Source organism: Salvelinus alpinus, chromosome 19, assembly GCF_045679555.1.
Source record: "Salvelinus alpinus chromosome 19, SLU_Salpinus.1, whole genome shotgun sequence".
Taxonomy (NCBI): Eukaryota; Metazoa; Chordata; class Actinopteri; order Salmoniformes; family Salmonidae; genus Salvelinus; species Salvelinus alpinus.
The window spans coordinates 45,190,203-45,251,292 of NC_092104.1; the positions used below are offsets into that span (position 1 = coordinate 45,190,203).

At 42.5% G+C, this 61,090-nt stretch overlaps 2 protein-coding genes across 5 annotated transcripts; one reads left to right on the forward strand and one right to left on the reverse strand.

Moving 5' to 3' along the window:
- The first annotated feature begins 8,401 nt into the window (after positions 1 to 8,401).
- LOC139545706 (apoptosis-inducing factor 3) lies at positions 8,402 to 40,691 on the forward strand. Of its 4 annotated transcripts, none has more exons than XM_071353756.1 (21): positions 8,402 to 8,858; positions 25,620 to 25,840; positions 31,212 to 31,428; positions 31,571 to 31,680; positions 31,818 to 31,927; positions 32,037 to 32,081; positions 32,173 to 32,269; positions 33,833 to 33,945; positions 34,431 to 34,517; positions 34,723 to 34,814; positions 34,953 to 35,083; positions 35,266 to 35,381; positions 35,888 to 35,959; positions 36,441 to 36,504; positions 36,683 to 36,759; positions 37,013 to 37,130; positions 37,622 to 37,762; positions 38,233 to 38,308; positions 38,520 to 38,624; positions 38,841 to 38,861; positions 39,108 to 40,691. In XM_071353756.1, the coding sequence occupies exons 2-21, from the start codon at positions 25,810 to 25,812 to the stop codon at positions 39,148 to 39,150; spliced, it is 1,866 nt and encodes a 621-aa protein (XP_071209857.1). In that variant the 5' UTR covers positions 8,402 to 8,858; positions 25,620 to 25,809; the 3' UTR covers positions 39,151 to 40,691. The 4 variants fall into 4 exon arrangements, with proteins under 4 accessions (XP_071209857.1, XP_071209858.1, XP_071209860.1 ...); XM_071353759.1 differs by having other exon boundaries at positions 8,411 to 8,858; positions 37,622 to 37,720; XM_071353757.1 differs by lacking the exon at positions 38,841 to 38,861 and having other exon boundaries at positions 8,405 to 8,858.
- A 1,939-nt stretch (positions 40,692 to 42,630) lies between these two features.
- Positions 42,631 to 60,376, reverse strand: LOC139545707 (uncharacterized). The gene is made up of 12 exons (XM_071353761.1): positions 60,189 to 60,376; positions 58,762 to 58,873; positions 58,097 to 58,190; positions 55,546 to 55,600; positions 49,831 to 49,971; positions 49,204 to 49,364; positions 47,011 to 47,109; positions 45,884 to 46,029; positions 45,447 to 45,618; positions 45,103 to 45,215; positions 44,872 to 44,959; positions 42,631 to 44,723 (listed from the first exon to the last, which is right to left on the reverse strand). The coding sequence occupies exons 1-12, from the start codon at positions 60,328 to 60,330 to the stop codon at positions 44,670 to 44,672; spliced, it is 1,377 nt and encodes a 458-aa protein (XP_071209862.1). The 5' UTR covers positions 60,331 to 60,376; the 3' UTR covers positions 42,631 to 44,669.
- Positions 60,377 to 61,090: the final 714 nt, after the last annotated feature.

The following is a 61,090-nucleotide window of genomic DNA, read 5'->3' on the forward strand; positions in this document are numbered from 1 at the left end:
CAATTTCAAAGATTTTACTGAGTTACAGTTCATATAAGGAAATCAGTCAATTGAAATAAATAAAATGGGGCCCTAATCTATGGCTTTAACATGACTGGGAATACAGATATGCATCTGTTGGTCAAATCAAATCAAATCAAATCAAATCAAATCAAATCAAATTTTATTTGTCACATACACATGGTTAGCAGATGTTAATGCGAGTGTAGCGAAATGCTTGTGCTTCTAGTTCCGACAATGCAGTAATAACCAACAAGTAATCTAACCTAACAATTCCACAACTACTACCTTATACACACACACAAGTGTAAAGGGATGAAGAATATGTACATAAAGATATATGAATGAGTGGTGGTACAGAACGGCATGGCAAGATGCAGTAGATGGTATAGAGTACGGTATATACATATGAGATGAGTACTGTAGGGTATGTAAGCATAAAGTGGCATAGTTTAAAGTGGCTAGTGGTACATGTATTACATAAAGATGGCAAGATGCAGTAGATGATATAGAGTACAGTATATACATATGAGATGGGTAATGTAGGGTATGTAAACATTATATTAAGTGGCATTGTTTAAAGTGGCTAGTGGTACATTTTTACATAATTTCCATCAATTCCCATTTTTAAAGTGGCTGGAGTTGAGTCAGTATGTTGGCAGCGGCCGCTAAATGTTAGTGGTGGCTGTTTAACAGTCTGATGGCCTTGAGATAGAAGCTGTTTTTCAGTCTCTCGGTCCCTGCTTTGATGCACCTGTACTGACCTCGCCTTCTGGATGATAGCGGGGTGAACAGGCAGTGGCTTGGGTGGTTGTTGTCCTTGATGATCTTTATGGCCTTCCTGTGACATCGGGTGGTGTAGGTGTCCTGGAGGGCAGGTAGTTTGCCCCCGGTGATGCGTTCTGCAGACCTCACTACCCTCTGGAGAGCCTTACGGTTGTGGGCGGAGCAGTTGCCGTACCAGGCGGTGATACAGCCCGACAGGATGCTCTCGATTGTGCATCTGTAGAAGTTTGTGAGTGCTTTTGGTGACAAGCCGAATTTCTTCAGCCTCCTGAGGTTGAAGAGGCGCTGCTGCGCCTTCTTCACAACGCTGTCTGTGTGGGTGGACCAATTCAGTTTGTCCGTGATGTGTACACCGAGGAACTTAAAACTTTCCACCTTCTCCACTACTGACCCGTCGATGTGGATAGGGGGGTGCTCCCTCTGCTGTTTCCTGAAGTCCACAATCATCTCCTTTGTTTTGTTGACGTTGAGTGTGAGGTTATTTTCCTGACACCACACTCCGAGGGCCCTCACCTCCTCCCTGTAGGCCGTCTCGTTGTTGTTGGTAATCAAGCCTACCACTGTAGTGTCATCCGCAAACTTGATGATTGAGTTGGAGGCGTGCATGGCCACGCAGTCGTGGGTGAACAGGGAGTACAGGAGAGGGCTCAGAACGCACCCTTGTGGGGCCCCAGTGTTGAGGATCAGCGGGGTGGAGATGTTGTTACCTACCCTCACCACCTGGGGGCGGCCCGTCAGGAAGTCCAGGACCCAGTTGCACAGGGCGGGGTCGAGACCCAGGGTCTCGAGCTTGATGACGAGTTTGGAGGGTACTATGGTGTTAAATGCTGAGCTGTAATCGATGAACAGCATTCTCACATGGGTATTCCTCTTGTCCAGATGGGTTAGGGCAGTGTGCAGTGGTCACAGATACCTTAAAAAAAAGTAAGGGTGTGACCACCATTTCCCTCATACTGCGTGACACATCTCCTTCGCATAGAGTTGAGCAGGCTGTTGATTGTGTCCCACACCTCTTCAATGGCTGTGCGAAATTTCTGGATATTGGCAGGAACTGGAACATGCTATCGTACACATCGATCCAGAGCATCCCAAATATGCTCAATGGGTGACATGTCTGGTGAGTATGCAGGCCATGGAAGAAATGGTAAATTTTCAGCTTACAGGAATTGTGAACAGATCCTTGCGACATGGGGCCGTGCATAATCATGCGGAAACATGAGGTGATGGCGGCGGATGAATGGCACGACGATGGGGCTCAGGATCTCGTCACGGTATCTAATGTGCATTCAAATTTCCTTTGATAAAATGCAATTGGGTTCGTTGTCCGTAGCTTATCCCTGCCCATACATAACCCCACCGCCACCATGGGGCACTCTGTTCACAACGTTGACGTCAGTAAACCACTTGCTCATATTACGCCATACACGCTGCCTGCTATCTGCCCGGTACAGTTGAAACCGGGATTCATCCTTGAAGACCACACTTCTCCAGCATGCCAGTGTTCAGTGGGCAAATGCTCACCTTCGATGAAGTCGGTTACGACGCCGAACTGCAGTCAGGTCAAGACCCTGGTGAGCTTGATGAGCATGCAGATGAGCTTCCCTTAGACCGTTTCTGACAATTTGTGCAGAACTTCTTTGGTTGTGCAAACCCACAATTTCATCAACTGTCCAGGTGGCTCGTCTGAGAACATCCCACAGGTTAAGAAGCCGGATGTGGAGGTCCTGTGCTGGCGTGGTTACACATGGTCTGCGGTTGTGAGGCCGGTTGGACATATTGCCAAATCATCTAAAATGACATTGGAGGCGGCTTATGGTAGAGAAAGTAACATTTAAATGATCCGGCAACAGCTGTGGTGGACATTCCTGCAGTCAGCATGCAATTGCACTCTCCCTCAACTTGAGACATTAGTGGCATTGTGTTGTGTGAAAAACTGCACGTTTTATAGTGGCCTTTTATTGTCCCCAACACAAGGTGCACGTGTATAATGATGATCATGCTGTTTAATCAGCTTCTTGATATGCAACACCTGTCAGGTGGATGGATTATCATGGAAAAGTAGAAATGCTCACTAACAGGGACGTAAGCTAATTAGATGACATTTTTGAGAAATAAGCTTCTTGTGCGTATGAAACATTTCTGGGAAATTTTATTTCAGCTCCTGAAACATGGGACCAACACGTTACATGTTGCAGTCAGATAGGTATTTACAGTAGGCAGAACATTTCCACACAGACGGGCATGTGAAGTGGCAAGAAAAAGTATGTGAACCCTTTGGAATTACCTGGATTTCTGCATAAATTGGTCACAACAATAGGCAAACATAGTGTGCTTCAACTAATAACACACAAATTATTGTATTTTTCTTGTCTATATTGAATACATAATTTAAACATTCACAGTGTAGGTTGGAAAAAGTACAGTTGAAGTCGGAAGTTTACATACACCTTAGCCAAATACATTTAAACTCACTTTTTCACAATTCCTGACATTTAATCCAAGTTAACATTGCCTGTCTTAGGTCAATTAGGATCACCACTTTATTTTAAGAATGTAAAATATCCAAATAATAGTAGAGTGATTTATTTCAGCTTTTGTTTCATCACATTCCCAGTGGGTCAAACGTTTCGGGTAGCTTTCCACAAGCTTCCCACAATAAGTTGGGTGAATTTTGGCCCATTCCTCCTGACAGAGCTGGTGTCACTGAGTCAGGTTTGTAGGCCTCCTTGCTCTCACACACTTTTTCAGTTCTAGGATTGAGGTCAGGGCTTTGTGATGGCCACTCCAATACCTTGACTTTGTTGTCCTTAAGCCATTTTGCAACAATTTCTGAAGTATGCTTGGGATCATTGTCCATTTGGAAGACCCATTTGCGACCAAGCTTTAACTTCCTGACTGATGTCTTGAGATGTTGCTTCAATATATCCACATAATTGTCCTGCCTCATGATGCCATCTATTTTGTGAAGTGCGCCAGCCTCTCCTGCAGCAAAGCACCCCCACAACATGATGCTGCCACCCCCATACTTCGCGGTTGGGATGGTGTTCTTCGGCTTGCAAGCCTCCCCCTTTTTTCCTCCAAACATAACAATGGTCATTATGGCCAAACAGTTCTATTTTTGTTTCATCAGACCAGAGGACATTTCTCCAAAAAGTATGATCTTTGTCCCCATGTGCAGTTGCAAACCATAGTCTGGCTTTTTTATGGCGGTTTTGGAGCAGTGGCTTCTTCCTTGCTGAGCGGCCTTTCAGGTAAATGTCGATATAGGACTCGTTTTACTCTGGATATAGATACTTGTGTACCTGTTTCCTGCAGCATCTTCACAAGGTCCTTTGCTTTTGTTCTGGGATTGATTTGCAGTTTTAACACCAAAGTACGTTCATCTCTAGGAGACAGAACGCGTCTCCTTCCTGAGCGGTATGACGGCTGCGTGGTCCCATGGTGTTTATACTTGTGTACTATTGTTTGTACAGATGAAAGTGGTACCTTCAGGCGTTTGGAAATTGCTCCCAAGGATGAACCAGGCTTGTGGCGGTCCACATTTTATTCTGAGGTCTTGGCTGATTTCTTTTGATTTCCCCTTGATGTCAAGCAAAGAAGCACTGAGTTTGAAGGTAGGCCTTAATACATCCACAGGTACACCTCCAATTGACTCAAATTATGTCAATTAGCTTATCAGAAGCTTCTAAAGCTATGACATAATTTTCTGGAATTTTCTAAGCTGTTTAAAGGCACAGTCAACTTAGTGTATGTAAACTTCTGACCCACTGGAATTGTGATACAGTGAAATAATCTGTCTGTAATCAATTGTGGTAAAAATTACTTGTGTCATGCACAAAGTATATGTCCTAACCGACTTGCCAAAACTATAGTTTGTTAACTTCTCTAGGATAGGGGGCAGCATTTTCACTTTGGATGAATAGCGTGTCCAGAGTGAACTGCCTCCTACTCTGTCCCAGATGCTAATATATGCATATTATTATTACTATTGGATATAAAACACTCTGAAGTTTCTAAAACGGTTTGAATGATGTCTGTGAGTATAACAGAACTCATATGGCAGGCAAAAACCTGAGAAAAAATCCAAACAGGAAGTGAGAATTCTGAGGCTGGTCGATTTTCAACTCATCGCATATTGAAATCCCAGTGGGTTATGGATCTGTTTGCAATCCATACGCCTTCCACTTGATGTCAACAGTCTGTAGAACGTTGAATGAAGCTTCTACTGTGATGTGGGGCCGGATGGGAGCTCTTTGAATCAGTGGTCTGGCAGAGAGCCAGTTCCTGGTCATGCGCATTCCACATGATATCGACTTGCGTTCCATTACTTCTATAGACACAAAGGAATTCTCCGGTTGGAACGTTATTGAATATTTATGATAACAACATCCTAAAGATTGATTCTCTACTTAGTTTGACACGTTTATTCGATCTGTAATATAACTTTTTTAAGTTTTCGTCCGACGTTCGCCTGGATCTGCGCGAGCGTTTGGATATGTGTACTATACGCGCTACTTGGACATAAATAATGGACATTATCGAACAAAACAACAATTTATTGTGGAACTAGGATTCCTGGGAGTGCATTCTGATGAAGATCATCAAAGGTAACGGAATATTTATGATGTAATTTCGTATTTCTGTTGACTCCAACATGGCGGAGAAATGTTGTTTCTATCTGAGCGCCGTCTCAGATTATTGCATGGTTTGCTTTTTCCGTAAAGTTTAAAAAAAATCTGACACAGCGGTTGCATTAAGAACAAGTGTATCTTTAATTCTATGTAAAACATGTATCTTTCATCAAAGTTTATGATGAGTATTTCTGTTATTTGATGTGGCTCTCTGCAATTTCTCCGGATATTTTGGAGGCATTTCTGAACATGGCGCCAATGTAAACTGAGATTTTTGGATATAAATATAAACATTATCGAACAAAACATACATGTATTGTGTAACATGATGTCCTATGAGTGTCATCTGATGAAGATCATCAAAGGTTAGTGATTCATTTTATCTCTATTTCTGCTTTTTGTTACTCCTCTCTTTGGCTGGAAAAATGGTTGTGTTTTTCTGTGGCTATGTACTGACCTAACATAATCGTTTGGTGTGCTTTCGCCGTAAATCCTTTTTGAAATCAGACACGTTGGCTGGATTCACAACAAGTGTAGCTTTAATTTGGTGTCTTTCATGTGTGATTTCATGAAAGTTAGATTTTTATAGTAATTTATTTGAATTTGGCGCTCTGCATTTTTACTGGCTTTTGGCCAAGTGGGACGTTAGCATCCCAAATATCCCAGAGAAGTTAATAAGAAATGTGTGGAGTGGTTGAAAAACGAGTTTTAATGACTCCAACCTAAGTGTATGCAAATTCCGACTTCAACTGTATGTGAACCCCTAGGCTAATGACTTCTCCAAAAGCTAATTGGAGTCAGGAGTCAGCTAACCTGGAATCCAATCAACGAGATGAGATTGGATATGTTGGTTAGAGCTGCCATGCACTATAAAAACATTCACAAAATTTGATTTGCTATTCACACGAAGCATTGGCTGATGTGAACCATGCCTCGAACAAAAGAGATCTCAGAAGACCCAAGATTAAGAATTGTAGACTAGCATAAAGCTGGAAAGGGTTACAAAAGTATCTCTAAAAGCCTTGATGTTCATCAGTCCACGGTAAGACAAATTGTCTATAAATGGAGAAAGTTCAGCACTGTTGTTACGCTCCGTAGGAGTGGCCGTCCTGCAAAGATGACTGCAAGTGTACAGCGCAGAATGCTCAATGAGGTTAAGAAGAATCCTAGAGTGTCAGCTAAAGACTTACAGAAATCTCTGGAACATGCTAACATCTCTAAAGAGTCTACGATATGTAAAACACAAAATAATAATGGTGTTCATGGGAGTACATCACGGAAGAAGCCACTGCGGTCCAAAAAAAACATTGCTGCACTTCTGAAGTTTGCAAAAGTGCACCTGGATGTTCCACAGCGCTACTGGTAAGATAGTCTGTTGACAGAAGTAACTAAAGTTGAGTTGTTTGGAAGGAACACAACACTATGTGTGGAGAAAAAAAGGCATAGCACACCAACATTAAATCCTCCTCCCAACTGTAAAGTATGGTGGAGGCAGCATCATGGTTTGGGGCTGCCTCAAGGCCTGGACAGCTTGCTATCATCGACGGAAAAATGAATTTCCATGTTTATCAAGACATTTTGCAGGAAAATGTTAGGCGATCTGTCCACCAATTGAAGCTCAACAGTCGTTGGGTGATGCAACAGGACAATGACCCAAAACACAGAAGTAAATCAACAGCAGAATGGCTTCAACAGAAGAAAATACGCCTTCTGGAGTACCCCAGTCAGAGTCCTGACCTCAACCCGATTGAGATGCTGTTGCATGACCTCGAGAGAAGTTCACACCAGACATCCCAAGAATATTGCAGTTTAAACAGTTTTGAAAAGAGGAATGGTCCAAAATTCCTTCTGACCGTTGTGCAGGTCTGATCCGCAACAACAGAAAACATTTGGTTGAGGTCATTGCTGCCAAAGGAGGGTCAACCAGTTATTACATCCAAGTGTTCACATACTTTAACCACCCTGCGCTGTAAATGTTTATACGGTGTGTTCAACAAAGACATGAAGACGTATAATTGTTTGTGTCTTATTAGTTTAAGCAGACTGTGTTTGTCTATTGTTGTGTCCTAGATGAGGATCAGATCAAATTTGATGACCAATTTATGCAGAAATCCAGCTATTTCCAAAGGGTTCACATACTTTTTCTTGCCACTGTAGGTTAGGGTTACGGTTAGGGGAAGGGTTAGCTAACATGCTAAGTAGTTGCTAATTAGCTATAATGCTAAAGTTTTCCGTGATGAGATTCGAACATGCAACCAACATATCATGCTAGGGCCTCCCGAGTGGCGCAGCGGTTTATGAGGTGAGGTGTCACTACAGATCCGGGTTCGATCCTGGGGTGTGTTGCAGCCGGACGTGACCAGGAGGCGGCGCACAATTTGCCCAGCATCGTCTTGGTTAAGGTAGGGTTTGGCCGGTTGGGATGTCCTTGTCCGATCGTGCTCTAGCTACTCCTGTGGCGGGCCGGGTGCATGCACGCTGACAGGGTTGCTAGTTGACCTCCGACACATTGGTGCGACTGGCTTCCAGGTTAAGCGAGCAGTATGTCAAGAATCAGTCCGGCTTGGCACGGTCATGTTTCGGAGGACGCATGGCTCTCAACCTTTGCCTCTCCCGAGTCCGTATGGGAGTTGCAGCAATGGGACAAGACTATAATACCAATTTAGATATCACGAAAAAGGGATGAAAAGTTTTCAAAAAATTTAACATCATGCTCATTTCAATGTCCTGGATTTACATTTACTATGTTATGTCTAGTTTATGAGACCAGTCTGACCAAGCAGGCAGACAAGCAAAGCAAGCAGGCAGACCAGGCAGTGCAGGGGGGAGCCCAGGCAGACCAGGCAGTGCAGGGGGGAGCCCAGCCAGTCTTTAAACAGGCTTAACTGGCAGTCAGGCCTTTAGCATCTGAAGGCGATGCTGAAAGGATCTAAGCAGGAGGGGGAGTGTGTGTGTGTGTGTTTGTCTGCGTGTGTGGGAGAGAGTGAAAGAGTAAGGGGGGGGGAAGAGAGCCGAGCACTGAGAATTTGTGCCATGTTAGCATCCACCCAGCAACTCCGTCAATACTGCGTACAGCTTGGAAACTGGCAGAGGTCCCTGGTGCTGCATTCGCAGGCTCCGTCAGTGAGAGAGAGCAGCTTCCACGACCCCCCCCCCCCCCCCCGATCACTGTGCTGCTCGAGAGGTTTCTCTCAGTGATAGCACATCCACTAGAGCACCGGCCGTTACTGCTGCATAGGAGGAAGTGGGGACAGGAGGAGAGCTGAACGGGAGATACGGAGTGGGAATACTCTAGAAGAGCGAGCCAATCCCGGAGGAGGGACAGTATTCTCGGAGGACTGGTTTGATAGTATGCTACCGTGCTCCACAGGGAAGGCTGAACATTGGGACGTTTGACAGACAGGCACTCGACAGTGCACCTGCTCCACACTGGATTGTTGGGTAAAATTATTTTCCTCATTTACAGTCAGCAAGGGCTGATTTTATGATTGTGCTTGTTACTGCTGATATATCTTAGTGTGGTGCTTAGTATATCAAATGGACTATACTACATTCAGTGTTCTGCATGTGCTACAGCGCTATGTCCATTCAGCATTATAGAGCCAAGGAAGTACCTTGTTTCTGGGCCAGTTCCACATATTTCTGCAGTCCTGCTTAAAGAAGTGGAGAAATGTGGTGCAGTGATATATCAAATACTCTGACACACAGTACACCAATAAACACAAGGCACTTCACAAATATGTACACTTATACAGTGACAAGTGTGTGTTTATGTTAGGGAAATTACAGTAATATTGCCTCAATTAGGAAGTCTTTCATTGAGGGATATTCTGCCCTCAACACAATGAAAGGTCCACTGAGGGAGATAATAATTGTTTAGTTTCATTTTGATATAGTGTGTGTGTGTGTGTGTGTGAGTGTGTGCAATTCATGTGTACCTAGGTGCTGAACGTGTGAAATGCCTGAGAAATTGGTTATTTCAATCGTTGTTTCTGACCATGGAAACTGGTCCTCTGCAGGAATGGACACCCCTCTGTAAAATTCTATTCTGGTTTTCCATGACATCACAACTCCTTTGGCCTAATTTGGAGGCAAATGCTGAAAGTAGCACAAATGCCCTGACACTACATCTCTGTAGTGCCGCTGCCAGCTACTCAGCGTTACATATTTCTTTAATTCTTCATTATTTTTTGTTTATCTGTCAACTTCAAAATCAGACTCAATGTTTCTGTGCATGTTTTTCTCCAGATAGTGGTCTTTTTTAATTGAAGTAAATTCAGTTCAGTTTCAAGTTTGGTGTGAAGTTACATGGTTAAACACAACTAATTGTAAGTAGATAGAACTTCTCTGGTACCACGTGGTATTCCTGCCTTATCCCACCAAGTGTACCAATGGTTACCCTCTGATTTCCACAACAAGTTCAACAACCTGACCTCTGCAGCCTGATCATGGGAAAAAACACATTTCAGAGATCATATGTTACATTCTAGACTTAACAACTTTCAGCATCTATTGAATGGCAACTTAACTGTCTATTAGGCATAGTATCTACATGGAACCTTGTTCATCTTGGACATATGCATTATCACATGAATTAACTGTGATGGAGTAAACGTTACTGTACAATTATGAACCTTCTGTTTCCATGGAACTGCCATGACCGAAGACACATTTTACAGTGGTGAAACAACATAAAAAGCAGCGTTCGATTTTGACCTTAAATAACTATCGTTTTTGGACAACAAACTTAAACAAGCATGCCAGCATATGCAAGACAAAGGGTGAATGCACTTAGTCACAAATGTAGGATTGTTTCCCATGCTTCTAGGGCCTCTCATTGGGGAATCTGATTAGCTCCAATGCAATGTTTTATAATACATCCAGTGTAAAACTGGTAGCCTCTGGAAATAAACAAAGTCACTCAAGCTTCTTTCCATCCTTTAACCTAGAGTCAATGTCCACGCCCCCACGGAAATCTAATTGGCATAATACACAAATCCCCATTTTAAAAAACGGGTCAATTTAAACTAGAGATAGTCACACTAAGTGCAAACCACATGGGATGGCGTATCGCTGCAGAATGCTGTGGTAGCAATGCTGGTTAAGTGTGCCTTGAATTCTAAATGAATCAGTGTCACCAGCAAAGCACCATCACACCACCTCCTCCATGCTTCACGGTGGGAAGCACACATGCGGAGATCATCAGTTGACCTACTCTGCATCTCAAAGACACGGCTGTTGGAACCAAAAATCTAAAATTTGGACTCATCAGACCAAAGGACAGATTTCCACCGGTCTAACGTCCATTGCTTGTGTTTCTTGGCCCAAGCAAGTCTCTTCTTTTTGGTGTCCTTTAGGAGTGGTATCTTTGTAGCAATTCGACCATGAAAGCGTGATTCACGCAGTCTCCTCTGAACAGTTGATGTTGAGACGTGTCTGTTACTTGAACTCTGTGAAGCTTTTATTTGGGCTGCAATTTCTGAGGCTGGTAACTCTAATGAACTTATCCTCTGCAGCAGAGGTAACTCTGCAGGTTTTATAATATATCAAGACTGTTACAAATTAGAACTTCACAGGCTTGATTAGGCTCAGGACAAACAAGGTAAATAGCTGTTAAATGCCCTTATCAGCCATGGATGAAACCTAATCTTTAACCAAGGCCTGATTTACCTGTGGAACAGGTGTTAGATGAATGAAATATGAATATAATAACCAATTGATATGTTAAATAACCAGTCACCCGCGCTTGGGGGACAATTGATCCTGTTCGTTCATACAATTAGGAAACTTCTGAAGCTATTTTGAATAAATGTTCTTGGTCCTACCTAGAGTCAATATATCTTCAGAATAAATTAAGGGGAGTGACTGCATTCAATAAATGTAATAAAATGTATTTATTTTATTTTACAAGGTTAGACAGCGATGATACACTCTTGCATAGCATTACTGGTGAAGATCTGACCGCATTGAACTGAGGACTTTTAAAGGCCCAATGCAGCAGTTTTTTTTAATCTACATTTGCATTTGACATTTTAGTAATTTATCAGTTTTCGGAAGATGGGTAGGGACCATTGGGATGCCAGGACAGAGAAAAGCTTTGACTGGCCTGAGCAGTAGCTGACGTGCTGTAGGGGTGGGACAGCCAAGAGACCAGGCGTGGCAGAACGGAGTGCTCAGAGTTGGGATGTAGGGTTTGAGCATAGCCTGAAGGTGGGGAGGGGCAGTTCCCCTTGCTGCTCTGTAGGCAAGCACCATGGTCTTGTAGTGCATGTGTGCTTTGACTGGAAGCCAGTGTAGTGTACGGAGGAGCGGGGTGACGTGGGAGATCTTGGGAAGGTTGAACAGCAGACGGGCTGCGGAGTTTTGGATAAGTTGCAGGGGTTTGATCACACAAGCAGGGAGCCCAGCCAACAGAGAGTTGCAGTAGGCCAGAAGGAATATGAGGAGTGCCTGGATTAGGATTTACGCTGCTTCCTGTGTGAGGAAAGGTCATACTCTATAGAAGTTGTAGAGCTTGAAGCTGCAGGAGCGAGTCATTTAAAAAATGTTTGCAGAGAACAACAGGGTACTGTCCAGGGTCTTTCCTAGGTTCTTTGCACTCTGGGGGGGGGGGGGGGGGCTCTGGAGTAGTCGACCGTGATGAGAGGAAGAGCAGCGCCATCTTGTCAAGATGAGCTTGAGGTGGTGGGCCGACATCCAAGCAGAGATGTGTGTCGCCACCTGGGTGTCAGAGGGGAATGATAAAGTTGAGTGTCATCTGCATAGCAATGATAAGAGAGACCATGAGAGGATGTGACTTGGTGTATAGAGGAAAGGGCCTAGAACCGAGCCCTGGGGGATACCAGTAATGAGAGCACATGGTGCAGACACAGATCCTCTCCACGCCACCTGGTAGGATCGAACTGCCAGGTAGGATGCAATCCAGGAGTGTGCAGAGCTTGAGATGCCCAGCCCTGAGAGGGTGGAGAGGAGGATCTGATGGTTCACGTTGTCTAAGGCAGCAGATAGATCTTGGAGGCTGGGAATAGTTGAGAGAGTCAGCTTTGGCAGAGCGGAGAGCCTCTGTGACACAGAGGAGAGCAATCTCGGTTGAGTGACCCGTCTTGAAGCCTGACTGGTTAGGCTCAAGAAGATCGTTCTCAGAGTGATAATGAGAGAGACAGCATGCTCAAGTGTTTTGTAAAAGAAAGAAAAGAAAAGAAAGAAGGGATAGCGATCTGTTGTTATTTTTGACATTGGAGGGTTTGAGTTTTTGTTTCTTGAGGAAGGGAGTGATTTTGGCCATCTTGAAGTCAGGGGGGATGCAGCCAGTGGTCAGTTGATGATGGAAGGTCTCCAGAGATAGTCTGAAGAGGGGATGGGGTCGAGTGGGCAGGTTGTCGGGCGGCTGGAAATCACTAGTCGCAGGATTTCATCTGGAGAGCGAGGGGATGAGACTCCTGTGATGAGACGCATGTGGCAGGGACTCCAGACTATTTCGGAGATAAAGGGAAAGCCAGACACAACGCGGATACCGACATCTCACTCCCGGACAAGCTAAACAAGTCCTTTGCCCGCTTCGAGGGAGAAAAAAAACACTGAGCCGCCGACGTGGGCACCTGCCGCTCACAAGGACTGTGTGCTCCCAATCGGCGTGGCTGACGTGAGTCAGTAGCGCTGACTTCTGTCATCATGAAGTGCTTTGAGAGGCTAGTTAAGACCCACTACACTTTGCATATCGCCCCAACAGATCCACGGATGCCTCATTGCCATTGCACTGCACACTGCCCTATTTCAACTGGACAAGAGGAATACCTACGTGAGAATGCTGTTCATCGACTACAGCTCAGCCTTCAACAAGAACATTGCCCTCCAAGCTCATCACTAAGCTCAGGGCCCTCGGTCTGTACTCCTCCCTGTGCAACTGGGTCCAAGACTTCCTGACAGCCGACCCCAGGTGGTGAAGGTAGGCAACAACACTTCCGCCACGCTGATCCTCAACATGGGGATCCCACATGGGTGTGTGTTAAGCCCCCTCTTGTACTCCCTGTTAAACCATGACTGCGTGGCTATGCACATCTCCAACTCAATCAGTGGTAGGCCTGACTACCAACAACAACGAGACAGCCTACAGGGAGGAGGTGAGAGCCCTGGTGGAGTGGTGCCAGGAAAATAACCTCTCCCTCAATGTCAACAAAATGAGGGAGATGATTGTGGACTACAGGAAACAGCAGAGAGAGCACAACCCGACCCACATCGACGGGTCTCAGTGTAGAGAGTCAAAAGCAGTTCCTCAACGTGCAAATCACTGAGGAACTGAAATGGTCCCTCCACACCGACACTGTGATGGAGGCTAAAGAAGAAATTCAGCTGTGTCCCTAAGACCCGTAGCTTCTATCTCCAGGGCATCAAACTGTTTAGGCTGGGTTACTGTACAGCACTTTGTGACATCAGCTGATGTAAGAAGGGCTTTATAAATACATTTGATTGATTGATTGAACAGTCATCACTACTAGTTGGCTTACAGTACTCTACTCTGCACCTTGTACAGTCTTGGCCAAAAGTTTTGAGGATGACACAAATATTAATTCTCACAAAATCTTCTGCCTCAGTTTGTATGATGGCAATTTGCATATACTGTACTCCAAAATGTTATGGAGAGTGTATATATAAGTACAGGCTTCCCTCCATCAGTGCTCAGACTGTCTGCAATAGGCTGAGAGAGGCTGGACTGAGGGATTGTAGGCCTGTTGTAAGGCAGGTCCTCACCAGACATCACCGGCAACAACGTCGCCTATGGGCACAAACCCACCATTGCTGGACCAGACAGGACTGGCAAAAAGTGCTCTTCACTGACGAGTTGTGGTTTTGTCTCACCAGGGGTGATGGTCGGATTCGTATTTATTGTTGAAGGAATGAGCGTTACACCAAGGCCTGTACTCTGGAGCAGGATCGATTTGGAGGTGGACTGACTGACTGACTGTTACTTTTGATTTTGACCCCTCCCCTTTGTTCAGGGATCCATTATTCCATTTCTGTTAGTTACATGTCTGTGGAACCTGTTCAGTTTGTATGTTGTTGAATCTTTTTATGTTCATACAAATATTTACACATGTTAAGTTTGCTGAAAATAAACGCAGTTGACAGTGAGACGAGGTTCCTTTTTTTGCTGAGTTTATGTACAGTGCCTTAAGTATTCCCACCCCTTGAATTTTTCCACATTTTGTTGTTACAGACTGACTTTAGATGAAATTGAGTTTTGTAACTGGCCTACACAAAGTGGAATTATGTTTTTTGAATTTCTTACAAATTAATAAAAAAAGAAAAACTGAAATCTCTTGAATCAGTAAGTATTCAACCCCTTTGTTATGGCAAGCCTAACTAAGTTCAGGCGTAAGAATTTGGTTAACAAGTCACATAAGTTGCATGGACAATAATAGTGTTTAACATGATTTTTGAATGACTACCTCTTCTCTGTATCCCACACATACAATTATCTGTAAGGTCCCTCAGTCAAGCAGTGAATTTCAAACACAGATTCAACCACAAAGACCAGGGAGGTTTTCCAATGCCTCGCAAAGAAGGGCACCTATTGGTAGATGGGTGTAAACAGACATTGAATATCCCTTTGAGTATGGTGACATTATTAATTACAGTTTGGATGGTGCATCAATACACTGTCACTACAAATATACAGGATTCCTTAACTCAGTTGCCGGAGAGGAAGGAAACCGCTCAGGGAGGTCACCATGAAAAGATGGAAGCCTGTACAGAATAAAAAATATTCCAAAACATGCATCCTGTTTGTAACAAGGTACTAAAGTAATACTGCAAAAACAGTGGCAAAGCAATTAACTTTTTGTCCTGAATACAAATGTTTGGGGCAAATCCAATACAGCACAATAGAGCTAAGCACAGGCAAAATCCTAGAGGAAAACCTGGTTCAGTCTGCTTTCCACCAGACACTGGGAGATGAATTCACCTTCCAGCAGGACAATAACCTGAAAGTTACATTTTTGTCTTAAATCTACTTGAAAATCTATGATAAGACTTAAATGGTTGTCTAGCAATGATCAACAAACAATTTGAAAGAGCTTGAAGAATTTTGAAAAGAATAATGGGCAAATGTTGCACAATCCAGGTGTGGAAAGCTCTTAGAGACTTACCCAGAAAGACTCATAGCCGTAATCACTGCAAAAGGTGCTTCTACAAAGTACTAACACGGGTGTGAATGCTTATGTAAATGTATATATTTCCGTGTTTAATTTTCAATACATTTGCAAACATTTCTAAAAACCTGTTTTCACTTTAATTATGGGATATTTTGTATAGATGGGCGAGGGGGATTTTTTAAAATTCAGGCTGTAACAACAATGTGGAATAAGTCAAGGGGTATAAATACTTTCTGAAGGCACTGTACACACTGTATTCTCGACATAGCTCATCCTACTGAACTACTGCTGTACATATATGTTCCTACTTATATATTGTCCATACTGTCTATACATATTTATATTCTGAACTCTGACATTGCTCGTTCTGATATTGTTTGTTCAGAATTTTTTTTTATTTGGGGAGTGGGGTGGGATTATTTGGGTATTGGTATTCTACTGTTAGACACTTACTGCACTGCTGGAGCTAGAAACATAAGCTTTTCGCTGCACCTGCTTTAACATCTGCTAATCTGTGTACGCAACAAATACAATTTTAGGGTAGTTTTGTGTAAGTGGGACCAGTGGACTCCATAGGCTGAGTAAATGAGGAGCTCATGTCATCATTCTTTTTTTTCCAAAGAGAGGGAGGAGGGGAGGAAAATACTTTCCCAGGGTTGGAGACAGAGGCTTGGAATTTAGAGTGATAGATAGCAGCTTTAGCAGCAGATGTAGAGAAGAAGGAATGGAAGGAGGATAGGTCCTCCGGAAGTTTAGATTTCCTCCATTTTCGCTCAGCTTTCCACTGTCCTGTTCTATGAGCACACAGTGAATCTCAATGTTAAATCATTTCAGGGTAACAATTAAGTACCTTACTGTAATAGTTTTCCTTTTAAAATTGTCAAACATTAACAGAAATAGCTTTTTTTTAGCAAAAAAACGATTTCTCAAGCAATAATTTTGCTAGGACTGTCTGGAGGTGGTCTGAGTGAAGGGCCCAATTGGACGGCTATGTAACCTGAAAACTAGCTGTTATTGGCAGAGAGGTTTGGAACTCTCTTTGTTATTGGTCTGTTGACGTATTTCCGCCTGGTGATGTCAGCAGGCAAGCCAAAACTCCACCCATGCTAAACCTGCTGATTAGACGATCCTGTTTCAATTGTAACTTCAACCAGCTGGAAATAACACTAATATATATTTTTTTCTTCTAACTTTTACAGTGTTATTTTCACCAGCTGTTGTACAATATGATACAAAGCACAGGGAACACTGAATTTTGACTGCACTGGGCCTTTAAGGTGAAAATGGCACCCTACTGTATGGTTGCTTGAGGAACCAAAATAATTTCTGATACAGATTTACTGAAGCTACTGTACATGTGACTCTTGATGTCACTGAATGCCCAAGGCAGTTCAGTGCAGGTATAGTCCGTGTGGAGTTTGTCTCTTTAGGGAAAAGGGTTACTTACTACCTGGCCTGCTGTATCTGTTTGTGTGTGGGCTTCATCATGAACCGGATGGGTCAACATTCTCCTGGCAGTATAAGGTGGAGATGCAGGTGTGGAAAGTTGTTATATCTGGGAATCACATTTTTCCCCCTTATTTTACCTGGTGTGTGATACCAACCCCTCAGGTGTGCCACATCGGTGATCAAGTAAGGTGCTATTGGCTGTGGTGCAGCTAAATGTTCATGCAGTTGGAGTCCTTAACTGGAGTCCGTTTAGATATGAAGTATGTTTACCTGGGCTGCTCAAAAAAAGTAAAGTCCCTTTTCTGAGAAATGGAGGTGGCCATCGATTTGAATTTGGCCCTCTGTGTTTAACATTCTTGTCGATTAAAAAAAATATATATATTTTTTTTTCAAACATTTGGTTTCACACATCCATACTTGGGGTGGTGATGGAGGGGGGGGGGGGGGGGGGTAGTGCCTAAGGTTTGAGCCATAATGGCTTATTCCCAGCTTCATTCCAGTGAAAAATATTACATTTGTGGGGAGAAGTGAGTGAAACTGACAGCTTGTTTGCAGGAAGGATCATTAGCACTGCTTGGGGACAGGCCCAATGGTGAGTGACTGGGTTCTGCGTCATGTTGTGAGAACCAAATCTGCTTAACCTACTTTGGGTTAGCACAAAATATCTCGGGCTTGCTTGAACCTCACAATAGCAGCCTTTCTGGTGCAGTTTTGATGTTCATAAAATATTAATTTGTACAGAATTATTGATATGGCAACATGGAAGATATAGTGCTCTTCCCTTACAAAAAAATACTGTGTGTTTGTGTGTATATATATCTAATTGTTGTTGTTGTTGAAATTTCAGGCGTGGTTTTTGGACACCTGTGAAGTTTTCCCTTGTGAAAAAATAAATTCCCCATGTGACATTTTTCCCCCAGGTCTATTTTCTATTACTTCCAGCTACAGCTGGTCTCCCATCCAGGGACCGACCAGCTATACATGGGTTGTTTACATTTACTTTGTTTACAAACAGTGGTGTAAAACAAGCTTATATTTTGTGTTCTGATGGGGTATGACAGTTAAACTAAGCTCATGAGGCATTTATACGTTGTACACTGAGTATACCAAACATTAGGAACACCTTCCTAATATTGAGTTGCACCCCCCTCCCCATTTTGCCCTCAGAACAACCTGAATTCGTCGGAGCATGGACTCTACAAGGTGTCAAAAGCGTTCCACAGGGATGCTGGCCCATGTTGACTCCAAATGCTTCCCACAGTTATGTCAAGTTGGCTGGATGTTCTTCGGGTGGTGGACCGTTCTTGATACACACGGGAAACTATTGAGCGTGAAACCCAGCAGCGTTGCAGTTCGTGAGACAAACCGGTGCGCCTGGCACCTACTACCATACCCCGTTCAAAGGCACTTAAATATTTAGTCTTGCCCTTTTACCCTCTGAATTGCACACATAAACGACCCATGTCTTAATTGTCTCAAAGCTTTAAACTCCTTCATTGACCTGTCTCCTCCATTTCATCTACACTGATTGAAGTGGATTTAACAAGTAACATCAATAAGGGATCATATCTTTCACCTGGATTCACTGGTCAATATATGTCATGGAAAGAGCAGTTGTTCTTAATGTTTTGTATACTCTTCAAGAATTTATGGGTTCATATTTATAAGTCCAAAAACGGATGTAGCAACTAAGGATTGCCCCTTTTACAGGCAGTGACCTTCAGACAGCAGAACTATGTCGCCATTTGAATGTGATCCATTAACCTGCCCCAAAAACAATTATTCTGTACACTGTTTTGCGAATGTCTTGCAAAATCGTTCCCTTGTCCTGCATTTGGGCTTTTTAGATTTTGTCACCCTAATTCCACCGGTGGAAACATTGCTACTGCAACATGTGAACACCGTCTTTTCACATGTGAGGAGAATAACATTATTTCAACCCCACATGTGAATCTGAAATTCCACATGTGGAAGTGAGATTTTCACAGTTGGAGTTTTCTTACATGTGAAAATGCAAATTTCAAATGTGAAACTGCATTTCATATGTGTGGTGAAAACAACATGTTATTCTTCTCACATGTGAAAAGGTGGTGTTACCATGTGCACTATAATTTAGTACATGTGAAATCTTAAGCTCAACATGTGAAAACAGCTATTTCATGTGTGAAAATACGATTTTCAAATGTGAAATTGCATTTTTTTTGTAAGGGTTCAGTCTTAATTAAGTTTTTGACTGTTATTGATTTCTTCATAGGGAAACATCGTTCTAATACAAAATTACATTTTGAGATGTGTTTGTTTGTTGGTGCGTCATTGAGAGTAGAAATAATGAACTGTTGCCATGGAGATTTTCACAAATTGTGTAGGGAAAAACAAACGCCCACATTCTTCTCAAAAAGAACCAGGCGTACCCAGTTGTTTATCATGCTCAAAACTGACTCTTGATCATTTAATTCCATGCTACAAAATAAGTCGAATGGAAATATCCTTCAACTTCTTGAATGTTCTTGTGATCATTTTGAGTTGAATGTATTGCGAAGTATTTACACACACACATACTGTCCTAACAGTTTGAGAGTGATGACACGGCACAAACTTTTTACTGGGTGAAATGTGTTTTGTCATTCAGAAGAGCGATCTTTCCATGTCTCACTTGGTCTCTAATACTTTCACCACTGCTCCATTCAACAGGTCTAGCTTGATTTTTTTCTTCCTTTGTTTTTTACCTCATGGATATTAAGCTGTCCTCTGAATATCAAGTACTCCCTTTTAGTTGCACCACCAAAGGATATTTTGCTATTCCTAATGAATCATACTGTTCTTATGCTTGTTACTGTAGTACCGCATTCATATTCTTATCAACCGCTGTATTGTTAAGCAACACCAAGTGGGTTGAAATACCACAAGTTCTGGCAGGGGTGTGTGGGCAGTGTTTGGCAGCAAAACAAAGGTGGTTTTGAAACTCATGGGGCCTCTGCTTCCCTTCACTACAGCGTGACATTAAAGTGAATAGGTGCAAAGGCTGTTAATGGTTAACACTTATGTGTGCAACATGTCATGTGTTAAGTAACAATGTACGTGGAAAAATGTTACCAATTAACACTATTACTTCCACTTTAAGGGCATTTGGACACATGCACACACACACACACACACACACACACACACACACACACACACACACACACACACACACACACACACACACACACACACACACACACACACACACACACACACACACACACACACACACACACACACACACACACACACACACACACACACACACACACACACACACACACACACACACACACGGTAGAGAGAGAAGGGTTGAAAACAAGTGACAACCTTTTCTCAGCCTTACATTGTTGCCAAGTGTTGCTGGAGGGCAGAGCACACAGGAATAGTAATAGCTGCTCTATACAACCTCAACCAAGTTTGGGCCTCACAGACATACTGTATTAAAGAAACCGCTAAAATATGGAGTTCTCTTCTCTGATCTAATATATGTACAGACGGGCAGGTTGACGGACAACTACATACCCTTTCCTTTTCAAACGAGTGGTTGATGAGGCAGTTTTTTTGGTGGAAATCAAATATGTTTGAACAATGCCACGGAGAGGACTGTGGATGGTGTTGTGAATGCTAATGGCTGTTAGTGTTAGGCTTGTCTTAACTACCACAGTGGCCTTTCCAGGACTTTGTCCATGTTTCTCAGCATCATGAATAGCTTGAAAAGCATATTGGTTCATTGTAAAAATGTTGAGCCATGGTTGATATACTGTAAGTATTGTATTTCAATTTCCAAAATGGGCAGTGGTTCACATAAATGCAGGAGAAGGGCTTCACTACAGGAGAAGGGCTTGCGAAAACTCTAGGTTACTTACGTAACCCTGGTTCTGTGAGATGTCTCACTATGGGATGCGCCTGGGTGTGTCCATAAGCTCGAAATATCCAATCACACAGCTGTTGGAATCCGACAAGTCGAGTGGCGAATGAGAGCCCCTCCTCTCCATAAAGGGAGCCTTTAACCCGCCAAACTGCATGCCTCTCCTCCTTGCACTCTTGCTCATCTTCCTTGCGATCTCACTCATATTCATATAGACCCGGGGTTACGTAAGTAATCTTGAGTTCTATTTCAAATACTCGTTTTGATGTCTCACCATGGGACAACTCCCATAATGCAGACATGCTCTCCGAAGCCAGTGTAGTTCCAACAGCATCATCCCTCAGATGCCACAAGTATGCCACAAAAAAGGTGCAGAGACATCCAGTCGGTAAAGACCTTATTAAACTATAAGGGGTGGCTGTACGTGCCAAAATGCAAATCTCCCATAATGAGATGCCATTGAACAGTGCCCAAGAGGTAGCCATACCTCTGGTGTAATGAGCCCTTCCGGGCTGTAGCCTTTGCTATTATATTTTCCAATACAACAGTTTCCACCATCCAAAGATAGCTGTTAATGAGGTAGGGGGGCTTGCCCTTGCAGGGAGGTGCCCAAAAAATGAAGGGGTCATTTCCGCAAATGGTGGAGACACTCTGCTTCCATAAACAGGAAGAGCGGTGGATGTAACCACAAGCTCCAGGGCGCTACAACACAATTGCCACTGAGCCTAGGCATACAAGAGTGGGTTTGGGTACCCAGGAGGACCACGGGGCAAACTGAAGGCACGAACGGTCGTTTTGCAGCCATAGGGTAGACGGAAAAGCAGGTTAGAAAGAGAAACATGACATTTCCCCGCTTTCCAGCGGCACAACAGGCTACCATGGGAAAGCCTCAAGCACAACATGTCCCATGTAGAGGACCCGAACGGACCCAAGGACAATCAGACCAAATTGGATCAGAGTGACAAAAAAAGGATGTTTATCAGCCAAGTTGCTCTTCTGGTTAACAAATAGGTCTTTATATGTTGGCTAAGCCTTTACAAGTCAATAAAGTCACCTTATTAGCGTAAAATAAGTATGCTATAGGTGAAGACCTCTAGTCCCATGTGAGGTGCTAAATGCTTGAAGACTGGTTTTGTCTAAGTGACATGCACCCTCAACTACAGAGGGTGTTACCCTACTGTAAATGTCCAGGCCTGTGTGACAGGTGAGATGGCAGTTAACTGGACCTTTTAGGAGATCGTCCCTCTGTTTCCAAGGGATGATCTGTGTAGGTCACACCACTTCTCCAAAACGCATCTCCTGTTTTACCAGACAGTGGGCGTGTGGGAGGAGCACTGTCACTCTGGTGAAAGGTCTTGACTTGTTGGCTTGTCGCAGGCAAATCTCATTTGGGTCCGCAGATCCCTGCGTAACGGTAACTACCAGGACTGGTTAAATGCGGGAGAGTGATCTCCACCAACCAGGGTATCCTTGGTTATTTGAAGGGCTCGACGATGAGGGATAAGCCTGTGGCAGGCCTAGGAGAGAGAAAAAGCTTAGGGCATTACCCTTGAGAGGCTGTGCCAGTGCTTCCACTCCTACTGGTGCATAAACACTAAATAGGGACGGGTTCTCCAAAACCCTCCATAGGGTTGTCGCTTTTTACAGTCTGTCTTTCAAGTCAGTCTGGATAGATGCAGAGGGCAGGCTCTCATGAACTGGTTTAAAATGCCAGCGAGAGCGTGTCATGCGCACCCCAGGACATGATAACATTGCAGGGGAGGGCAGAGAGTGTGTTCCATTGCTGGGATATCCTCGTAATGCGTCCGAGGCATATGGGCATAACGTTTTATCCAAAACAACATGCCTGATCCTCTTGGACTGTGTCCCTAGCAGGTGGCAATGGGTATGGCTATACCGTGTCACCGAGTGGTGTTTTTGCGCGAGAGAGCAGCCAACGAAATGACACAATGCTTCAACCGGCGTAGCTTAAAGGTGGAAGGAAACATGCTTGTAACCCAGATGTCCTAATCCTAAGCAATAGATCAGCTAAGTGTCTGGTCTGTCTTGGCCCTACCTCGGACAGGTGGGCTAATAAGAGCAAACACTCCCCCAAAGGGAGAGTAGAGCTAACAAATCCCCGACTGCGTGATCAAGCGCAGGTAGGAACGGGACGAGGAAAAAAATGGACTTGGTGTACCAGATTTCCTCGGACCAGAAAATATGAGTAATGGAAAACCTTACTGACTGTCCTATAGCTCAATAGAGTTTTCCGTCAATAGAGCTAAGTTGCCATTGGATTTCCCCAAAGAGAAACCCAGTGGGTTACGGCGATCTTTGATGTGAACCCCGGAAACCTGTTTCCCTGTTTTAGTGTATGGAAACGGGGGAATTGACTGCCACCTCCTGGTGATAGCACTGAGGAGGTACTCATGTGAGCCTGTTTAAACTGTGTTGCTCGCGCAGTAGGCGGTAAGAGGCGAAAATGCCGCAAGGCAAGGGGAGCCATGGTTATGGCAATCTGTCATTCAGCTCCGTCAGTCAGAAGAGACTGGAGGGAGAGAGGACATGCTGACTGTCGTCCTGGCTTAAAACATGAGAAGGTGCCTAGGGGATAGCGAAAGGGCGGATGGCACTTGGGGGTATGAGTGCATTTTCCCATGTGAGCGAAGACATTGGCAGTCTGCTGAGTTGCCAGGGGTCTTGGCCCCCCAAAGACAGCTTGTTGCCTCCTCCCTGCTGTGAGGCTATGGCGAGTTGCAGTGACCAACAGGCTGCTACGGGGCCTGGGAGGCTTCGCCTTCTTTCATACGCATTTCACACATCTGCATGGAGTCGACAGCGGGCCGAACAACTCCTTGGGTGTCACGGGCATCCAGGAGGTCCACTGTTTCTTTGTCTGTTAAGCTGGAAAAGCTTAGCCAAAGTGCCCTTTCTTCCAACACCGCCAGGCTCACGGTATGACCACAGCCAGGGATGGCATTACGTGAAGCCCAGAGGTTTAGATCCGTAATCATACAGATCTCATCCCAAGCAACCTTATTCAGGGTCCCCGAATCCAGTTGCTTCCACACATCCTTCACTAACTCTGCTTGGTAAGCCAACAATAAAGAGGTCATGTTAAGTGCTCTGATTGACAAGGCCAGGGTTTTGTACGTCTTATGGAAAATGGAGGCAGAAAAGCACTCTGTCTTTCTAGGGAGGGAACTTCCAGTAGTGTTGGTTGAAAGTGGTAAGCCAGTGACGGCTCCACCATGGGAGGGTCGGAAAACCCAGATTCTTCCATATTGTTCATGTCCATTCTCGGGAAACCCCTAGCCAGGATATTGCTGGCAAGGGGCTTATCCCATGAGCTCCTAGCCTCTCTGATGCAAGCTGGGAACGCGGGAAGCAGTTGCTTAGCGGGATGGTAGTCTTTTCCCATCGTATAGGTCCCTTCCGGGATCCTGGGCCCCCAAGGGAGCTGGCCACTCGATGTTGTGGTGGGTTATGGGGAGCTGAGCCTCGGCCGGTGGCTGAGAGGGGAGGGAGGGGGTGGAAATAGCGGAGCATTTTAGCCTCCTTTTCAAAAACACTCTAGAGAGAAATGTACAATGCTTACAGGACACTGGGTTGTCGAGTGCTTCTTGAGCATGCTCCCTTAACAGACAATTGTTGCATAAAATCCTTCCAACTAGCCACAAGCACAAGAATGTGGTTGTTTGAGTGCTGTGGTAGGCTCGTCTAAGGTTGGGGCAGCAGTGGCCATTGTGTAGAACAGGGCTATGCTGAAAATGCCTGTTGTAAAAACAATGTGTAAGTTCTGGGCTTTAGTTAGGCGTAAGCTACTTCGTAGAAGCCTTGCTAAAGCTAGCTAGGATGTGCACAGTGGGAACGCTACAGCCGCGAGGCTAGTGCTGCGTTAGCTATCTAGCAGCTACCCTTGCTAAGGTGCGCTGTCGCAAAGAGAGGCCAGAATGACCAGTTTGGCTACACGGACTATCTGTCTCTATGCACACTCACAGGGCTCTACACACTTACGCACACTGACAATCCAACACACATACAAACACTCACTCCATCATTTGCTCACACACACACATAATATGCGCATACATTTATACTGACTCTACACACCCACTGACATACAATCATCATATATAGTACATTACTGCTACTCTGTTTATCTTATACACCTTACATTGATCCAGTATCCCTGCACATTGTAAATATGGTACTAGAACTGACCCTGTACATAGTATGTTTACTTACGTTATCGTGTTCTTATTTTTATGTAGTGTTTTTGTTCTACCTTGTTATTTTTAGTATTCCATGGTTATTGATTACTGCATTGTTGGTGTTAGAGCTTGCAATAAAGGCATTTCACTGTACTTGTGCATGTGACATTAAAACTTGAAACTCGAGAGGGGCTCACCTCATTCGCCACTCGACCTGTCTGTCTCCAACAGACGCTATATGATTGGATACTTCGGGCTTATGTACACGCCCAGGCACATTCCCACAGTGAGACATCGAAACGAGTATTTGAAATAGAACGACGAGTAGTCATGTGAGAACCTTTTATAGAGCTGTCTAGTGGTGTTGTCTGATGTTCGGGCTTTTCCAGCGACGCTGGGGGAGGGATAAATGTGAGGACGGGCTCAATGTAATCAACACATTTTTCTCCCTCCACCAGCCTCCACTGGGCTTTTCAGACACTCCGTTGTTTATCACTCTCCCTCTTCCCAGGTGGTGATGTGGAGGAGCTGAGGTCTACGATGGCTGGCCTGGACCTACACCTGCATGTGCTGATACCCCCATTTCAACGTTGTCGTCGTTACCTCCCAACCCAGCAACCCAACCCCAGGATCTGACCCTGTCTCTGACCCTGTCTCCCCCTCACCCCCCCCAGACCTCCTGGCTCTACCCTGTGCCCATCATGGGAGGATGCCTCTCCAAAAGCAAACCAGGTGACCACCTTCGCCAACCCCGTTTTCCTTCCCTCCTTTAAAATCCTGGAATAATTGGCACTTGTTCTCCAGCAATATATAGGTCATACAAACTCCCCTCCTGACTGCCTTTGTAGCATGGCATTTTGTGGAGGATGAATTTTTATGCTCTCAATTGCATTGCCTTCAAAAGGATTACATAGTCAAATATGAGTTTCAAATGTATGGCACAACGTAATAATAATAACTTTATTCGTATAGCCCTTTTCAATACAAGTAACAAAGTGCTTCACATCATCAAATTAAAAGTACAAACAAAGACCGGAGGAAGGAGAATAAAAAAAGATAGCTAGTTAAAATCATACATTTGAAATCCTACATTAAAGGTATCTTTATAGAAGTGTGTCTTCAGTAGGGATTTCAAAAGAGATGCTGAATCTGCAAGCCTGATGTCCTCTGGCAGACCATTCCAAAGTCTAGGGCCCCTAATGGCAAATTCCTGGTCTCCTCTCGTTTTCAACCTAGACTTTAGAATGGTCAACAATGCCCTGCCAGAGGATCTCAGGCTGTGTCCTGCCTCGTAGGGAGATAAAAGATCAGAGTTATAGGATGGAGCTAATAAAGCCTTAAATGTGATTAATACAATTTTAAAATCTATTCTCAAAGTGACTGGTAGCCAATGTAGAGAATCCAAAATAGGTGTGCCATGGTTACATTTCCTACTGCAGCATTTTTTTTTTTACATGCAACTCGAGCTTCAGGTCAGGGTCAAAGAAGACGTCAACGTTTCTGGCCCTAGGCTTTACATTGGTGGACAAATGAGCAAGGTTATTTACAGTATGGGTTCGAGCAAGGTGAGAGGCAAATAAAACAGCCTCCGATTTCTTATCATTGAAATTTGTCCGACATCCCACATTTGATGTCATTAAGAGACATATGAAGGGTAGCTACGCTATCTCGGTCACTGGGTCTGATTTGGCTGCATACTGTAGCAGTGAAACTGAAAGTTATGATTGCGGATGTATGGCTGTTTCAAAGCAAACACATCGCTGTTTAAATGCAGTCAGCTTGTTGAAAGGGGCAGTAAGTGCTGAAATCAAACACATTACTTATTTCTTTTTTTAATCTTTGGTTTTTCTTAAATCTCTGACTTTCAATAGTGCATAGGGAGAGCGATTTTAATTCGTTTTTGTGTTTTTTTAAAAACATAATTTTCACAAAAACAACCACCGCAATACCACACTAGGAACTAGTGTGGATAAAGTGTAGGGGATAGGGAACTTGTCTCCAGTACTATAGGGAGATTTTTTTGAGGGTGGTGTGTTGGAATAGATGCCCCTCACTGTGAAAGTCTAATTAGTCAGAGTCTGTAGGAAACAAATGGGCCCCTGAATGGAACCTTGGACACAGCAGTGATGAGCATCAGTATAGGCAACAAAATCAGACACTGAACCAGACAAAAACTGATTTGACACAATGTGAGATAAATACACGTTTTCAATCTGTAAAATACAGTATCACACCATCAGGGTAAAACTTTACATTAGTGCCCTTACTACTCTGTAGTTATTCCTGTAAATACAGATGAACATGTATTGAAATAACTCCTGTATTTATTGTTACACTGTACTTAGGGTTAAAAATTCAATCGTAAAGAGGAACATTGAAGATGATGGTAATTCTCTAAGTGTATTGTCATGTCGCTGCACATTTCAGAAAAACGTGGGTTTAGTCAAAATATTCCAGAATCAGTGAACAGCAGATGTGTTAGTGGGAGCTGAGATGTCATGCACGTGGCCCCTCAATTTGGTCCAATAAAAATATTTTAGCAACATATTGTAAACAGAGAATTGTTTCTAAGACTAGAAAGTCCATCAGTGCCCACTCAAAAAAGATTCAGCACATGATGCTTCTGAATGAAAAAAAATAGTAGGAAGATAAAGAAAAGGGGTGAGTGTGTGAGAAAGGGGGATTAAGTGATAGGGGAGATTATACTGCATTCTATGTCGGAGTATCTCTTCCTTCAATGACAAGCAAGGGTATGTTTGTCCCGAGGTGTACAATTCACTCAGTTTTGCTCTTTGACGCATTGGAGAATCTCAGTGGAGAGAAAGGTCCCTTAACTAAGCAGGTAGAATCCAAAAACAAAGCAGTTTGCTTTGCTAGAAGAAAAGGTTATATATAGAACTGCAAATCACCCATATTTTTTTTGCAATGTGTATGATGGTAAAAATGACACTTTATACATGTTATTTACAGTATGAAAGTAATGGCTTGGTTACACAGCTACACATCATGGGCAGATAGCCAAAGACTCAGTTAAAGGTAACCGGTTTTAGGACAGAGTCATCTGACATAGTTTGCTAATCATTGACAAATAAAGGAGAAGATGAGTAGAGGACCATAATATACACATTCTATATGATTTTAATGATGATTTAGAAATATTTAATTGCCGCTTACATTAGATTGATTTAATGAAATAATGATTGAGTTCGTTATTTCATGTTAAATTATGGTGTTACACTTCATTGTATTTCTATACTGTATATCTCTTATCAAATACATGTGGCAATTACTGGACATTTAAAGACGCATCTGATGTTTTAGGAGAGATTCTGACTTCAGCATGGAGCATATGGTTGAGCATCAACTTATGGATTCAGAATGGTCCTGATCTGTGGATGTGATTTTATGCTATTTAAAATCAAAAGAAAGATCATCAAAAATATATATATCTCTATAGCAAATCTAATGTACAAATTGTGAATTCCTCTTATGTAAGATTCTATAATATCTCTTGTAAAAATAAAGATCCCATATTAGTCTGGGTATGGAGCCTCTCCCCTTTCCTCTCCTGCGATTGCAGTCACTCTCATGATTTTCCAGTGATTTTAATTAAGACTCGCTCAGCAGGTGAACATTCCTGCCAGATTACCATGTAAGAACCGGTAGGTCAGCACATTTCTCCAGCCGAAGAGATAAAGCTAGCTGCAGGGAAAACGGGTTACAAAACCATTTCTTCGAATGAAGAAATACAAACCCCAGAGGCAACTGTCATCAAATGCCTCTTGGGCACCTCACAACAAATAAACCCACACATCCACGTAGGCTTATCCCTGTGTGTTATTCAGGAACATATCTAATGCATGGTGTAGTGATCCTAAATATATACTGTATCTGAACAGTCAAAATCATGTTTTTCATGAAATTGGATGATATTTGGATGAAACCAGATCAAAGTATGATGATCAAAGTAAGAACAGTGACTGTTGCCTCTACGTTGATAAAGTGTGATCATAAAGTTACTGGTCCCCTCCCCCATGTCAAACACTTGGATTCAGGAGGTGGGATTATTAAGGGGATAGTGACATCACTCTAACTTTTTTTTAATACACCAATGGTAACATGATATTCTCGTACCTAATTTAAATGAGTACAGCCTTTGAACCAACGTCAGAGAATGTGTGTTTGCAGAGAGGTGTGGTTTATATAGCTATCTGCAAATATAATGAAGTTTACACTATTTGTCTATGGCAAAGATACTTATGTTTCCTTTTTCATCGGTGTCTGGTGTTAGCTAGTTACTGGCTAGCTAGGTCTTCAGCCAGCATGGAACAAAAAAGGGGGGGGGTGTCATTCAAAACTCTGACACAGTTGTCATGTCAACGCAGCCGTCAGTGCTGCTGTGAACCGACCATAACAGACATGCCAAACTGGAGATTATATATAACAAATTGACATCATCGATGCAATTTAAATGTTGTTTGAGTTGCTTTGTGCATCACCAAATTTGCTTGATATGATTTTACTGCAACACTGCTCTCTGCTTCCAAGTTGCTTGACATGGAGCTGTCAGTCAAGCGAGCTCATAAATATAAGCTCTCCTCCCACTCAGCCTGTCTTTTCTGGTAGTACTTCCTGGAAGTTAACTATGAGAGAGAGATACATTTTTCTCAAATTTTGAGCATTTCTATTCCCCAAAAATATTATGGGTGATTCACTACATGGCAAACAGGATGTGGACACCCCTTCAAATTAGTGGATTTGGCTATTTCAGCCACACCCATTGCTGACAGGTGTATAAAATCAAGCATACAGCCATTCAATCTCCATAGACAAGCATTGTCAGTAGAATGGCCCGTACAGAAGAGGTCAGTGACTTTCAATGTGGCACTGTCATAGGATGCCACCTTTCCAACAAGTCAGTTTGTCAAATTTCTGCCCTGCTAGAACTGCCCCGGTCAACTGTAAGTGCTGTTATTGTGAAGTGGAAATGTCTAGGAGCAACAACGGCTTAGCCGCGAAGTGGTAGGCCACAAAAGCTCAGAGAACGGGACTGCCAAGTGCTGAAGCGCTTAGTGAGTAGAAATCGTCTGTCCTCTGGAAGCAACGTCAGCACAAGAACTGTTTGTCGGGAGCTTCATGAAATGTGTTTCCATGGCCGAGTAGCCGCACACAAGCCTAAGATCACCATGTGCAATGCCAAGCATCGACTGGAGTGGTGTAAAGCTCGCCACCATTGGAATCCCGCTTCACAGATGCCAGGAGAAGCTACCTGGGCTGTTTTTCTTGGTTATGGCTAGGCCCCTTAGTTCCAGTGAAGGGAAATCTTAACGCTACAGCATACAATTAAATTCTAGATGATCCTGTGCTTCCAACTTTTTGGCAACAGTTTGGGGAAGGCCCCTTTCCTGTTTCAGCATGACAATGCCCCCGTGCACAAAGCGAGGTTCATACAGAAATGTTTTGTCAATTGGTGTGCTTCCAACATGACTGGCCTGCACAGAGCCCTGACCTCAACCCTATCGAACACTTTTGGGATGAGTTGGAACGCCGACTGTGAGCCAGGCCTAATCGCCCAACATCAGTGCCCGACCTCACTAATGCTCTTGTGGCTGAATGGAAGCAAGTCCCCACAGCAATGTTCCAACATCTAATGGAAAGTCTTCCCAGAAGAGTGGAGGCTGTTATAGCAGGGGGGTCCAACTCCATATTAATGCTCATGATTTTGCAATGAGATGTTCGACGAGCAGATGTCCACATACTTTTGTGTATTTTAGTCACTCAAAAGGGTATTTTACAGGGAATTCAGAATGACTGTTCTGGACCTTTTGTCACAAAGCAGGTTGTCATACAGCAAAATAATTTTCATGGTCAAGTCAGTTTCATTCGATACAGAACCCCTTCTCCATTGGGAGTCTACTGGGTATGGTAATCAAATGAAAAATGAATATGAATATGAATATCAGGGGTGGCTGGTGACTTAAAAGTTGAGGAGGATGATGTGGGTGAAAATGATGAACTGTACCGTATGATAAGAATAAAAACAAGTGACTGGGCGAAGATCAGCCTGAAAAGTGTGTCATATTTCTAATGGTCTGTCATGCAGTTGAGGTGAAAGTGGAGCTTACCCTCTTGGAGAAAGAAAAGGAAGCAGATGTGATGTCACCCAATGGAAAGGCAAGCCCCTTCTCTGACTGCAGGCCCAACGGAGCGCTGGGACACTGCTCCGACGAGGACGCCGCTGCCGCCCCCCTTAGGCTCTACAAACCCCGCGACTACGTGGAGGCCTCAGTGTGTCATGTCAAGGACATGGAAAATGGACAGTAAGGCCAAACAAAAGACAACATATTAGAAGGTCAATCACCTGGAATTGTTATGGCTGCAACCAGTACTTTTTTTCACTCAGATATTTTCTCTCTTCCTGTGTGTGTGTGTGTGTATGTGTATGCTCTTATCCCTGCGTAGGATGCGAGAGGTTGATTTGGGAAGTGGCAGAGCGCTGCTCATCAAAGAACATGGAGAGTTTTCTGCCATTGGGCACAAGTGTCCACATTATGGGGCACCGCTGGTCAAAGGTGAGTCCGGTTCTGCATTGTGTTTGCTTTTTTGATGGAATATTGGTATGGTATCTTTTTGCTGTCTTCTGTTATAAACAAGCTCTGAGATGGATTGGTGTATGATACAGTGGAATACATATCTTTGTGTGTTGCAGGTGTCTTGTCCAAAGGGCACGTGCGTTGCCCCTGGCACGGAGCTTGTTTCAACATCGCTACAGGAGACATTGAGGACTTTCCTGGGCTGGACAGCCTGCCCACCTTCCAGGTGACCTTCCTCGTTCGGTTCGCCGTGCCATTCACATTCCCTGCCTTCACATACTGTCTCTAAGCAACGTCAAAACCGTGTACACATCGCTCATGTCTGTTTGCTTCAGGTCCGAGTTGAAAAGGACAAGGTGATAATTCGCGCTAATAAACAGGTAAAGATATTCTGGGACGATCTAGAACAGATCATTGTTCTAAATCAACTGATTCCCCTTTGTTGACCTGGCAAACATTTTCATCTTCCAGGATCTTCAGTCACAGAAGAGGTCAAAGGCCATGGCCCGATGTTCAGCAGTCATTAACTCCAGCACTGGCTTCAGCCACATCCTCATCGTTGGATCAGGTGAGTTGGCCATTGAGCATCTCCTTGCACTCACACACCGCTGGTAAATAGAAGTCTGTTCAAACTGTCGACTAGGACTGGAACCATCTATGTTTGGTTCATTATAGGTCCTGAGTATTCCAAAAAACAATATATGGCAGCTCCCAAACATTACCACAACAACCAGATTTTTAGGTGATGGTTAGTGTTGCAAAGCTACCGGTAATTTACCAAAATCTTTGGTAATTAACAGAAAATCTATGGCAATTTATTGTAACTTTGATCATTTATACAAATAACTTTCCAAAAATGTATTCATATACAGTATTCATTTATTATATCTGTGTCAATATTGTCCATGAGTTTCTAGTAGATAGACCATATGGTTCAAGCCTAATTAATGAAAAAAGCATCAACAATGGCGTTATTTTCAATTAACTCTGCAACTCTTCCAACTATCGACTTTTTTCACAACTGCCACCAGGTTGCCGCCAAAACAGTGGCAACAAATACGTATTAAGTTTGTAAAACAATATATAAATGATATTTCATGCTGAAACCCTCATATTAAACACCCAATGGTATTCACTAAGTTAATGGTTTATTTTTGGGATAATATTTTACAGCTTTGTCATTCTGTTTTTTATTTTAAAATCCTCTTGTTAAATTATTTAATATACTCTGAGTGTACAAAACATGAAGACATCTTTCCATGACTGACCAGGTGAATCCAGGTGACAGCTATGATCCCTTATTGATGATCCACTTCAATCAGTGTCGATGAAGGGGAGGAGACAGGTTAAAGAATGATTTTTTTATGACTTGAGACATGGATTATGTCCAGTATGTGTGCCATTCAGAGGGTGAATGGGCAAGACAAAATATTTAAGTGCCTTTCAACAGGGTATGGTAGTAGGTGCCAGCTGCACCGGTTTGAGTGTGTCAAGAATTGCAACCCAAAGGACATCCAGCCAATTTTGCACAATTGTAGAAATCATTGGAGTCAACATGGGCCAGCATCCCTGTGGAAAGCTTTCGACACCTCCTAGAGTCCATGCCTCGACGAATTGAGGCTGTTCTGAGGGCAAAAGGGGGTGCAACTCAATATTAGGAAGGTGTTCCTAATGTTTTGTGCACTCAGTGTATTTTACATGTGATAAGGCCACACAGAGGGACAGAGATAAATACAGAGACTTGTGATAATATGAAGTACCCAAAAGGGCCACTAGATGTCTTGTGATAGATTACATAAAATCCTTGAAAGATACCAAAATTCTGGTAGTTTACTGGTAAATGTAGAAAGTTTCCAGTAATATACCCTCCCTTTATAATATACCCTCCCTTTGTAACCCTATTCATGGTTATCTTTTTTTAATTTTTTTAAACATATTTTACTGTATGCTCTTTGGCAAAGTTTTGTTTATGTTTATACCGCTCTAAGATTGTCTGGTATCTTAATCCACGCTCCGATTTCACTATTATTTTTTTCTCTCAATAGTTCTGGTAAACGGAGCATGGGTTCAGTTCGGATAGAAAGGATCTAAGATCCTACATAGACGTTAAACTAGCGTCTTGTGTCTCCAGGTCCAGCAGGGCTGGTGTGCGCTGAGACGTTGAGACAGGAAGGCTTCACCGATCGCATTGTCATGTGCACCATGGACAAATACCCACCCTATGACAGGCCTAAACTGAGTAAGGTTTGTACAGAGATCCAGAACACACCACATAGACTACACAAGGACTATCCCCATAAAGACTTAGTGTCCATGAGGATTCTTCTGGATACAAACATTGTTGAAATTGCTGATCGAAGGTCAACCAGTTATGCCCTACTGTGTTTCATAGTAGATTATATATTCTTCCCAGAGATGTCCAAAATACTTGTCATTTTGTTATTGCTAGTATTAACCCATCCTGAACCCATCTTTATCCTGTAATCTTGGGATAATATTGGTCCTGGCCAATGTTGACATTTGGCCATGATATCTATGGGAAAACGGTTTGCTGACATTGCGATTTAAATTGGGATAATGTTGAAAACGAAACCAACAAATGAATGTTGCATTAGCATCATAAAAGTGCTATTTCTTCAATGAACTTCATCTATAACATTTCAACTTAACAAACGTCACCCCATAAAATCCAGTCTGTGGTGTACTGTAACTAACTGTCTCCCCCTCAGTCCTTAGAGAGCACAGCAGAGCAGCTCCAGCTGCGCTCCATAGACTTCCTCCAAGCCCATGACATCGAGCTGCTCACGGAGAAGGAGGTGAGACCTGAAACACTGATTATATAGGCTACATTTGAATCCATGTTAAGTAGGGAGTTTTGAAATGGAGTGGCTACCTGAACATCTTCCAATAAGAAGATTTGAGTTTTCTGTTGCAAAACTTTTAGTTCGGTGTGCCCTAATGAACACATCCCCTTGGTGACACCCATGTTCTCTTTCTAACTGTGATGTTTGGATGTCATAGGCTGTGGCAGTGGACGTCAAGACGAAGGCTGTGACTTTTCAAGACGGCTCTAGGATGGAATACAGGAAACTTTTCATTGCCACAGGAAGCAAGTGAGGAGTGACCGGAAATAGTCTTTGGTTGAATGCAATAAAATGGAATTAAATTCTGTTGTAATTGTTATGACCAGTTTTGACATAACTCATTGTTCTATTGACCCTGATATACCACTGTTCTTTGTCTTTTGTAAGACCCAAGCCAATGAACTATAAAGGCCAGGACGTTAGGAATGTGTTTCACCTCAGGACCCCTGAAGATGCTAATAACGTAGCCAGGTTGGCCAACAACAAGAATGCTGTGATTGTGGGAACATCATTTGTTGGTGAGAGAGATGACAGACATGCAGTAGATGTAAATTCACATATGTCGATTTTTTATAAAGGGTTGATGAAGGCTACGTTAAGCCTTAAAAGTTGTAGCTTGTGGAATCTTTGTATTTATAGTAGTACTGTAATTTGTAGCACTTCTATGTGTGAATGAGTAATCATCAGTGTTCTGCGTTAGGTATGGAGGTGGCTGCTGCTCTCACTGACAAGGCCCACTCTGTCTCCATCATTGGGATAGAAGCAGTCCCTTTCCGGAAAGCTCTGGGGGAGAAAGTAGGGAAAGCCATAATGAAGGTAGGGACCCGCCCCTGGGAAATCGGCCCTACTACCTCTATTCTACACATAGAAACATGATTCTAAATGTGAATCATGTTCGTTGGGCTCAATGCACCAGGCACCAAAAGGGAATATGTCTAGTACAGTATATTCTTATCGGTGCTCATGCACTTATTTAGACAATCTGGTATATATTGTCCATTTTTAATCCTGTTTTTTTCAAGGGAGGGTATACCGGGTGTATACCCTGGTGCACGGCCATGTGTGGGTAGGGCGTCCGTACACCCTGGTGAAGAAACACTGCACGTTCCCTGCTGATAAGACACAGCAGAGGGAGACTGTGGAAACAGTCATGCCTTGTACCATAATACATAGTGTCAATAATCCGTTATGAAGAGGGTATTTATAGGAAGAGTTGCCGCCTCATCGCCAGTTAAGCTCAACTCTTTCAGAGGTAGCTTTGATCTTATGAACCTTAACCCAGTGCTCTCTGTCTCTGTCTGTCTGTCGGTCTGTCTTTTCAGCTGTTTGAGACGAACAGGGTGAAGTTCTACATGTTGAATGAAGTGTCGGAGATGGTTGGCCATCATGGACAGGTATTCCGAAAGTGAGAGAAACAGCATGACATTATGCACAGTTGGCTCTCTCCTTCCTTCTCACTGCTGGCCAGCCAAGACCATTTTCAGGCTTCGCCTAGATTCTCTACCATGGATTTCGCTATGGTGGAAACTGCCTCTTTGCGAATGACACACAAATCTATGAGAGGAAGTGTGCAAGTATACACTTGGGGAGAAGAGGAGAATGGGTATCCAGCCATTAAACGCTAATGAATGGGTGTGATTGACCCAAGTAGAGTGCCAACAAACAAAGGATAAGCAGCCCAGATAACTACCAGTTACAACCTCCATTTGAAGTGTGACTCAGTAAAAGAAGCGTGTGCCAATACTGGTTTTGCAAAAAAAATTATACTTTGTACTCAAGAAGGAAAGTAGCAGAACTGCAGGTAATCTAGTGGTAATATTACGTGTGTGTTGCCTCACTGTTTTTGTCAATGTTTTTTTGTTTTATGTTCCACAGTTGAAAGAGGTGGTTCTGAAGAGTGGGAAAGTACTAAGGGCGGACGTGTGTATTATTGGCACAGGTGAGGCGGCTAGCTCAGAGACACAAACGCTCGTTCCGCAATAGCCTCAACTTTAGCACACTCGCTCATTTCAGGGGTCGTGCAGGAGTGTAATGTAGAGTTCAACAAACTCAACCACTAATGTTACTCTGATTCCTGGTGGTGAATGAATGGCGGTCGATGTCTCTTCAACCTGCAGGGTCAGGCCCAGCCACTGGATTCCTGAAACAGAGCGGAGTTCACATGGATTCCAAGGGTTTCGTCCCCGTCAACAAGGTAGAAGCGACAATGATGACGCACAACAATTCTAATGACGCACACATACTTTCAATGCACTCATTTCATTCACACAATTCATTTCAGTGCCACTCTATTGCAATGATGTACAAGTGTTGCTGGATCATTTGTAGAGCTAGAGCCGTGAGTTTTTCGTCAGTTGCCTAATTTGTCAGGTGGCTTGTCTAGTACGAGATCCTCCTGATTTCCACATTGGCTCCTGTATTCTTCTGGATAACCCTCTAACCCTCAGACAATGCAGACTAACATTGATGGTGTCTATGCCGGAGGAGACATTGTGACGTTTCCTTTTCCGGGGCGGAGCAATAAGAAAGTGAACATCCCACACTGGCAAATGGCCCATGTGCACGGTAAGTGTTCATTGTTGTGTTAATAAAGTGTTAAAGGAAACAATGCATCACGGGGATGATTTCTGTATTTTGAAAGTTACATATGTTGAAAACTTGATTGCTGACAAGCAAAACATTTTGGGACTATGTCAACAATGGACAAAATGAAACAATTACCAAAAGATCATTTTGGGGTAGAATTTTCACATTTCCCCCTAAAGCAGGGGTGGGCAATTCCAGTCACCGAGGGCCTGATTGGTACCACAGTTTTGCCCCAGCTAACACACCTGACTCCAATAATCACCTAATCATGATCTTCAGTTTAGAATGCAATTTGATTAATCAGCTGTGTTTGCTAGGGATGGAGAAAAAGTGTGACACCAATCAGGCCCTGGATGACTGGAGTTGCCCACCCCTGCCCTAAAGGGTCAAACACTCAGCTGCGTATCTGGGGCTTGATTTGCTGGGGATGGTTTTTATGGGACCTTTTTCTATTTGTTTGTGATTGACAGGGAGAGTGGCAGCGCTCGGCATGATGGGAAGACCCACTGAGATCAAAACGGTGCCCTATTTCTGGTCGGCCATGTTTGGGAAAAGCCTACGCTACGCAGGTGAACAGAGTCTCATTCCACAAGTAATATCATTTAATACAGGTAGAGTCATTTAGCAGATTTTATCCAAAGCACATGGCAGAACTGTCAAATGTGACAGTAGCACATCTACTTAGTATATGTGGCCTGTGCATGTTTCAAAACCTCAACCATGGTGTTGCCAGCACCATGCTCAGTCTAACCCACTGAACCATTGGAAACTTTTTTTTTCTTCACATAGTTATACAGGTGTTGTTTATGTACTGTATTCATTGTTTGGGAAGCGTTAAATTGGGACTGAATAGGTGGGGGGGAAAGTAATCTGCAAATAGTGAGTTGGTAAGACTACTACCAATGCTTTCCTCCAAATGCCTCTGTTGAGATTGTAGCGCCAGTACTGCCACCTAGCTGTGAGGTCAGACAACTGAGGCTTTTCAGTCATTTTAGGATGTAGAAGTAGGCCATCGTGATAGGTGTGGTGGTGGTGTGGCACTCTGTTTACAGACCTAAAGTGTATCTATTCTATCACCAAGGTTACGGGGAGGGCTTTGACGATGTCGTCATCCAAGGGGACGTGGACGAGCTAAAGTTTGTGGCCTTTTACACCAGGTATGTGTCCAAACACCATCGTGGCTATCTACTGAGATGCTTTCAGCCATCAGTCCTGGTTGTTTTGTAAAGTAAATCCTCTGTGTTTTTTTTTGTCGTCATGTTTAGTTCTTATATAATCCAGTAGAGTTCATCCTTACCACAGAATTAACTCCATTTAAACCTAGTTTGTTGTCTAAAAGTTGTTTGGGGGTATCTCTCCCACCTATAGGAGTGAGGAGGTGGTTGCCGTTGCCAGCATGAACTATGACCCCATTGTATCCCGTGTGGCAGAGGTCTTAGGGTCCGGAAAGACGATTAGAAAGCGAGATGTGGAGTAAGTGCATGTCTATGCTCCTCTACAAATGTTACCAAATGATGTCATAACCGTGAAAGACATGTTCCTGTGTTAATAAGCAGAGGAGGGTTTACATACATGTGCCAGTGGGTGTCTGTCCGTTTTAAGATGTGTACTGCAATGCTTTACTGTAAACACTTACTTTCTCTAATGTTGATCTTTCATTTTTTAATTGTGCACTCATACAAAATGAAGGCTGTTAACCCGACAACGCAAGTACGAAATCTAAGAGGCATGCCTTTCTCAATCTCTCCACTAACAATCCCCTCATGTGAAACACTGTCAGAACACACAAAAATCAGCCTCGGCATGCTTATTCTATACATGCAGTTCAGTTCCAGCCTTACACTTGTTTTCTGTTGTTCAGAGCCTAGACTACATTATCCACGTCATTCTTGTTTAAACTGCATAATATGCACTCTGAGTGATGTTTTTTGTTGTTTTGTTTCCTCCGCATTGCAGGACAGGAGACATGTCTTGGTTGATAGACAAAGGGTCGCAGTGAGCGAACCTCCACGTCTCAGGCTCTCCGTGCGTCTGGGGTCTGTTGGACACTAGAATATGGACACGTTTGGTGCTGGTGAGATGCCGTGCAGCCATACTGTGGACATAGAGCAGCAGACCCCTGTCTGGGACTGTTGGAGTCACTCCCCTGGAATCGAGACTGAGATGGTTCTACAGAGAACGTCTACGGTGATGGATTACATACTGTATTCTTACCAATAACATGAGCCATACACCGTTTTAACATGCTCCAATGCCGTAATGGCAGAGCTGTGTGCTCATGGCTATGTTCTGCGATTTCACAGTAAAGCAATCCTGGATGCAGTCTCTGTGCTTCTGCATGATGCATCTACCTGTACACTTTGTTTATAAAGGGCCGGAGAGGGGTGTTGAATTTTTTTGTATATGCAACTTTGTATATAGTTATAATCCTCAATACACTGTAACAAAACCGGGCTGTACAATTTTAAACTGGAGTTTTCTAAGGTTGAGATCAAACTAATTTAGTTGAGTATGCTCATGTGGGCTAAAACAAACCGTGTACAGTATCTGGTAGTTGAAATAATAGGATTTCTTATAGATTGTTCAGCCCCAATTTATAGAAGCAAAGACATTGTTACCTATCGAAGTCACACAAAAACAACGCTTAGGTTTGTCAGCTTTGCATTTAGACCTTCAACTGCAATGTTTGCCTCAACCATGCAAATATCATAAGATAAACTACACATAATCCGTAGTTGCAGCAATTGAATGTCCCTTTCCCCACCTGAAGCGTACATGCACGCGCACGCACAGATGAAATCCTCACAATATGATTACAAATCATTCTTTTAAGGAATACAATGCATCCCTTCTTATTGGTGGTGACCTTTGTTGCCTTGCTCATACAGATGCAGGATCTTAATTTGATACATTTTTAGTTAGGGCAAATCAAGTCAAACGTTTAAGTGGAAATGTAAAACTTTTAGACGCCTTTTTAAAAATGGAATACACTAGCTACAGGTTTGCATTTCCTGCATCAGGGTGATCAAATTAAGATACTACATCTGTAGATTGCACAAACGAGAAATTGAAATGTACTTTAATCTATGTTAATGCTTGCGCAATAGAAAAGGTATGTCTGTGCTTTCTAACAAAACTTAAATGACTGTTGTTCTTTTAGATATGGTCATGTAACATTTGCTGAAGGCTATGAATGCTCTTTGTTACTAACTCAGGGAACTGAAGTTCGAGGCCTTGTCACATTGGGGTTGGTCCTGTTGCAAAAAAATATATTAACTTGTTGCTTTTATTTTCTTACCATATATTGGTTCTCTGTATTTGAAGAGGTCTTGTTTTCAGAACTTGCTTATCATTTCCTTAGATGTGTAGAGGAGGAAGTTTTCCCATCTCCATTTTGGCATGTTGAAGATTCCAAAGTACTTGAGCCCTGAGGTGGAAAAACAAGACCACATTTTAAAATACATTCTTCATACAGAGAAGCTTAAATGGTAGTTTTTTTTTTTTATAATGGAAACTTTGAAATAAAAGTCTTCAACAATGTTTCCTGTTCTGCTATCAGTATGTATTGGAATTAAAGCTATATTATCTTTTATAAAAGACAACGAAGCCCTTTACAAGAATGACAAAAGAGGATCTTTTTACACAGCAAATTAGATACCTAGTGTTGATTTTTCAGTGTAACATTTCTAGTATTGATTCAGGTGTTTCATTCACTCTGTGTGGTGTTAAAACAAAACCACGACCATCATTATATTTCCCAGAATGCTCTATTGCAGGTACAGTATTTTTGGGGGAATTGTCTATTTCAATATCAATTTTTTGCATGTACATCTGATTCATTCATTTCATGCTACTTAAATATAAATAACATATGTTTTTCTAAACTAATCCAATCGGTTACTTGGACTTTTACACCCGTTACTGAAATGGTTGTTCCTGTTAAGATGGTTTGGGTAGTCTTTTGGGCTACCTTAGTCTAATCAACCCAGCAGTAATTCTAAATGCAGGTTGTGGATAATACAAATTCTAAATGTTGGCTATCCCCACTCGGGCTGGATTCCAGTAGGAATTACACATCACTTTTCAAGCCAGCATAATGTGACTTGCAGGGCTGATGTGGCCTGTACTTGTGATGTTATGGTTGATACCAAAGCTCCAAGGCTTGCGTCAAAATTGCTAACGCCTTGATCACACCGACAGTGTCGTTGCACAAAAAGGTACGCGGCATCATCTGGATATATTTGTAACAAAAGTTAAACGTTTACCTTCTGCTACCATTTCTGTCCAGCAGTCTATGCATACAATTTGACAATACTTCGATAAATCAAACGTATGCACCACACAGAACGCACAGCAACTGCCTCTGCAAAGCAATGCTGTAAGCCAAATACAATGTTCCATTGGAAATGAATGTACTTCTGGTGTACCAAAATGCAAGTACACTGTCGGTGTGATCAAGGCATTACTTCAAGAAGTGTGCATCACTTTATCAGAAGCACGTCATCAATGACGTCCGAAGCCTCATTTGTTCACGTGCTTCTTCAAACCGTGTTTTGCACTGATTGGTTCAGGCGCTTTCTTAGAGTCCAAGCTGCTTTCAATCACCGACCGCTACTGAACACTGTACTTACAAATATAGTTAGGATTTTGTACAAAAAGGTAGCGTAGAGAACTATGGAAATTCAGGGATGTGACGGTATGAGGTCAGATCCAGTTGAAGGCAAACTATTTTGAAAATTGTTTTATGCGAAACACATTCAGCACTATTGTTCATTTTTTATTTAGTCTTATAAACTGGGTGGTTCAAGCCCTGAATGCTGATTGGCTAACAGCCGTGGTGTATCAGACCGTATACCACGGATATGACAAAACATGTATTTTTACTGCTCTAATTACATTGCTAACCAGTTTATAATAGCAATAAGGCACCTCGGGAGTTTGTGGTATAATGGCCATATACCACACCCCCCTCGTGCCTTATTGCTTAATTAAGCATCCCAAATAATGCAATCGATTACATTTTTGAAAAATAGTAAACTTGAAAGGAAAAAAGGGAAGCATGATGCGAACCTGGTTATAGGCTACTAAAGACAATTCACCACTGCACCACAGAGTTTAATTAAAACAGTGGAGAATTTTCTTCTGTTCACTGTTTTAGGGCAAAACTACACCTTCAAAATAAGGCCTTATGAAATGCTTGTTGTATTGTGCTAAATTTGCTTAGAATCTCACTTGAAGGCTATAAGATTGAAAATGGATGAATACAACAAGCATGTCTCTGTCAAATACAGTTATGGGTAGTAACTACACTTCACCCAAAAGGCAAGGCACACTGGGAAATATGCAAATAAGGCTTTACACAAAGCAGTGTGTGAACCTATATAGACACTGGACCAGTTTTAAATGCAACTTTCTAGTTCTCAGAAACTGATCCCTGGTTCGTGATCATGGTAGAAAATATACAAAACAATACACAGGATTAATCAGAAAACATTTAATTAACTTATATTACATTGTTGTTACAGAGTATAGCTTAAAAATGTATGAGGCCTCCTACTTTGAGGCACTGCAACACGTAAACTAGGCTTCGGCTTATCAGATGGTTGAAGAAAGACATTCTAGAAGTTATACAAGCAAAAAGTATATGCTTTAAGGAAAAGGCAAAAAACAGGATACATTTACATAATTTAACAAGTATATTATATTGAAAAATAAATAACATCTGAAACACCAGTACACAAGAACACCAATACATGTAGAAACAGCACCATTTCACAAGAACTTCAGTTGTGATTATTTCCTAATGCTACATCGAAGACATACCCAAACTTTGTGTTTACAGTTTGAAACATTATTGCAAACAGCACACAGTGGAGGTATTCTGCATTGTACAAGTATAAATGACCCCAAAACAGGCACCTTATGAGGTCAATAAATATATTCTATATACTGTGTTCATTGAAGGCATTATAGGGTAAGTTATTTTACGTTTCACTGATCCAAAGACTAGCAGTAAGACAAACGGCATACTAATCCATATAATTAAGTATTAAAACCATGTACTACCAAACAACATGAGACATTCAGGAGGTGAAATACACATCAGTGCTTAGTCAGGGCTTCACTTCACAAGCAGGATTATAAACTGGGTGGGTCGAGCCCTGAATGCTGATTGGCTGACAGCCGTGGTATATCAGTCCGTATACCACGGGTATGACAAAACATTTATTTGTGCTGCTCTAATTACATTCGTAACCAGTTTATAATAGCAATAAGGCATCTGGGGGGGGGGGGGTTGTGATATATGGCCAATATACCACGGCTAAGGGCTGTGTCCAGGCACTCCGTGTTGCGTCGTGCTTAAGAACAGCCCTTAGCCCTGGTATATTGGCGATATGCCACACCTCAGGCCTTATTGCTTAAAAATACTTCTCACACCTTTCACTACTATACTGTGCTGTGTGAACCATTCTACATTCTGTATTGGGAATCTTTCTCATGAAAGGAAATAGGAGGCAGGAGAAAGCACTGACCGAACTGACCGTTCTATTTCATTTGCTAACCATGTGGAAGCAGTCTGGTAAAAACATCTGGCCTTTTAAAATAGAGTTGGTGTGTCTCCATATATTGCTATAAAATGGCATTCCCTGCCACACACACACAGTGTTCGCATCATCATCTCTACCTTTGCATTCCCATAGAAAAAAATAAAATAATCGCTGTCGACACACTCGTTAGTGTTAATCAGCATTATAGAGATTTTTGATTTCTTGTCCAGAATACTGATACTGTAGTTTGTAATACAACATATTCATTACAAAATGTTAAAGGATCCCCCAAGCACGTTCAAACATTAGAATCTAAGATGTTTCAAAAAGACATCAAGAAACACCTTGCTAGCAAATAGTTTGCTTTTTAGCTTAGAGAGTCATTTAAGAAAGGTAGCCTATAAACAAGTAAACAGTCCCATACATGCTTTCAGATGTAAATACATACACATCCTGAAAAAGTCACGAGAAATTTCAGATTGAGATATTTCTTAAATCACAGTTTTCCAAATAAAAAAGGCACTTTATATTTCTCTCACAGTATATACTGTATCTCACAGATTGAGTTATACACTGAACAAAAATATGAACGCAAAATGCAACAAAGATTTTACTCAGTTACGGTTTGTATAAGGAAATCAGTCAATAGAAATCAATAAATTAGGCCCTAATCTACAGATTTCACATGACTGGGCAGGGACGCAGCCATGGGTGGGCCTGGGAGGGCATAGGCCCACACACTCGGGAACCAGGCCCAGCCAATCAGAATGAGTTTTATTACAGAAAGTAATACTTCGCCCAGTGGCATGTAAATGTTTATAAATGTACCAGAAAGCTTCCCAAATTGTGCAATCCTAGGCATGTGATCCCTTTACCAGTGTGATTATGAAAACACTTACGGAGACGTCCTACAAAACAATTAATCAACGAGAAAGTCCGGCATGTAGATTTCCGATGGATCCGCCCCTTATCAGAAGTCATATTCAGCAGCACACTGCGCGAGATACTCCTCGTATAGTTTTCCCTGTTGAAATAAGTTGAGAATGGAATATAGATGATATGTACCCAGTAGCGCATTTCATGCCTCAGAAATATATCTAAAATCGACACACTTGAATACACAACTTCTTCGACCGAATTGCCGAATGAGAATTATTGCAATGAAATCGCACCTTCTTGGCTTTGACGACATCCTGGACGTAATCGCTGTACTCTGTGAGGCTTCTCTTCTCCTTCTTCGTCAGAGTCCTATTCCCTTGGCTGAGGACACAATCACATGACAACGGCTGTCAATCAAAGTGGGAAACGTTTTCCATGAGGGGGAAAAAACAATGGAGTAAGCAATGGAGTAGTGTGTGTTTTTTTGTGCGTGAGAAAAAGAGAGAAACAGTGATTCTGCTTACCGGGCAAAATACTTGGCAAGACAAAAGAAAAAGTAGCAGAGTACACCAAATATGATCACAAACAATATCTGGAAATCCTCTGGTATCCAGGTCCACAGAAAGACAACTACACCCTGTTAAGACGAGCATAACAACAGCAGTATTTAGAACAGTATTTTGAGGCAAACGGGATATTATTCTTATTCTGAGTCTTGGTTGGTCATGCTCATGACAAGTTATTAAATGCATTAGAGCTGCGTCGGAATGCATCTACAGAAGGGGGCTAGGGGGGAGGGGCTAGGGGGCGATTTGAAATTCAGGGTATGAATGTTAGAGTCAGGGGTTAGGAGTCAGAGGTTACCTACCATGGAGAGCCCAAGGGCTTTGCCCAGCCCATCTCCCAGCAGCTCCTGCAGCTCCTCTGGGGTGAGGGTGTTGACGACAAAGCTGAGGATGAAAAGGCATGGCAGTAGGATGCCCAGTGCTCCACACAGGAAGGAGTGCAGACGGACACTGCTGTTGAAACTCACGTCCGCCCTGCAGGAACACAGACAGACAGAAGCCCAGGGGTTAATGGAGCTTTGTTGCATGTAAAGGCAATAAGAGAGGAATAGCCTGGTCCCCTATTTTGGGGGTTCAGTGCCTTGCTAAAGGGCACAAGGGTAGAATGACACCAGCAGCTCTCCAGTGGCCAGTTCAAGCCCCACTTTTCCGTCACCCGGCCCGGGACTTGAACGAGCAACCTTTCGGTTACTGGTCCACCTCTCAAACCACTAAGATACCTACGGTTTCCTTCTCTTACCTGTCCTGGGACAATTTGCTGTCGATTGTGGAGGAGATGAGGTCACAGTCCTTCTCCAGCTGGTCCAGTGTCTTCTGCACGGCCTGGTTGATGGTCTTCTCTATCGTCTGACACACTCCGTCGATCTGGTTCACACACCGGCTCGGCTGGACAACAGGACAGAGGAATAAGCAGCCAACCTCTTGGTCACACAACATCCTCCTCCATAAAGTACACAATGCATTTTGATCACTTCTGATGTTGATTTACTGTATGTGTTTTGGAGTTTTGAGAAGGAAAGACTGGAAAGTTTGGCCTCCCTCTCTCAGCAGTAATTCATTGGTGCAGGACAAATGCAAATAACAACCGGCCATCCATCGCACAGCCTGACGACCATTGATCAACGGATGAGGGAGCGATTACTCAGGTCTGAGGCTGCTAAAGGTGGCTGATCAGGCCTGGTGGTTTATAACCCCTAGTCCCACTGAGATGGAATATAACTCTCCCAGCTGTCATAACACAAGTGATTCATCCTGTTCTCAGCGATCCACAGCCATCAGATCTCCTGATCAGGAGGATTTACCTTCCACAGCAAGAGTGCCTTAAATCCAGACCTAACCAAACTATGTTCAACAGCTGAAGATCGATTACAGGGAGTAGGCTACACTTGACGGAAACGCTCTGAAACAACTCCGTAGCCTCCCTCCAGAGGACAGTGTCATGGGTTTAATATTTTACTAAAACATTTTTTTAAATTCTCATCCGTCCACATGGTTTCAAAATATAATTATTTTGCACATAAAAGCCTCATATATATCCTACTTGCCCTATTAATTATCAGTTCAGTAGAAATGTATAAAAAATACCTGGTAAAGTAGTAGCTGAAAAGGAAATCTTCAGCTTTACCACTACTTGAATGACTTTGTCAAATTAACTGTGAGGCAAGCTAAACGGGGCAGAGGGCGGTAGGGCCTAAATATCCTGTGAAAAAACACCAAGACATTTTGTTCTCATTGTACATACACATTGAAATATCAGGAAATGCTTTGAGAATACTTTTCAACCTACATTTGTGACTTTGTGCAGAGTTTTATATTGAACGGGGTCTCTGGGATAGACTTGTCTAGCCTTAGTCCATGATGTCTTACCTTCTGGGGGTTAGGGATGTATATGGTGGGCATCTCAAAGCCACACTTGTTCAGCCCCGGTCGGCGACACAGTTCCTGAACTATCTGCATCATGACACGCTGTTCATGGGAAAACAACAAAAGAAAACAAAAGTATTCTAGAGAGATTCCATGTATGCAATATTCTAAGCTTGGGGAAGTAGCATGTGCTATAACACATATTATAAGCTGGTTGGTTCGAGCCCTGAATGCTGCTTGGCTGACAGCCGTGGTGCATTCGGAAAGTATTCAGACCCCTTGACTTTTTACACATTTTGGTACGTTACAGCCTTACTCTAAAATTGATTAAATCGTTTATTCCCCCTCATCAATCTACACACAATACCCCATAATGACAAGGCAAAAACTGAAATATCAGACTTACTTTACTCAGCACTTTGTTGAAGTACCTTTGGCAGCGATTACAGCCTCGAGTCTTCTGAGTATGACGCTACAAGCTTGGCACACCAGTATTTGTGGAGTTTGTTCCATTCTTCTCTGCAGATCTTGTCAAGCTCTGTCAGGTTGGATGGGGAGCGTTGCTGCACAGCTATTTTCAGGTCTCTCCAGAAAATGTTCGATCCGGTTCAAGTCCGAGCACAGGCTGGGCCACTCAAGGACATTCAGAGACTTGTCCCGAAGCCACTCCTGCGTTGTCTTGGCTGTGTGCTTAGGGTCGTTGTCCTGTTGGAAGGTGAACCTTCACCCAAGTCTTAGGTCTTGAGTGCTCTGGAGCAGGTTTTCATTAAGGATCTCTCTGTACTTTGCTCCGTTAATCTTTCACTCGATCCTGACTAGTCTCCCAGTCCCTGCCACTGAAAAACATCTCCACAGCATGAAGCTGCCACCACCATGCTTCACCGTAGGGATGGTGCCAGGTTTCCTCCAGACGTGACACTTGGCATTCAGGCCAAAGAGTTCAATCTTGGTTTCATCAGACCAGAAAATCTTGTCCTTCAGGTGCCTTTTAGCAAACTCCAAACGGGCTGTCATGTGCCTTTTATTGAGGAGTGGCTTCTGTCTTGCCATTCTACCATAAAGGCCTGCTTTGGAGGAGTGTTGCAGATATGGTTGACCTTCTGGAAGGTTCTCCAAAGAGGAACTCTGGAGCTTTGTCAGAGTGACCATCATGCTCTTGGTCACCTCCCCGACTAAGGCCCTTCTCCCCCAATTGCTCAGTTTGGCCAGGCAGCCAGCTCTAGGAAGAGTCTTGGTGGTTCAAAACTTCCTTCATTTAAGCAAGATGGAGGCCACTGTGTTCTTGGGGACCTTCAATGCTGCAGAAATGTTTTGATACTCTTCCCCAGATCTGTGCCTCGACACAATCCTGTCTCGGAGCTCTACGTTCCTTGGACACCATGGCTTGGTTTTTGCTCTGACATGCACTGTCAACTGTTGGACCTTATATAGTCAGGTTTGTGCCTTTCCAAATCATGGCCAATCAATTTAATTTACCATAGGTGGACTCCAATCAAGTTGTAAAAATATCTCAAGGATGATCAATGGAAACAGGATGCACCTGAGCTCAATTTCGAGTCTCATAGCAAAGGGTCTGAATACTTATGTATCTTTTTTATTTTTAATAAATGTGCAAACATTTCTAAAATCCTCATTATGGGGTATTGTGTGTTGATTGAGTATTTTTATTTATTTAATCCATTTTAGAATAAGGCTGTAACGTAACAAAATGTGGAAAGGGGGAGGGGTCTGAATACTTTTTGAATGCACTGTATCAGATCGTATGCCACGGGTATGACAAAACATGTATTTTTACTGCTTTAATTACATTGGTAACCAGTTTATAATAGCAATAAGGCACCTCAGGGATTTGTGAATATGGCCAATATATCACGGCTAAGGACTGTGGTATACGCAGAGTGCCTGGACACAGCCCTTAGCCGTTGTATATTGGCCATATACCACACCTGCTCGGGCCTTATTGCTTAATTATGATGTGATAAAAATAGTAGATGCAATTAAAATTGCCAAGTTAAATAAAATTGTTATACCACACAGCAACTGCCATAATGTGCTTCAAAATCTAATCCATTTTGAACCAACTAGCATAAACCAACACACATTTTTCTCCACAGACATCGATCCAGTCACTGCATAGACAGCAGAGGGATCTAGATGGAGGTTAACTGGACAGTACATCGTCAAAGAGTAACTGACCTGCCTGTCCGTCTCCCTCCCGGCTTCATCTGCCTTGCTGAGGTAGAAGCGCAGCTTGTCCGCAACCTTGTCGCTCAGCTTCTCTACAATGTTGAGCGTGCGCTTGCACAGCGCCTGGCCCATAGGGTCGAAGAACACAAAGACCAGGTCCGCCTGCTCCCCTGGAAAGAGGCACCCCCACGTAGAATGCGTTTATAAAAAGACACAATCAAATCCCCCCCCCAAAAAAATATTTGTCACATGCGCCGAATACAACTGGTGTGTAGACTTTACTGTGAAATGCTTGCTTACGAGCCCTTCCCAACATTGCAGAGTTTAAAAATAGCGACACAAGAGGAATAAAATACACAAAAATGTAGCTATATACAGGGAGTAGCAGTACCAGAGCAATGTGCAGGGGTAGGAGGTATTTGAGGTAGATATGGGCAGGGTAAAGTGACTGGGCATCAGAATGATTACACAAGATCCTCTTGCGCTATCCCATCCTCCCCCACACACCAACATACCAGAATGATTACACAAGGTGATGCAGTCCTGCCTATGTGACGGGATCAGGGTGTGTGTGTGGGTGAGAATGTGTGCGTTAACTGTATATCAAGCCACACCAGCGAAGGAAATTAGTCATACCAAACGAGGTGATCGCGCGGTTGACATCAAAGGGATAGACCATGTCTCCATCCACCAAGCCCGGTGTGTCCACGAACGTCACCAGACTAAACTTCTTCTGCTTGGAGGTGGAGATCTCAGCCGACAGATAGTCCGTAACACCTACAACACACGCCAACAAAGTCAGCCGGACCCAATTTGCTCCCTATCCCTCCCCCTTGGCCCGAACCCTTTAACTTGATCAGATCTATAAGGTCTGGATAGGTGTAAGCAGTGTAGTGGTGGAGCTTCCACCATATTGCTTCTACCTTCCATATCTGCAAACATTGAACGGGCCAAGAGGAAGAGGTAAGGAGTGAATTGGGACTGTCTGTGTGCATACAGTGCCTTCAGAAAGTATTCATACCGTATTCATACCCTTTGACATATTCCACATTTTGTTGTGTTATATTCAAAATTGATTAAATAGCCATCTACACAGAATACCCCATAGAGACAAACTGAAAACATTTTTTTTTTAATGTTTGCAAATTAAATACATAAATATCTAATTTGCATAAGTATTCACTGTGTCAATACTTTGTGGAAGCATCTTTGGCAGCGATTACAGCTGTGAGTCTTTCTGGGTAAGTCTCTAAGAGCTTTCCACACCTGGATTGTGCAACATTTGTCCATTTACATTTACATTTAAGTCATTTAGCAGACGCTCTTATCCAGAGCGACTTACAAATTGGAAAGTTCATACATATTCATCCTGGTCCCCCCGTGGGGAATGAACCCACAACCCTGGCGTTGCAAGCGCCATGCTCTACCAACTGAGCCACACGGGGCCGTTATTTATTCTTTTAAAAAATTCTTCAAGCTTTGTCAAAATGGTGGTTGATCATTGCTAGACAACCATTTTCAGGTCATGCCATAGATTTTCCAAGTAGATTTAAGTCAAAAATGTAACTCGGCCACTCAGCAACATTCACTGTCTTCTTGGTAAGCAACTCCAGTGTAGATTTGGCCTTATGTTTCAGGTTATTGTCCTGCTGAGAGGTGAATTCATCTCCCAGTGTCTGGTGGAAAGCAGACTGAACCAGGTTTTCCTCTAGGATTTTGCCTGTGCTTAGCTCCTTTCCGTTTCTTTTAAATAATGGGTTGTATTGGATTTGCCCCAAACATAACACTTTGTATTCTCGACAAAAAGTGAATTGCTTTGCAGTATTACTTTAGTGCCTTGTTGCAAACAGGATGCATGTTCCGGAATCTTTTTTAAAATTCTGTACAGGCTTCTTTCTTTTCACTCTGAAAATTAGGTTAATATTGTGGCGTAACTACAATGCTGTTGATCTATCCTCAGTTTTCTATCACAGCCATTAAACTCTGTAACAGTTTTAATGTCACCATTGGTATGGTGAAAAGCCCTGAGCGGTTTCCTTCCTCTCCGGCAACTGAGTTAATAAGGACACCTGTATCTTTGTAGTGACTGAGTGTATTGAGACACCAATTTGAATTGGTGTCTCACCATGCTCAAATGGATATTCAATGTCTGCTTTTCATTTTTTACCCATCTACCAATGGGTGCCCTTCTTTGCGAGGCATTGGAAAACCTCCCTGGTCTTTGCGGTTGAATCTGTGTTTGAAATTCACTGCTCGACTAAGGGACCTTAAAAATAATTGGGGTACAAAGATGAGGTAGTCCTTCAAAAATCATGTTAAACACTATTATTGCATGCAGAGTGAGTCCATGCAACTTATTATGTGACTTGTTCAGCACATTTTTACTCCTAACTTATTTAGACTTGCCAATAACAAAGGGGTTGAATACTTATTGACTCAAGACATTTCAGCTTTTCATTTGTAATTAATTTGTTTTAAAAAAAGTAAAACGTGACTCCACTTTGACATTATGTGGTATTGTGTGTAGACCAGTGACATTATTTGTGTAGACCAGTGACAAAAAAATCTAAATTTAATCAATTTTAAATTCAGGCTGTAACACAATAAAATATGGAAAAAGTCAAAGGGTATGAATACTTTTTGAAGGCACTGTAAAAGGAGGCTGGACTAAAGTGTGGCCCTTCTGGAGAACTTGTGGGTGATAAATAAGAAGTGGAGTCCCGTTGAAGGTTGTCAGCACCTAAATCTGTTTTATTTGTTGCCCATAAAGCTGCAGTGCCGTCAATACTTGGAAAGCTAAGGACGATGCCCGCAGCGCTAGTCTGCAAGAACGTAAGGACTGTCTATTCTACATTTTTTTAAACGATTTTGCATACTCCTGCAGTAACAATTAGGATGAACCATTTGTAAACAATTTCTATAACCTTTTGATTGGATCCAGAGCAAGTAGTACAGTGCAGTAGGCTACTTCACTAAAAACCCTCTACACAGACCAAAACAAAACACGGCCTCAGATCAACCCTCAATTTGACTCGTAAGGTCTGAATTATGCCTTTACCATCCCCATCTGTAGAGAGGTCTGTAGTCATAGTTACCCACAACAGCTCTTCAACTGGCAGCTTTACAGAGGGGAGTGAGACATAAAGCTAGCCAGTGAAGAACGACTGTGAAGCAACGCACAGTGGGGGTTACATGACACACACACAAACACACCATGCACTGTAGCTATGACCGACCCTCCCCCCAACCCCTTCCCTCTCAGAATCAGAACAGGATGAATGTTGAGAGAAAGATACCCACCTTCCTCCCCCACTTGGGATGACACTGGGGCTTTATCATTGCGGGAGGCAGGTGTTACCAGCCAGTACAAATCACAGCCTTGTGCTGCTCTTGCTGTTGGTGCACATTAGCATTCACAACATTCTCCTATATCAACGCGGCTGCTCGCTCCCCTAATGCGTCAATCTCCCCAGCGGCTCGAGACGAGATGAGACGTCTCCATAGATTTCCACCCACACGGCCCTGTCTCCAATCACAACACAACCAAGACTCAAGGACAAGGTCCCTTTCACGGCACAACAGAGGGGCATGTCAAACACAGTTAATGAGGTCCAGCACCCATTACTGCGCTCCAGTTGGGTCCGGTTCTAAGACATTACGGGTGCAGCGCAGACTCCCGTGTCCGGCCCTATAGGGGTTGACAGACAGAAGACAACTTGTGCTTTTACCATTGTCATTATACAAGAAGAACATCTAAAAATAGCCAAATCAAATAGATTAGATACAGACATGCTGACCCAGTATGGGATAGATTCCTTCATTGCAAGAGGCCCCCCCCCCAATAAGCTTCTTGAAATGTGAAAAGGTAAAGAGAGCGATATTCTATTCCGGCCCTGCTAGCGCTGTGTTCGCCACCTCAGACAGAGGGATAGATACCCGGCATATCCGGTGCACCAGGATAAGGTCAAAGGCTGCAAAAAAGTGCTGCATCACCCAAGACTGCAAGACAACGTGACCCTGCGGGGCAGCACAGGGCAGGGGGGTGTTTATATCAAGTGTCTCGAAGTAGAAGTGCCGATTTAGGATCAGTTTAGCCTTTTAGGTCACAATTAATAAGATTGTAGGGACAGGGGGCGCTGATCTAGTTTTGATACATATGGCTCCAGAGTCGCCTGTGTTAAACCCAATCCAGGCAAACTCAAGTACTGTAGTATAGTATACCCAACCAGAGTTGGACCAAACTGACGGCTGTCAAAACGGATAACTTGACATGCCATTTTGATGCTGTACATCAAATTTGAGATCTGAACATGTAACCTCTTGACAAGACTTTGATTAAAGACTGCTGTTCCAACACTGTGGAAATGACACTAAACATATTACTTGATTAAACACCTGTTCCTCAAGAGTACACACTCTTGTTCTGACAAGAGTATCAAGCAAATAGAGAAATTAGTCTTGAAAGACAGTGTAAACCAGCAAACAAATGGCAATAATCTCACGGAGGACAGATTTTGATGAGTCATTCTCCACCGCTTAATAACATCTCAACATGTCTTTGGAGAACGGCGTTGGTGTCGGTGGTGATGTGGACATAAATAGCTAGCTGTATCTAGGACAGATCCATGATGATTCTCCAGCGGGCGGCCTGTGGCTCCTCAGTCAGTGGCAGTGGCTGCTGCTGGTGCCTTGGCTAATCCATCTCTAACGGCCGTGACATTTCTCAGCCGCTCCTCCTCCTGTCCTTCTGACTCCACCGCACTGCCGTAGACGGGGCGTGTGACTCACAGCTCCATACAGTGCAGTGTGCACTCTGCACCCGGTGAACCCCCTCTCTCTCTGTACACGTCTCACTGTCAATGTGGAGACACACTGAAGCCGCACTGCACAGGCCCTCCCCTGGCCTTAGACACCTTGGACACACCCACCAAGACTGTATTCATGTTACCAGCTACCTTGTAGCCATCATATTTGAGCTCCAACCTACTGCAGCTGCTCTACAGGCACCTTTCCTAAGATGACAGCACGACTTTGTCTGATGGTCCTATGTAATCCCAGTCTCACCTCCACCTCCCCGAGATATAAATGACAGTGAGAAGCAACCGCACAGAGTCTGCAGCACAGATGAAGTGTTAAACCACCCTGAGGTCCCAAATGGCACCCTATATAGTGCACTATTTCTGACCAGGGCCCCATAGGGCTCTGGTCAAAAGTCGTTCGCTATATAGGGAACGGGGCTCTCGTCAAAAGTAGTGTGCAGTATTATAGACATCTGAGACGCAGTCAGACTATGATGACTCAGAATTGAGCGTTAGTCATCAAGACAAACCACCTATAAGCTCTAGCTCCTATCAGACAGACATATCTTGTGGAGGGAACCAAGCAGCAGTAGGTTACACTGGTCATGTTTGAACCAAGACTTCAATAAGAAATCAATGCATGCCAAGTAGATTTGATGCAATGTTCTGATACCGTGGACAAAGTCACTTGGGTCAGATTTACAACTTTTAAAAGAAAGGTCCAATGCAGCCATTTTTATCTCAAATCATTTCTGGGTAACAATTACTGTGATTGTTTTCAATTAAAAGTGTAAAAAATTACAAAACATTGCTTCTTAGGAAAATGCAATTTCTCAAGCAAGAATCGTGCTAGGACTATCTGGGAGTGGTCTGAGAGAGGGGCCTAATTGGAGGATCCGAATGGGAGGGACGTGTAACCTGAAAACTGTCTGTTGTTTGTTATTGGTCTATTAAAAACATAGACGGCCTGAGAGTGAAAATGAATATGAAATTTCAGGCGGTCTTTTCAAACAGCTCTTACACTAATAGTTCATTATTATCATTTTCACTATTTCATAGTATTATTCCAACCTCAGTGTGGAAATATATATAAAACACAGGAAAATCATGTTTTTGATTGCATTGCTCTTTTAAGCCTTTACACCAGCGTAAAGTTTGCATTAATTAAAGGGAAAACAGTTTACCGTGAAATGGTCTGTGTTTTAGTCCTCCCTGAACAGAATAGATGAAAACTTAACAGGTGCAAAATCTGCTCCAGAGTAAACACTTTTAGGTGGTTCTGAGGTGCATAATAATGGACAGAAGCACACAAATGTGTCATTAAGTTACAGGTGGGCAGACTTTCCTGCCGCTGTGAAAACCACAATGGGTTCAAAATAGGAATACAGCATAAAAAACTGTGAAATAGGCAGAACATAAAGCTGTGGAAGTTAGACGACAATCAATTTTACTCTGTAGTTACTCACGCAAGAGAAAAACATAAATTGTGCCACAAACGGACTCGTACGCCAGGTACACTGGAAAGGATTTCCGACGACAGGGGAAACCCTACCTTTAAACTCCAGGAGTGGTCGGAAATGGGGGTAGAGATGGAGCGTGGCATTTCCCTGTGGAAGATAAAAAGATAGTGAGAGAGGTGGTAGGAACAGACAGAAAATGTCTAGCTACGTGTGGTCTTGTTGGGAGCCCAGCTGGTCAGAAAGATGTCTTCCTCCTGGAGTAGCCAGGCGAGGCGTTATTCTTGGTCTCAATGCCAGGGGCTTTGCTGCAGCTCGCGCATGGCTTTAAACCCTGTATATAAAGCAGATAATCCTTCCAGTCCTTCACTATAATTACATTATTCATCTTCATCTCCTTCACCAAGGTAGGGGAGGGAGAGAGAGAAAGAAAGAGAGAAGCTTGTTGCCTAGCCTGATGATACTGCAAATATGCCAATCTCTCTCTCTGCTCTCTCTCTCTCTCTGCGTGCAGCCCAGCCCCTCTGGGGATGGAGCAGCATGCAGAGTGAGCCATCACCACTGTACGTACCATTACGTTTACACAGGCATCGCTTAAGCAAGCAAGAAAAGTGTCATCTCATCACATTGTACAACTTTACGGAGTTAAAATAATGTCAAAACTAGATTGAATGCGTGCAGCATTATCTGCGTGTTACGTGGTACCGGCACGCTTGCTTTTTTAAACTGACCTAACTCACACGAGCGCAATTTCACTGCAGTGACATTATTCAAGTCATAAAATGAAAGTTTGTCCGATTTTTTCAGACCTCAAAAGTAGAGTAATATATCAAGATGCAACCACGTCCCGATGTAATATACGGAATATATCATATGTACTTTAGCAGAAGCTTTAATCCAAAGCAACTTACATTCATATGTGAATACAGTGCCCTCCATAATTACTGGGATAGTGAAGCATCTTTTCGTTTAGCTCGGTACTCCAGCACTTTGGATATGAAATGATACAGAGTGCAGCCTATCCCCTTTAACTTGAGGGTATTTTCATCCATATCGGGGGAACGGTTTAGAAATTACAACACTATTTATACATTTTAGGGGCCCAAAAGTATTGGGACAAATTCACTTATATGTGTATTAAAGTAGTCAAAAGTTTAGTATTTGGTCCCATATTCCTAGCACACAATGAATACATCAAGCTTGTTAACCTAGACACTCGTTGGATGAATTTGCAGTTTGTTTTGGTTGTGTTTTAGATTATTTTGTGCCCAATAGAAATTAATTGGTAAAAATACACCTTATGGAACAGCGAGGACTGTGAAGAGACACACACAAAGTACAGACACATGCATACGCACGCAGGCGCTAGCACACGCACGTACATTGTAGTATGGTGGTATTATACATTTTGTATTGTAGATATGTAGTAGTGTAATAATGCTATATGATGTACTGTATTATTTTATATGTAATGTAAGTGCCTTAATGTGTTTGGACCCCAGGAAGAGTAGCTGCTGCCTTGGCAACAGCTAATGGGGATCCCTAATTAATACAAATACAAAAGTTAATAAATACAAATGGTAAATAATGTAGTGTAATTTTCAAGTCACTTTTCTTGTAAATAAGAAAATAATAGAATATAATATGTTAGTCCTGAATTAATTGTGAATAATAACAATGAGAAAGTTAAGACACAAATATCATACCCCCAAAAATAACCTCCCCTGTTATTGTTAACCTCCCCTGTTATTGTTATGGTGAGTGGTTAGCATTTCTTAACTTTGACTTGTCATTATTCACGATTCATTCAGGACTATCCGTAATCATGGTAGCATCCACGTTAATGTAGAAGTGTTAAGAAACATATTCTATTCTTATTTACAATAAAAGGGAATCCAAAACACAATACATTATTTACCATTCATTTCTATTGGGCACAAAATAGTCTAAAACACAACCAAAACAAACAGCCAATGCATCCAACAAGTGTGTAGAGTTACAAGCTTGGTGTAATCATTACATGCTAGGAATTTGGGACCAAATACTAAACTTTTGACTACTTTAATATATACGGTACAGGTTAATTTGTACTAATACTTTTGGTCCCCTATAACAGGGGGACTATGTACAAAAAGTGCTGTAATTTCTAAACGATTCACCCGGTATGGATGAAAATACTCTCAAATTAAAGCTGACAGTCTTCAACCTCATAGTCATTATATCATTTATACTTGAAAGTGCTGCAGTACAGAGTCAAAACAACAACAAGTGTGCCACTGTCTCAATAATTACGGAGGGCACTGTACACCAATGTGTAGATCCAGCTATATGCCTAAATCCCAAATGAGTGGAAATGATTTGAAAGTGTACATCTAATATAACAGCACCAACGCTGTACAGATTTCCTGAATATGTACCAGTGGTGACCAAAAACAGGCTCCAGTGATCATAGTTATGGCTGTAATGAATGAGATTCATGGCGCCAGCAACAGTAAACCATTGGTATGCAATTATTAGCATACCACAAGGCTTATTATTATGCTATTCAATCGCCACTGGCTGAATAGGAAGCAAGTTTTTCATAACATGGTTAAAAGAGTTTTGAGAGACATTCACAGCAGCGGTGGCGTGGTGCTACAAACTTACCGTCAGCGATTCTCTTTTCCGACCACTTGTTATAAATGTAAATCCCTGCGTTTCTATGGCAACGCCTGTTCTCTGTATATGTTCTTCGACATACCTGAAATGGCAGCATGTGAAATTGAAATTGGGTCAACAATTGTGTGAAATGCACTGCACATTGACAAATTCCATCACTGGGGGGAAAAAAAGAAAAAAAGATATCACAGAATCAAACTTGATAGTTATTATTAATTTCAAATGTATGTGTGACTATGAGATTCATGATATCCTTTAGGATACAGTGATAATGAAAATGTGACACAAAGCAAATGCAAAACAAAAACAGAATCTTTTCATGTCATATTCATTAAACAGACTCATACATCTACATTCTTAGGTATTTCACATCCTCACTAAATTGCTAGATTCCTTTCTTTCCATTAGGAAAGGTCTCGGATAAATAAATCACCGGATTGTTAGACCACAACATCTAGGCTAATACTGTATCGTGTAGCACCTCCAATCCATGTTCCTGTGCGGACATTCGTCAGCCTCATTTTAACAAACATATTTGCCTCTCCCTTTTCCTTTCTCTTGCTCTCTTTCCTTCCTTCCTACACTCGACTCGGCTCTTGATTGTGGCCTAGCCTGTGCTGATCCTTAGCAGTTATACTAGGGAGCTATATTACCAATTAATAAATGAGCTTTTTCCAGCAGAGTGGTTCCCCATTATCATCACAATGATCTTCTTCCGTGGAGGAAGGAGCCGGAGACCCAGTCGGCTTGCTATCTTCACCAGCCCTGAACACACACAAACATACACAGATCAGGCGGCTTTCCTTTCTTTTGGACACTACCATTTCAGTATGGGTCAGGCAAGCCGTGATATCAAATCTAATAAAATGTTATTTGCCACATGCTTCGCAGAAAACAGGTGTAGACTAACAGTGAAATGCTTACTTATGGGTCCTTTTCCAACAATGTTTTCTAAGACCCGTTTTCCATCTTTATCCAGATATCACAACATTTACTTATGCCACATTTTTAAGGGAAAAAAATGGTTGAAAAATGTATCTATGCCTTCATTTCCCAAAAATGAACATATGATGTTATCTAGTTCAGGGAATAGGCCATGAACAGAGTAGGTCCTAGGCCCTGAGAGCATGATCTGACCAACAAACTGCAGTGGTGTAAAGTATTTAAGTAAAAATACTTTGAAGTACTACTTACATCGTTTTTTTTAGGTTATCTGTACTTTACCATTTATATTTTTGCCAACTTTTACTTCACTATATTCCTAAAGAAAAGAATGTACTTTTTACTCAATACATTTTCCCTGACACCCAAAAGTACTCCTTACATTTTGACCGGAAAATGGTCCAATTAACATACTTAACGGTCATCCCTACTGCATCTAATCTGTCGGATTCAATAAACAGAAACGCTTCATTTGTAAATTATGTCTTCGTGTTGGATTGTGCCCCTGGCTATTTGCCAATAAATAAATAAAAATAAAATGATGCCGTCTGGTTTGCTTAATATAAGGAATTTGAAATGGTTAATACTTTTACTTTTGATACTTAAGTACATTTTAGCAATTCCATTTACGTTTGACACTTAAGTATATTTAAAAACAAATACTTTTAGACTTTTTACTCAAGTGGTATTGTACAGGGTGACTTTCACTTGAGTCATTTTCTATTAAGGTATCTTTACTTTTACTCAAGTATGACAATTGAGTACGTTTTCCACCACTGACAAACTGTAGGCTATATTTCTTATTTAAAATATGACAAATATGACATATGACCAATATTGTACATTTTCTTTAATGCCAAATACACACCCAAACACTTGGTTAAAGACCTGGTTAAAACAACAACACAAAGAAGTTTACCACTGTAAAATACCCTGTTTGTTTGGGGTGAGTGACATATTACTGGATAGTGACAGACAACGCTTGATGATCAGAGTAGAATATTCGAGCACGTGTAACACAAGCGTGAACTTTTAAAAGAATTGCTACTTTGTTGCACAGCAGGCAAGACGAATATGCAGGGCTGTTATATTGATCTGATCGTGTAGGCTATGTGTGTAGAAATAGCTTGCTATTTACCGTTTTCGCTGTCGATATATAAATTGTGGCATTCTCTCAAGATTCGTTCACTGGGTGTGGTGATCGCGGAATCCAGAGGGTTTGCCACAGAACGGGGCTTTCTACCGCCCGACATGACAGTTGTAGAACTACCTTCCACCATCTTTAAAATGACAGGGGGAACGTTTACGGTGATGCACAGTGTCTATGATTTGCTCACAGATAGAACAATTTGCGTTTTAGATGAGGTTACGGCTAGATTGAATACAGTTGTCAAATTGACGTCTAAAGTAGATTTGTTTTGTGCGCAGTTTAGCATTTTAGTTAACTCAACATTTTTCCGAACCTTAATTGAATTATCCTAACCTGCTACGTTAATTATCCTAACCTGCTGCCTAAATTCTAAACCGACTACATAAAAAATATATTCTGTGCCATTCTGACATAAACCGTATCCCATCTAGTCACAGCCCTTAGAAGGCTTGACAGCGCCGCCCTGAGACTAAAATGTAGAAGTACAGCTCAAAAGAACAAGGAGGCCTATGTCAGGAGCACTGTTTACAGTAGTATTAATTTAGTAGACTATACATCATATAATATAAGTAAATAGAAGGGTCTCTTTTGTCTACAAATTGGGTAAATATTTTGGCATTTTGACATTTCAAGTCCAATATGTTTGTGTAAACTTGTAGGGTTAGGCTACTATATACTGTAGGTCTAGTGAAAGGTCTGTAGTCCCTAGGCCTAACTAGGCTCTATAGGCTATAGTCAATAAACTGAAGAAAGAGTTTTCAGTTTTTTCCCATTGTGAAAATTCACATAGAAATTATAGTAAAGGCATGTAGCCTATCCGGAAACAGTGGAATGACCATCCTGCTGACCAAGAAGGGGCTTATGAGCTTTTCTGGTCACTTGACTTCACA

Bases quoted from the DNA above. Each gene is read 5' to 3' on its own strand.
- LOC139545706 (XM_071353756.1), top strand. From the start codon at position 25,810: ATGGGAGGATGCCTCTCCAAAAGCAAACCAG. The intron at 34,518-34,722 runs GTGAGACCTGAA...TGGATGTCATAG, and splicing joins AGCTGCTCACGGAGAAGGAG to GCTGTGGCAGTGGACGTCAA. The intron at 36,760-37,012 runs GTAGAAGCGACA...TCTAACCCTCAG, and splicing joins GTTTCGTCCCCGTCAACAAG to ACAATGCAGACTAACATTGA.
- LOC139545707 (XM_071353761.1), bottom strand. From the start codon at position 60,330: ATGGTGGAAGGTAGTTCTACAACTGTCATGTCGGGCGGTAGAAAGCCC. The intron at 49,972-55,545 runs GTAGGGTTTCCC...CGTGTGTTGTAG, and splicing joins ACCACTCCTGGAGTTTAAAG to GTGTTACGGACTATCTGTCG. The intron at 44,724-44,871 runs GTGCGATTTCAT...TTATTTCAACAG, and splicing joins ATGTCGTCAAAGCCAAGAAG to GGAAAACTATACGAGGAGTA.